Consider the following 72,089-nt stretch of genomic DNA (forward strand, 5'->3'; position numbering starts at 1 on the left):
ATCAGTGTATATTTATACAATAGAACATTTGTATGTGTCTTTACAGTATCTTCAGGAGCAGGCAAAGGGGCCCTTGGTCAAGAAGGCGGGGAAGCAGCTCGTCACTGTGTTTCGGGTGGTGAAACATCTGACACCGATGGACATAGTGGCATGGAGGGTGAGGGGACTGGAATGGAGGCCACCTCTTCGTAGTTTGCAAAACCTGCCCCCCTAAAAGGGCTGGGGCCTCCTTCGCCACAGGCACCCCGCTCCTGCCCATAACACCCCGACTGAGCTGAGTGAGGAGGCTATTGACCTCTTACACAGCATCTCTGTTGGCCAGACTGCGATAGTGAATGGCATTCAGGACCTTACCTGCCAAATGCAACAAATGGTTGTATTTCTGGATGCCATTCACAGTTCAATGTCTGGCATGCAGAGATCACTTGAAAAATTAGCCTCTTCACTCACCCCATCCTCCCAACCAGCCCACCCTTTTGCCCCAACTCAGGTCACTTCCTCAACTTAAATTCCAACTCCACACTAATCCCAAGCACACACACACTTCTTCTTGCAGGCACCCACTCCAAGAGACACAAGCAGCACAATCACACACACACTTAACACAAACACACAAAGAAATACAAAAACATGCACAACCAACATACACACACTATTGACACTACAACGATAGGCACCACAGCCACCACCACACCCCCAACCACCACAAACACCACCGCACACACAACCACCTCAATCCCTATCACAACCACAACCACAACCACCACCACACCCATGAGCACCACAACCTCCAGAACACAACCACCAGCACACTCACAACCACCATCAAACCCATAACCACCATAACAGGTCATTCATCCAAATAAGTAAACTCACACAAAAGCACAACTACACACAAAACAAGATCAACCAAAACCAAACAGACATACTCACCAGAATGCCAAACACCAGCCAAACCACACGCATCCAAACATACAAAACATACACCAGATCCACATGCAATGGTCATACATACAGACACACACACACCACAACCACACCAACCACCTCAACAGTACACTCATCCAAAACAACACACTCACACAGAAGCACACCTACACACAAAACAACACCAACCAAAACCAAATGCACACATTCACCCAAATACCAAACAATTGTCAAAATACACACATCCAATCATACACAACATACATCAGACCCATGCATATCACCCACTTCAGCTCCCTCTACCTCCAAAGTCCAATCCTCTCTCAACCCTCCTACCTGTATTCTTCCTCCCACATTCACATCTTACCTGTCCTTAACCCTTGTCAAACCTAAACCCAACCCTCCCAAGAATGATCCTTGAGGTGCTTGCTTTGTGCCCAATGGATGCCCCTTCCCCAGGAGGTTACCCTTTGGCAGTGAGTATAGGAGGCAAGTTATGGGCAACACAACCACAGCCGGTTGTCAAGGGAAAGCCCTTTGTTATCCCTTAATGTTTTGAATTTGATAAAATATCTATGAGAAAATATCTCATTTAATAATAAATAGATTTTAATTTTGCAAAGTTTGTCCTTACATTATTTTTCATTTACAATTCTTTGATTCATAAAAATTCTAATGATGAAAATGTGAATTACGTATTTTTACTTAAAATTATGACTGGAAATACAACAGTTTAAAAAAAATGTTTGATAGGTAAATGACATACACTAGCAAAACAGATTGTGATGGACATATAAATGTTGGTGCAAGCATTCCACATGATAATAGACACTTACACCAAAAAATAATTGAAATTTTAATTTTAAGTGTTAATACAGGTGTGTTTATATAAACCTACTAAGTGAATAAATAAACACTATTGCATTACAAAAAATAAGATAAGTTAAATTTAATAAAATACAGAAAATGCACTAGACAAGGAGAAATGTTACATACATAAATAAATACAATGATTTCGATTTAGGACTAACTTTGATTTTACATATATTTAAAAAAAAAAGATTTTTCCTTCTCTAGTGCAATAATAAATTATATTAAATTGAAATTATTTAAAAAAATGTGCAATGCATATGCTTATAACTGAGGAAACACGCCTGTATAAACACATTCTGAATTTGGTTTAGTGTCATCTTTTACGTAAGTGTCCATTATCAATCATCATTTAATACAGGTGTGTTTCTTGAAATTTTTGAATTGACATTACACACATATGCATTACACATTAGAAAATGATTGCTTGTAAGAGAGATTTCAAAATGCACAAGTCAAGAGCTAATGCAAACCGACAATTCAAACGGAAACAAGTAAAAAAGAAGCTTTCCTTTGATTCAGGTGAAGAGGGAGTTGATTTGCTTTCTGGTCAAGGAGCTGCAAGAAAGGAAGGACTTGGATGATGGGGCTCATGTTGGAAACTGAAGTAAAAAAATAAAAAAATGTAAGTTTCTACCTTATATACCTTTGCCCCGGCAACTCAGGGGTAGAGGTTTACCCGCCACAGTTACGTCGGCGGGAAGGCACATCGTGACTGGCCTGGCGGAAATATTGTCAGGATTCTCTCTGACAGCTGCTTTTGCCTATGGTGCTGTTGACACGGGAGGAAAATTCCGAAGGAGATGGCGGCATTAGGATGGACTATTATCCATAAATCTACCGACATCTAAATTGAGTGGGCAGAGAAACTGGCTGAAAAGCAAAGGTGGGACCAGAACCACCAAGATCTAAAACAGTCATAAAAACAGGGTGCAAGTAGCCAATTCTAAAAAGTATCAAACAGGACTGAATAGTTAAAAATAAATTTATTTCTAATGCACCATGTGGAAATTAATGTATTAATTTGCAGAACTGTCCACCACATTTGAAATTTTGCATCTTTCTGAGCCCAAAAAAGGAATTTCAATGAGTACATTTCGGCTTACTCCCTCGAGGCAATGGCACAAAGCCGCAGGCTTTGCTGCAGAGAAATGTTACATTCTTAAGTAGAACCAAAACAATGTTAAAATCAAGAAACAAACAAATACACAAAAAATGTAAATGCCCAAAACAAAGTAGTAAAAAGAAAAAAATATGAGCAAAATTACACCAATATGTTCAAAATGATATTAAGCAAATAAGAGATAGGAAATTTTAAGTGAGAAGTGCCAAGAAACTTTGAAGAATGTATGCTTGTGGTTGTCCAGTACCTTGGTTCACAATCGGGGAAACTTGATGGAGCGGGGTACAGCTTGCCTATGCACAGGTACAGTTCATTTGATTAATCTATCAATGGATATCACCAGCTCTAGTTCACCTGGGCAAAAAACATAAGTTCATACAGTAGATTATTCTAAACCCTCAGTCTCTTGTTCTGTTGACAGCTAGCCATTGCTTTTACCTGCTCATTGGAGATGTAGCTCCTGGGGTGCTGAAAGGTGCATTCTGTACACTCATTCCAACACTGCGGTAATCTTTCAGGACACTGGTCATGGAACCTTCAGCTCCCACGTTGGGCAGTAGCAGCACATGTCTGACAAACATGGCGGTACACTACACGACATGTTGAGGCTTACCTTTTGAAAGTCTTGATGAAATTGGCTCCGAAAAAGTGCAGCAACCTTATAATAAGGGTCACTTATGGTTTCATTCCTTTTACCACTCTCAGTCATCTTCCTCAGGCCATTCCTCACCCTGGGAATACAATGGGCTACTCCGGCTAGGCAGTTTCTCCTCCTGCAGGGCAAGGCACTCTCCTTCCTCCTCTCAGCAGACAGGCAAGCTTCAAAGTGTTAGGCAGATCTTCTCCTCTTCCAGCACGGAGTGCAGGCTTTAGGTGATACCCTCTCATCTGTGGTGGAGACTGAGAACCTGTTAGACAGATACCAGCTCTGGTCAGAGAGCAACCTTCGACAACTCCCTCTGAGCACTTAATTCCTTGGTCATGAAGAACTTGCAACTCAAACTAACTCATATGCTCATTTTTCAGACAGGGCATGTGAATCTACTATCTAAGATTTCAGAACAGGTTTGGAGTGGTTCTCTTTGAAATGCCATTGTGAGGAAATCCATCCGGGCCCCCAAAACACACTTGCACAACCGACGACCGGAGGCAGGACGTGACCCGGAATCAAAACAAAGATCCCATCCACTTCGGGGAAATAACTCCTCCCTGTCATGTGTCATCACAGGATGAGACGGGTTGGTTAAACCGTACACCTGGAGGTGGAGCTAAATCCAGAAAGACTCTCATGGAGAGAGAGTAAACGGACATCTGGCGATAACGAGGAGAGACCCGGAATCGTGGAAAGGAGACGGAGGCAACTCGACAGAAGCTGAAGTCCCCAGAAATCCAGATGAGGGAACACGAGAGGAAGGCGTAGCAGAGGAAGAATCCGAGAGCTGGAGCGAGGAGTAGTGGTGTCCACCGAAGGATGGGAAAGTGCGGCTGCAACTCAGGAGAGTTGCGGCGGAGGGGTGAGTGCTGACGAGACGGGTGGGTAACTGTTTAAGAAACGAGCACATAGGGAAGGTGGGGAGCAAAAAGAGACTAGCACATGGCACTGTTTGTGTCTGTCCTCACTAGACACATCCTGAGAAAACCCTCACACCACTGATCCAGGACACATAGTGGGCAATTAAAGACGGGTCATTGGACGAAACCGCCGATAAGCTGTTAAATCTAGCTGGTGGTCACCCCGAACTGTGAAGAGAACTTGCAAATTACAGTGGAGAAAACTGTGGAAGAAGCATTCCACAATTATTTGTTCTTTCTATTGTTTTTTTGTTAAACCCACCGGTGGGATCCGGAGACTTGGAGGCCGTGATTACCCAGATGGCAGCAAGCCAACGGAACTTGGAAAAGGTCATGGAGAAGTTCTTATCGGTGGCCGAAGAGGACTGAGAAAAGCTACTACAGGCATTGACCGGTCAAAACCAGACACAAGAAACTGCCATGCGAAAGCTAGCTGAGGCCATAGGGCAACAGAGGGGTCATACCTCTCTACCCTTCATTGTCATGCAGTGGTATGTGAGCGGTGAAGATCCTGACTACTTTTTCAACAATTTCGAACCAATGGTGTTGGCAGCAGCCTGGCCCGCGGACAAATGGAGTCAATACTTGGGTCCCTTAATATCAGGAGACCTACAGGCAGCATATCAGACGCCAAATTTGCAAGGAGTGATCTCATATGCAGACATTAAACAGTGTATATTGAAATGATTGGGTATTGACAATGAGACATATAGGATACGACTGTGACAGATTAAAGAGGGGCCTCAAGAGACACCCAGAGCTTTGTATTTCCGAGTGAAGGCCATGGCCGACAAGTGGTTGAAACCCATAGCCACCACCAAGGAAGAGATAATTGCCAAAATGTATTTAGAACAGTACTTGTTGTCCCTTCATCCCCCAATACAAAAATGGGTTTGACAGCATGCCCGTCTCATACTAGAGTCAGCTGTGAAGATAGCCAGTGCTTACAGCAGAGGACAAGAAATCCAGAAGGGCCAAGCGGAGACACATTGGCGACCCAGAGGCAGTCATCGTCCTCCTTGACCCTCTAGTGTAAGGAAACCAGACCCTGTTACAGTCATACCCTGTCCTCCTGTACTCAGACCGCCAATGGCTGGACTACGGTGTTTTCATTGTGGTGGTATAAGGCATATAGCAAGATTCTACCCACAGAAAGAGGAACCTATGGAGATTGGAGTCATAAGAAACTACTACTGTTCCCCTACAGAGAAAAAAACACCTCCCTAGCATTGCCAGCTTTCAGTGAACGGACAACCAGTCACAGCCTTGGTGGACACAGGCTGTCTCCAGAGTGTCCTACGACCCCAAGACCTGAACTAAGGGATAAAACACACCACGGGGACTGTGACCATGCAATGTGTACACGTAGACAAAAAACAGTACCCTACCACGGATGTTTCCATCCAACGCAGGTCAGAACGAGCATCAACCCTATGGGTAGGGCTCATCGCACATTACCAGAACAGTTAATCGTCGGAAACAATTACATCGACCTGTCCGGGTTACTCCGAGAAACTCAAGAAGAGGGAGAAAAGTGGGGGGGACCGCTTTTATTTTTCCCGGGATGACAAACCGGAATGGCCACCTTCGAAAGTTAGAAAAATCCGGAAGCAAAGTCGAGACGAGAAGAAGAATCATGTCCGGATTTTTCCTGTCCTAAGAGAGGAAACCCCCTAGGAAACTGACAGGAATTTCCATGCAGCTCAAAGAGAGGACCCTGTTCTGCAAGAGGCCTGAAATAGGAAAACGATGCAAGAAGACCCCCTTCAAGTAGGTCCCCAATTTTGTGTGAAGAATGGGTTGCTATATAGAAAATGGGGCCCAACACAACATCCCCAGTTATTAGTACCTGGACTTTTTCGTGATAAAGTCCTCTACCTCACACTCAGTCATCTGTTGGGTGGGCATTTCAGTAATGAAAAAACTGAGAAGGCCATCTTGGAGAGATTCTACTGGCCAGGGATATACCAGCAGGTTAAAACCTACTGTCGTGAATGCTCCATATTCCAGAAGAATTGCCGATATAGGCCTGCCCGAGTACCCCTTCATCTTCTCCCCTTCATAGACAAGCTCTTTTGTGGAGTAGGCATGGACATCATAGGTCTCTTGTTACCCTCACGGAGGGGATGTCGTCATGTGTTGGTCTTGGTCGATTACGCCACCCATTTCCCTGAAGAAGTAGCCTTGCGTCACCCGAATGCCTCCTATATCGCAAACGCCATGATTAATATATTTTCCCGGGTGGGTTTCTCAAAGGAGATATTAACCGACCAAGGTACACCATTTGTCTCCAAGCTCATGAGACAGGTATGCTCACAGCTAGGAATCACACAGATCTGCACAGCCGCGTACCATCCACAAACCGATGGGTTGGTGGACCGGTACAACGCTGCCTTGAAAAATACTCCAAAAAAACTCCTAGCTCTTGAAACCAGGAAATGGGTGGACATGCTGCCCCTAGCCCTGTTCGCCATCCGGTGCAAGGTTCGGAAAAGTACAGGCTATTCTCCTTTTGAGTTATTGTATGGCCCACAACCCTGTTCTTTATTGGAGATGGCTCACGAAGCATGGGAGAATGAGAAAGAGGAAACCAAACCCCTAGTGGAGTATGTGTCCAACCTCAAAACCCATTTAGGCCAAATCCGGGATATCATCCGAAATAACATGGAAGAGGCACAGGCCGCACACAAATCCCAATACGACTAGAAAGCCAAGGAGAGATCTTTCAAAGTGGGCGATCCCGTACTGCAGATGATGGCATCGTCCGATCATAAGCTGTTAGGCCAATGGCAGGGTCCTTAGACAGGGCTTGAGAAGGTGACTCCGGTCGCCTATCGGATCGAGCTAGATGCCAACCGGGGTACATCCCAAATATATCATATAAATCTGCCCAAAAAAATGGGAGGATCCTGTTCCTATGTTGGTGGGGGTAACGTCAGGACAAAATCCGTTGTTTGACCAGTGTATACATGCAGACCTATCACAACCCTTAAAACAGAACCTGATAGAGAGACTCCACCCTTTGAGGGAGGTGTTTTCCCTTTCTCCAGGAAAAACTTCCTTACTGGAGCACTCCATAAAAACCCTTCCGGGGAAAAGAGTACGCCTGAGACCCTATAGGATACCTGAAGCACGGAGAACAACCATCAAGGAGGAGGTTCAACAGATGCTTCACATGGGCATCATAGAACCCTCTGTTAGTGAATGGAGTTCGCCCATTGTCTTGGTGCCCAAACCAGATGGATCAGTTTGTTTCTGTATAGACTTCAGGAAAGTCAATAATTAAATATCAGAATTTGACTCCTATCCATTACCTAGGGTGGACGAGATGATAAACGAATGAGCAAGGCTAAATACATCAGCACCGTAGATTTGGATAAGGGGTATTGGCAAATACCTCTTAGAGAACAAGATAAGAAGAAGACAGCCTTTTCCACCCATGATGGGCTACACCAATTCACCGTATTGCGTTTCGGTTTGCATGGAGCCCCAGCCACCTTTTATAGGGCTATGAATATGATTCTCTAGCCACATGAAAGGTACTCTGCGGCCTTTATTAATGACATCATCATTTATAGTGATAGATGGGACCAACACTTAAACCATCTATATGCGTTGATACAGGCATTGGAGGGTCATGGGCTGAAGATCAACCCCGAAAAAAGTCACCTGGCTGCCAAAACTGTCTGTTACCTGGGGTACCTGTTAGGGGAAGGAGTTATCAAACCCCAAAGCAACAAGGTAAGGGCTATTTCCCAGATTTGCTTTCCCAAAACAAGGTGCGATCTCCAAGCCTTCATGGGTTTTCTGGGTTATTACTGTAGGTTCATTCTGAATTTTTCCCAAACAGCCGCCCCTCTGACAGATTTGTTACAGAAGAATATTTAAACAGAACCGGTATTACAGCATCCCTCTCTTGATCTACTTCAAGCCTATAATTCCCTAAAAACGTCCCTGACTTCCGAAACTGTCCTATCCAGTCCTGACTATTCACAACCATTCTTACTACAAACTGACACCTAAGAAAGGGGCTTAGGGGCAGTGTTATCCCAAAAGACACCTCAAGGAGAAGAAAAACCCATGCTGTATATAAGCTGTAAACTGTTTCCCAGAGAGAAAAACTATGCCGTCATAGAGAAGGAAGCACTTGCCATCAAATGGGCTATTGAAACCTTACTGTACTATTTGGAGGGACGGGGATTCGTACTGTTCACTGATCATGCCCCCATAGAATGGTTGGCCCAGAACAAGGGAAATAACGAGAGGGGGCTAAGATGGTTCCTAACCCTACAGCCATATCGCTTTCTCACCCAACATTGAAAAGGGGCGTACCAAGTCAATGTGGATTTTCTATCCAGATATCCACAGGAAAACAATATGACTAGAAAGACAGACAGGGAAGGGGGATGTGAGTAAAACCCACACGGCCCCCAAAACATATCTGCACAACCGGACGAGGGTCCGCGCTCCGACGTCAATCAAAACAAGGATCCCATCCACTTCCGGGAAATAACCCCTGTCATGTGTCATCACAGGACGAGACGGGTTGGTTGAACCCTACACCTGGAGGCAGAAATAACCCGGGAGAGACTCTCATAGAGAGAGAGAAAACGGACGATCGGGAGATAACGAGTAGAGACCGGGAATCGTGGAAAGGAGACGGAGACAACTCAACAGAAGCTGAAGTCCCGAGAAATCCAGAAGAGGGATCACGAGAGGAAGGCGGAGCAGGGGAAGAATCCGAGAGCTGGAGTGAGGAGTGGTGGAGTTGCGGTGGAGGGGTGAGTGCTGACGGGATGGGTGGGTAGCTGTTTAGGAAACTAGCATGTCGGGAAGGTAGGGAGCAGGAAAAGACTTGCACCTGGCACTGTTTGTGTCTGTCCTCACTAGACACATCCAGAGAAAACCCTCACCACTGATCCAGGACACATAGTGGGCAATGAAAGACGGGGCATTGGACGAAGCCACTGATAAGCTGTTAAATGTAGCTGGTGTTCACCCTGAAAAAATTTTGCATGGAAAAGTTATCTCAAATTAACGCAGCAATCGCTTTGTGCCTCTTTACGCTACTTTGCAATAAGGGAGTGTTCCATAGGTTGTACATGGACATTCTCATGCTACCAGCCATGGTTTTTGACACAAAGCCCTATCTTGTAACAAAAGTATACAGGCTTTGCAACAATAAATGATGACATCTTTAGGCACACACAAATAAAAGAAAAAGTTCAAACTTCTAATTTGTGCTGCATTGCACTGTAAAACACACATACACACTGGGAAGAGTTCTAAAGCATTACAGAGAACAGTGAAACATGATACTACTGGGAATGACTTATACCTATGTTTCATGAATTGTCTTTCGACACTGACACATCATGGGTGCAATTAGAACCTAATACTATAAAATGCTATCAATCAAGGCTTCTTCTGCTTAGAACAATGTTACCACAAAGATGGGCATGATACACTTTCTATTTAAGACAATTCACTGATGAAATTATAAGCACATTTGGTGATTAGGGTCTCAGTGACCAGGGTGACGGTTTTCTGAACCTGTTACTTTGTGATTTCACTCACGACGCTCGTGCACGTACCGTGATTAGGCTCCCAGTGACCTGTCTGAAGGTTCTTTGATCCCTTGAATTGGGGAATATTTTTAAAGGTCTGTGTTTATTATTACCTGTAGCTCTGATGAAGTCTGAAATGTATTTGCTGCTCAGATGAAACACATGTTGGCATAGGCAGTCAGATGTGCATACTGTTTGAAAAAGAATAAACAATGTTGATGACAAACAAAGTAACTCTACGTGGACTTAATTGAAAGTGCTCAGAACCATTTGTTCGATGACTTGGACTTGTTCCAAAAAGAAGAGGAATTGATGGCTTCACTTCCTTCTTGAGCACCCAATACCCTGTTGATTTATAGTGAACTTTACAAGCTGTGGACTTTATTGATACAATAGTGTGTGCACCACGACCTCCAGCCACCTCATTTGCTTGGTACCACAGTCTCCACCTAGAATTTCCCTAACTTTTCCAATCCAATTCATCCTCCTTACCAGGCTGATCCAATCTCAAGTGTAGGTCCCCAAGGAAGAACGCAACCCCAGCTATTGGGTAGCCTTGTTTTTAAGATGGGTGTGAAGTCTAAGATATTGCCTTTGAGCAGTGACACACTGTCAAGGACTGCCACATAGGGTGTGCCCTCTCAAAGTAAGTTAATGACATCTCCTAAATTTGGATTAGGCAATTTCTCCTCTCCTAATATAGTTGAAGCTTTTGTGTGCATAAAATCAGACCCATATTTCCCTGTACATTTTGAGGGAGAATTATCTCCTCTCCTACTATCTGGTTGGCTGGTATGCTGGCTATTCTGTCCGTGAACTAAATGAGGCCTTGTCTCTTCCTCAGGTTGACCTGGCTTGTCCAGATCTGGGAGAGCCCCCTAGCAGAAATCTCCATACTTGTGGCTACGTGTGCTGGTTTTTGCAAGGCAGTTGGACATCATGTTGGGTCCAGTCTTGAAAGTTGCCTGTCCTCATCTTTTCCCCAATAGACTGATCAATGGTACCTAACTAGCTACCAAGGGAGTCAAACAATGCCTTCACCAGATACTCCACTTTAGCTTTAAATGTATCCAAAAGTTCCTGAACTTTTTCAGTGTTCTCAGACTCCAAGAGTGGACTTGTGTTAGCAACATGCTCGCTGTAAGGGGACAACAAGTTGTCTGGTCTTATGTGCAGCCCTTTTCTTTTTTTCACTGGGCTGGAGGTTGGGGTTCAGAGGTAATCTCCTCATGAGACAAAGCTGAATCGGGAGATGATTGATGAACTATATATAGCTTGAGACTGAACTGTGTTATGATTACATCAAGATCCCTTGCCATTTTTGTTCATTAAAACAACATCATTCTCATAAGATGGACCCTCTCTTAAAGAGTCAGCAGAGGATGGTACAACCCGATTAGGATTATCAAGTCCCCCAATTGCAGTGGCGTGGCTTGCATGGGCAAGATGGTGGACACATTGTAGTGAGTTCTGCACCACATCCCAATTATCAGGCATTTCCACTGTCTGGGGTCGTCCATCCAGCGACCCAAGCTGCACAAATTCCCTGCAGTAGACATTGAATTGAGAGAAAGCAGTGTCGGAGGTTGTGACGCGGAGCTGCACTGCTGACCTGGTGCGCGGCAGAACTCCTGGGGCCTATGCAGGTCTTCGGCCCGGACAAATGCTGCCTGCAGACGGAGACCCCAAGTGGCGGCGGAGCGGAGGTGCCCTCCTTCCCTGTGCAGGGTATGAGAACTGTGAGCGGCTGCCCATGACCCTCCGAGGGAGTGCAGTATTGGGATAAACCCGGGCACCCGCTGTGATTGAGAAGTCATGGAAGCCCTACTGGTCAGGCCCGCACCAACCAGTAGCCTGAAGGGGGGTTGTCTGCCGGCAGGGGTACCGCGTCATGGAGGGCTTGAGACGCTCTTCTTCCCCCCTTCCTCTCCTGGACTAATTTGGTGAGGGACCAGAGACACTCCGTGCATCAGGCCCCCTGGGGAGGAGCAAAGTGAGAGGAGCGGGCATGGACTGAGGAAATAGCGACGAAAGTCCTGGGTATAATTAATGCCATTGGACCTCTGCACCTGGGGATAGAACACACCAGAACAACATATGTGTGGGACTTGAGTGGAGGCTGCCTTTTGCTGGCGGGTCAGCACTGTGAAGGTACGTAAACAGTTGCTTTGCCCCCCCTGCCCCAGACTGTCTTTAACTGCTGTTGCATGCAGGGGTGCTGCAGACATCTGCCCGGGGCCTTAGAGGGGAACAGAGCATATCTGCAGGGCTGGGGGCCACCTGAAGGCCGGCAGGACTGGTCGGGAATGGTTAAACTGAGAAAGCTGCGCAAAACGGGTACATGAGAAGGGCAGCCACATCGGGGCTTATAATCTCTCCCTCAGGTGAGGATGGAATTGGCCCCGAGTAGGGAGTCGGCTGCAGACCTGAAGGCAGCTGGAGGACTCCATTTGTGCATTGATCACCAGACATAGCCTGGTGACTGGAACGGAGCGCACAGATCGGATGTTCCTGGGAACACACTTGTACAGCAGCTCGACCGCACTGGCAATTGATAGGAAGATGGAACAAGCATTTACAATGCAATGGTCTCGGCATTGGTAAAGTTAGAGCTATTGGCATTGCTCATGACATTATTTTTGTTTTTAAAACATTTAAAGAAACGGCATTGTCATGAGCAATGCCAATAGCTCTAACCTTAACAATGCCGAGACCGTTGCTGGATTGGGGACTCTGTCCATTTTCACATTTCTTTTTATTATCATCTCTTATGGTAAGTGTTTTCTAAACTGCGTTTGGGAGGACACTTTCTGTGCTACCGCTTCTCCTCCTTCAAGTACGCATCTCTATACAAATGCTGACATGTCACAGGCCCCCTGGACAGTGTATGTTCAGTTTTTAAGGTGGCTCACTCGGCATCCAGCCCGGAAAGCTTGAGGGATGGCCACCTTGGCCTTCACAAGGCTTCTCAATCTACTTCTCAATTAAAGGCGGGGGAACTGCTTATGTTGTTGACAGAATGAGTGAAGACGGCAGACTTCCCTGCATGCTGAGATGGTGGCTTCTTGTATCTGATGTCCGGTTAACGCGCTGCACCTGGCAGTCTTGTTTTAGCTGTGTTTGCGGCGTTATTTTTACTTTCTGTTTATCAAATGCTGCTGCTGATTTGTTGTGTTTCTTGAAGCTTGGAGTTATGCCCGCCATCATCAGGTCTGTTTTTCTCTCCATGAATGCATGGAGCGCGCGAGCTGAAGCGGGGTCAGTCGAATTCCGAAGCCATTGTCCCTGGTGTGAAACACGTATACCCGTAGTGCCCTGATCGACCTTGTCAGCGCTGAGCCCCAGGGTCTGTGTTGGCGCTGGCAGTGGCAGAGTCCAGATGGCATCGTTGCCACCCCGGAGGAAAGCGGGAGGACGCAGAGCTAGAAGGAGTTACTGCACATTTAGCATATATAGTTGATTGGCAGTTTTATATAGCGCCAACTCGGCCCAAGGATATTGGAGCGCTTTACATGAATGCTAAATTACATTACGCAAGGTCGGGTTATTTTAATTTTGTTTGATCTAAACCACGCGCTGGGAAGTATTGTACTTTAATGTCCTTTGTGCCCCACGCAAACACTGACTGATTTTGAAGGGAGTTTCCATACTCCCTCCCCACTACCCTTACCGGTCTCATGGGCCTTCCTCAGCAGCCACGCATCAGCCTTGTCCAGCTCGGATACAGGTGGCACACCACCGCCTCCAGCTCCCCGAGGACCCGCCAAAGAGCTGTGCAGCTTCCCCCTGCCGCTCTGTATAAAACCCAGCCGCAGTAAATTCCAGGCCCGCAGTAAAGCCGATCTCCACCAGCCAGAGCCCGCCATCTTTGTGCGGAAGCGGAAAGCTGCACTGCGAGCACCATAGCAACACGCCTCTGAACCAGAGCACACAGAGGGCAATGCGACTGCCAGTCACTATGTACCATGTGATCACCAGGGCTCCAGTTGTCATGAAAAGAGAAGAAAGATAACAAACCTATGAATACAGTAATGCTTGCCATATGTGCAAGCGGTGAGAAAGCCTGGTTCACGATATTTCTCTTATCGTTATGGAAAGTGCCCCGGTAGCTTCTTGTGTATTTTAGAGGCTATATAAGCTGAATTAACCGCGGCGCCGGGTAGAATGTCAGCCTCTGGCACAGCACTGGGACAGGCTTATTTCTCGTGATGGAGGCTGCAGTCATACAGTTTTAGCGGCCGGCTCTCGCGGTAGTTCTGTGTGCATTCTGCGTCGGGGTTGCGTAACTTTTTTGACACGGACTCGACAAAAAATTCATTTTGGCAATTAAAAAGCTACGGAAATGTTACAACAAAAACAAGCACACCACTGCCTTTCTCCGAGGCGAAGCAGAAATGCCTCGGAGAAACGCAGCGGCGGTTTTGGATTCGGGGGCGTGTTCTCCTCTTGCCATTGGCTGGAGGAGATAATTAGAAAAGTTGGAAAAAACATGCCCCCGAATCCGAAAAGGACGGGGCCTGTTCGGAGTGACTGACCTCTTCTCCAATGGCTGGCCAGCATTCAAGAGGCCAGCCAATGGAGAACAGGGGAGAAGAGGGGCGGGTTCAAGCCCCTCTTCTCCAAGTCATTATGTCTCGTGAGCGAGACTGCGCAAGCGCAGCCTTCGCTAGCCGAGACCTAAAAACTGACTCACTGCCCCACATAAATGACACGCTCTGCACGGAGACATAGGAATAAAGTAGGACCTAGTCACAGTAGCACATAGGGAAGCTGCGCTGCTGAACACAATAAAATCGTGCAGGGCGGTTGTCGCTTCCTCTGTGGAGCCCCTCACTACTTGAACCTCATCACCCAGAAAATCTGTAATAAGAAGGACAGTCGGCAAGGGCGGACTGTATAACCTTGGGTGATCACTCCAGACGCAACAAAAATAGGTCCTCCTCAGTCATAGAGGCAGATCAGCAGGACTGTCTGAGCCAGCAGACTATGCAGTAGGGAGACACGTTCGATGCTATACTACAGGCAATATAGAGATGTCGTCTCTCTCTGGAATCCAAAATTGACAGTGTAGCAGCAGATCCTACATGCTGACCACAAACAATTTGCAGAGCGAATCACAACTGTGGAACATACCTTGATTGAAGAGCAACCAGCCACAGTAAGCAGTAAAGCAACGATTACAGCAGCTGGATATTCAGTACTCCCTGTTGTTCCCGGCGAGGCTGCGTATAATAACAGATGGCAAAACTCGTTTTTTAAGTCTCGCCTGAACCAGCGCATGCGCTGGTCTGGCGAGACTTATTGAGAGGGCTCCAAAAAGTGCTTCCAGGCCAGCCTAGACCTACAGTGCATGTGCGCGGGGACGCGCAAGCTGCGCTTTACCGCGATTACTTTCACTTTCATGTTTGATAGTGATCGCATTCCCGATCACTTTCACTTTCGCGGCCGCACGGCCGCTTTGCATAGCCAATAGGTCTCGCTTTTGGGACCTTATAAGTATTTAGTTATGCAACTGTTGTATGGCTCAACACTTATATCGTCCCAAAGGCGAGACCTATTGGCTATGCCAATGCTTGTTCGATATGCTGCAGGATACCTGGGCCTGGCTGGAGGCAACAGGGAAGTTCTTAGGCCCAAGACCAGCAGGCAGAGGTTGTGCAGGTAGAGACCTGGCGAAACCACTGGAACAGCGACGGCAACGGAAAAGAGCTCGCACATCAAAACTAACTACAGTACCCAATTTGGAACAGATCATTCAGGAGCGCACACAGGCTGCACGGGAAGCAGAACGGATTTCGGATCAGGCCAAAGACTCTGATAGAGAAGGAGTGTCGATCCGGTTGTCGGATGATGAAGGCTCCTCAATCACTTGCCACTCTGAAACGGATTCATGAACTCTGCCAGAAGTAACCCCGCAAACAGTGAAAGGCCTCAATGATGATGGGGAATGTATCCTTTTAGGATAACTGAATGTTGATTTACGCAAAGCTTCGTCCTTACATGCATAACACATGAGGGCATCTGGTGGGTGAGGGGAGGCTGGGGGTTGAGGGGAGGGGGATTGTCGGGGAATCTGGGGTGTGAGGGGAGGTGGGGGGGTCGTCTTCTCTGCTGCTAGCAGACTTGTGATGTAGTATACACTTGCAGATGAATGCAATACCATGGGAGGCATAAATAACTCTTCGAAATGGGTGACGGCAATACAGAGGTGCATATTGTGAGCATCACACTCCCGCCTTCACACATTCTAGGGGGGATTTACTGTTCAGTTTGAGCTTTGCTCACGGTGTGGGCAACCTTGCACTGTTGCAAAACCTGCTCTTTTGGTATTATAAGATTGCCATGTTGGCGGAGTGTTTTCTATATGGTCACCCCGGGCCCTATAGCACATTATACACAAAAGCACTGAACATCGCTTATTGGCACACCAATTGGTATTCACTCCGCCAAGACAGAATGAAAAACCTGACCTTACCTATAGAATGGCAGCACACCGTATAATGACTTGGAATCTGCAGGGCTTACGCACCACGTCTCGCCAATATGCAGTATATGCATATCTCAAACGGCATAACATGCAGATAGCCCTCATCCAGGAATCTCACTTACCACACACAGAAATGAGCAGGTTACAACGTAAGTTGTGAGGGCAAGTCTTTGCTACAAACTTACTCGCCATTTGCCCAAGGGTTATAGATCTACGTCCGCTCACACACCCTTCTTCTGGTGGTTGACATGGTCATAGACCATGGGGGCAGATACATATTGCTTAAAGGTAAATTGGATGGGAAATGCCTAGTGATAGGCAATGTATATGCACCTAACACAGAGCAGTGACCCTATTGGATTTCACTATCAACAGTGCTGTCCAATTGGTGTGATATACCCTGGATAATAGGAGGGGATTTTAATAACGTACTGGACATGCCTCTAGACTGCTCATTCCCACCAATACATGGCACGAATGCATCTACAGGGGCTCAGATGTTAGGAACATGGGCAAGAAGCTGGGGAAGGACGGACATGTGGAGGCATCGTAACACGAACACTAGGGTACACTCTTACTATTCAGCTCCCTATACCTTACATGTTCGTTTGGACAGGTTCCTCAGTACACTCAACCTAATACCTTACGTGACAACAACTGAATATTTACGGCATACACACTCCGATCACAACCCTCACTTCCTGACGTTGGCGTGGGACACACGGCGCCCTCTAATTCCTATGTGGCATCTTCAACCTGCCTTGCTTGAAGATCCACTGTACCGAGAATCTATTCACACTGTAATTGAGAATGACTTCACTTATAATGCAGGCACAGCATCCTCGCCACTGGTAGAGTGGGACGTCCTTATACTTATGGACGGGGAAGCTACATGGGGTTAGAGTGTGGGATGAGAAGACAGGTGGAGGCAGAGCTACAGGACGTAGAATGGGAACTGCTGACATTGGAGGTGTGTGAACCCATTGACATAACAAGCTCCAGAAAGCTAGAAGCGGCGAGAATGAAACACAATGGATTGATTGAGCGGCTAAGATGCCTGATTATGCAGCGCACTCAGTCAAAACACATGCGAAAGCAGACCCCTCAGGTACCCCGCTTGCATGGATGATCCAGCAAGATCATTCTTTTTTTTTGTTTTTGTTTTTTTGTTCCTCATTCACCATGAATCTCACTTCAAATTGCTCTCTAGGTGTCTGTACTTTCTCTCAAGAACTGAGGAGTATAGGCTGTTGGAAGTCGGGCCCCGCCTACTGGTACCAGAAACACCTTGGAGATCAATAAAGAAACCACTGAGATACCTCTTCTACCAAGCTCTAAGAGCAAGATGACTATCGCCGAAAAACCGCCACAATACCTGGTAGTACACGGTTTAGCCCGAAGAGTTTAATGGCATCATCATAGGACTCGGGGGAAGAAAAAAAAAAGAGATTTCCACGATTTTACTTCGTCATCTGAGCAGCCCATCTAAGTTGCAAAGGCTTCCAGAAAGCCTTCTTCTTGTCACTTCATTGTCTGGCCAGATCCAATTTAGAGATTGCCAAAACTGAAGACTGCCAGTCCAAAAAAGTGGGAGGACTTTATTCCGTCCATTTTATACAAATTTGCCTCCTAGCTAGTAGAATAGAGTAGAAAAGGAGCACTCCAGCGAGACCAGTGATTTTTTCTGCAAGGTAAAATATTATTAGAGGTAGATCCATGTTAATTGTACAGCCCAAAACACTTGTCAGAAAATCACCGACCTCTCCCCAGAAAGTGGCAAGAGAAGGACATTCCATAAACATATGTATATCTGAGGCAGAAACCTGGCCACATTTTTTACAACTAATCGGTGGCCCATTGGAAATTAATGTCAATTTGTGAGGCGTAAAATAGGCCCTATGGATGGTAAACAGGTGGTTCCTTTTTAACCAAGCTGGTTTCACAACTTCATGTAAAATCTTACATGATTTCTGCCATAATTTGGCCCAGTCCTGTGTAGGTAAAGAGCCCCCCCACAACCCACAATTCCTCGGCTAGCTTGAATTCGCCATCTACTTCTTCCAATAGGGTTTGATACCAGAAGGAGACTTCTTTCCTCCCCGGGGGCTTAGTGACAAGCTGGTGTTCTAAAATGCTACCACAACCTGTAGCATTTTTTCGTGGACGAGATTGAACCCAGCTTGCGAGTTGATAATGTTTGAACCAAGAGAGTCCTCCCCCAACCTTATCCTGGAGATGTTCCCAGGAAATAAGGGTGCCCCCAAGGAGGAGGTCTCCCCAAACCGCCAACCCCATGTCTCTCAAGGGTTTTGCCAATCCATCCTTTAGGCACTCTGGGGTGCCAGGGGAATCCAATAGGGGAGCCAAGCTGGAAAAATAATCGAGCGCCACTGCCCCTCTCACCTTAGCCCAGGTTTTGGCTACCCCTTGAAGAACCTTCAACTTAACTTTTTTTTTAAACTTTGGATCCCCGAATTTAAACAAAAAGCCCTCTTCTGCCATTTTAGCACCCCTGAGCATAGTCAAGAACATCCCTCCGACACCAGTATTCACAGGCATTTTCAATAACATGCGTGATTGTGAGAGTTGGAAAGCCCAGGCATACAACTGGAGGTCCGGCAACGCCAGGCCCCCCTTTTCTCTTCTCCGCCTCAACTTTTTCCGTGCAATCCTAGATGATTTAGATGCCCAGACAAATGAATTAATTTCACTCTGAAGTTTATCGGTCGTGGATTTTAAGGGGAATACAATTAAAAAGAAATGTAATCTTTGGTAGTATTGTCATCTTGATCAGATTAGTTCTTCCCAAGATAGACAAAGGAAGTATGGCCCAAGATTTCATTAGCCTTTTACCTTCCTTTATGCTATATCAAGGTTGATCTCGGCAATTTTTGTAATATCCTGAACCACATAAACTCCCAAATACCTAATTTTGGAGCTGGGCTGGTGATACTGCTGTGTCTCTGTTACATTCCAAGTCATAATTTCCGTTTTTGCGGCATTAATCTATTATCCAGAGACAGAACCAAACTCCTGGGCTAAACCAATGACTGCTGGGAAGGCTGACTGTAAATCAGCAGAGAAAACCAAGATATCATCGGCATACAGGGCTACCTTCCTCTCCCACTCCCCATACTTAAATGGCTGGATATTAGAATCTGACCTAAGGCGTTCAGAAAATGGCTCAATGTAAAGATCGAATAAAAGCAGGGAGAGTGGGAATCTGTAATATTCCCATTAACCAATAGCCTAGCCATGGGATTCCGATAAATCAACTGGACCATGTGACAAAATCTTTCCCCCAAGTTGAACTTTCTCAAGACCTCCGACAAGTAAATCCAATTTATTCTGTCGAAGGCCTTGGTAGCGTCCAATGTCATGGCCACTGATGGGAGGGAGTATGTAGAGGCAAGGTCAATAGCACCAATGAGATCATACGTGAGATCTGAAAGCTGCCGGTTCCTAACAAAACCCTTCTGATCTAAGTGGAGAACATCTCCCACCATAAGACCAAATCTCGCTGCCAAAATGGAAGTGAAAATGTTATAGTCTACATTTAAAAGCAAGATGGGTCTATATGACCCTCAGCTTGATGGAGATTTCCCGGGTTTCAATATAAGAATTATTAAAGCGTCATTCCATGAAGCTGGGAGCCCTAAACCAGCCTCCAGCACATAATTAAACAACTGCGTTAGGGAGGGGATGATCTTATATCCCAGCAACTTATAGATCTCTGCCGGAAGGCCGTCAGAGCCTGCCGCTTTCCCGGTCTTGCAACGTTGGATGGCTTCTCTAACCTCGGTTTGAGTAAAAGCTTGGTCAAAGTATTTTTGTTGGTTCAGTCCAAAAGAGGGAAGGGGGATATCCCCCAACCAATTCTGAACACTTACTGGGTCTAGCCTTTTGTCCTCACAATAGATCTCCTGAAAATAGGTCTGACAGGCCTGGCTGATTTCCCCATCTGAGCAGAAGGTTTCATTTCCGCTGATGATCTCATTAATGTTATTTCTTGCCCAGTCAGATTTTGCTTTCCAGGCAAGAAGCTTGCCTGCCCCCTCCCCATATTCAAAGTGGGTGATTTTACTAGCCTCCCATCTACGGATAAGTCTGGAATGAAGGATGTTCTCCAACAACCCCTTTAAACCATCCCATTTGGCTTTCCGTTCTTGCTGAATTTCAGGAGAGGCTAGAAAAGATAATTCAGCCTCTATATCTTTCAACTCTCCCTCAAGAGATGATATCTCCTACTTATATCTTTTGTTTCTAAAGCTCGCTCTACTGGTGATTTGACCACGTAGGAAGGCCTTAAAAGAGTCCCATACATTAGTTATTGATGTTGACCCCAGATTTATTTCAAAGAACCATTCAGTTTCCTCCAATAAGAAAACCTTTTCTTCTTCTATCGAGAGGAAAGAACGGTCAAACGACCATTTACGAACGGGCGCTACTGCTGGATCATTCAAACATAGCAAGACCCCTGAATGATCTGAAAGATGATTGGTCAGGTATGAAATATTGTTAACTCTTTCTCTCAATGAGTTACTTATCAGTACGTAATCTATTCTAGATTGGTGCGGATATTTATGATTTCTAAATGACACACCTGGTTGCAAACCCGATCTTTCTCTACATATATCTAATAACATAAATTGATCCATAGCCTCCAGGAGGAAGTCTCGGGATTTTAAAGGGGCCACAGCTCTGCTATTTGGAGTTTTGTCCAGCACAGGGTTCAGAACTATATTAAAGTCCCCAGCTAGAATTATCGGCTCAGGAAAATCTAATGGATGAGAGAAAATGATCTTAAGACTAGAGGGGTCATCAAGATTCGGTCCATAGTAGCCGACCAGAGTATAGAGAGTCCCCCTTAGCCATCTGCCACCTGGGTCCACCAATTGCTGTAAAACATGTGCTTTGGCTGATTTCTTAAAAATTATAAGGACTCCTCTGATGTTAGCTGTCTGGTTCGTGCTTACATATGAACCCACCCATCTTTTATTTTTAAGAAGAGAAAATATCTCTTCTTTCAGGAGATGAGTTTCCTGAAGGATCAAAACCTGAGCCGATGAATCTTGGAGATACTGTATTATCCTATCCCTTCTCGGTCTAGTTCGCAGACCATTAATGTTCCAGGACAAAATCTGTATGAGACTCATATTAAATCATCTGAAGAGCTCAGCATAAAAAACAAAAGTTTGAATTCGAGACAACCAATGCCGGCATACAATCCAGCCCAGCTCCAAAACTCTCATCCTAAAAATATAATAAGTACAGGCATCAGAAAATGGAGAATGAGGATTTTTTTTTGTTTTTATTCTTCTACACCCCAACCCTACCCCTACCCAGTGCCCTCCCCAGACACCCCCCCATCTCTGGGAACCCATACCCCAATTATCTGGACAGATGGAGTCCAGGCAATTGCATCCTGGAGAAAATCCGCCCAGCCACCACCCGAGAAAAAAGAAATAGTAAAAAGAAACTCAAAACGAGAGAAGAAAAAAAATTAATGATGATAAAATACAGAGAAGCCCAACCGCACTACGATTCAAAACAGACATAATCGATTGGAAGAAGCATAGGACTTAAGTAGTTATGGTCTCCACCCTGCTTGTCTTCATGTCTTAACTTCTCTCGCCTAAAATCTAAAGTTATTTTAATTTCTCTATATGGGAGAGAATAGGAATAACAACTTCCCCACCTGCCTACCTCCTATGGTAAACTATATTAACCTACTTATAGACCTACTATAGCCCCCCTTTACTGATGTTGTTAAGCAGCTCATCTGCTTCCTGCACCGATCTTATGTTGTGCATTTTATTGTTGTACATGACCTTTAAAAAGGCCGGGAATTTCAATTGGGCTTCTGCCCCTAGCTTTTTAAACTCTTCCAGCCTCTTGTCCAATTCCCATTGTCTCTCCACAGTGTACCTTGATAGATCTGACCGTATCTCAAACAAGAATTCCTTTGCCCGCACTGATTTCAATTTCAGTGCAGAGTTAAGAATCTTATCCTTTAAGGCGAATGTAAGGAAATTGATGAGAATTTTTCTGGGTTTGGGCCTGCTAGGGTTCCTACGGAAAGGATCCCTATGTACCCTCTGTATATCCCGACTAAGTTCTTCCTCCAAGTCTTCAAGCTGTAACGAGGTCTTAAGTAGCGAAACAATGTAGGAGCGTATATCAGATCCTTCGCTACCTTCAGGTACATTCAATAAGCGCAGATTGTTTCTGCATGCATTGTTTTCTAACTTCTCCACTCTATCGCTAAGGTCCCAATGTTCAGTCTTCAGAAGTTGGATGTCCGACTTTGCCTGACCCAGATCTTCTTTCAATTCACCCACTTTATTCTCAAGGGCTATGGTCCTGGAATTTATGAGATCTACTTTTTTTTCCAGGGATTCACAGAAATTCCTTATTTCCCCTTGGTTCACTGTGGATACAGCAAATCCTCTCTTTATGTCTTCTGATAATGTAGCAATGCCAATAGAGTATCCCTTTCTCTTTCCTCCCCCATACTACTGTTGAACATTGTCGATACCTGTAGTTGTGGTTGACTCAGAACGCCGACCGAAAGGTCATTACTCGGAGCACTTCTACCCTCTGAGGGCTCCCCTAGATCACTTTGCTGGGGGACCAAAACTGTTCCTGGTTCTAATGTTGCCTCCATCATACTCATAGGGGTTGTGCCCGAGGAGAAATTTGGTACTATAGGAGGAGTTATATCTACAGAGCGCGGCTCCAGGGGTTCAGGTTGCACACCAACGACCAGCACTTGTGGTTGAATCCTAAAATAAGAGCTTAGCGACGGGGTCACTTTGACAACACTGCTAATTGCCCTGGTCCTTAGTTTCTTAGATTTAATGGATTTCCCCTTCACCTGATAGAAGGCAGAGTCACCACTTAGAGAGTTAACTCCTTCACTTGGAGAAGCCTCTACTCCACCGGGGGAAAGCCCAACAGCAGTAAAAATTTGCGGTGAATCGGCTTCGGGGGTATTCTTCCCGATATCTGCTTTACCAGAGGCAGTTTTAATGCTTATTTTTATATTTGCTTTCCTATTGCCCACTGTGACCCCCTTTTTAGTTTTCCTTTGTGCTCTCCTAATTAATGTAGATGGGCTTGCAGCAGGGGAGGAAATTTCTTGTACATTTTGGAGGGCCTGGAAGCTACCAGAAAGTTGCGCTAATGAAGGACCTGACCCCCTCACGTCCAGTTCGCCTCCAGTACCTTGTTCTGGATCACCGGCAACCACCTCCCTTCCCTCTCCAACCTTACCGCTGTTACCGTCCTCCTCCTGCTCCTGCTCTTGTGCAAGATCTTCGTGAGAGTCGTTAAAGTCCCTCACACGCTGAAAAAAGCCGCAAATACTTTTTCCATTCCCCCTAAGGAAGCCTCGCGCGGCCGCCTTGCGCCCTCTCTGTAGCCCCAGGGCGGCTTCCAGCAGACGGGGAGGCGTAGGAAGACGTATCCCCGCCTCCTCTCTGCACATTCCTGGCATCTCGCGTCCCGCGTTCCTCTCAGGGGGAGATACTCCCAGCTAAATCGGCAACAAACGGGTAAGATTTCTCAAACAAAAATTGATAAACCCTCCGTTCCTCATCTGGCCGGTTTCTAATCGGCTCTCTCCGCGGGTTTCACCTCATTGGTGGCTGGTGCGGGAGCTCCGGGAGCTAGCGGCTAACGTGCTGCTGCCATGTTCCCCCTCCGACGCGCGCAGATTCTTACCATCCCCGAGCGTCACGGCAACACTACACGGAGCTACCAGCAAGATCATTCTTGCGTGCCCATAACACTGCTACAATCTGCAGATAGAGGGATGAAATACACTCAGCGTGAAATACATGAAGAGTTGGTATCGCATTTCACCTCGCTGTATCAAACAACCCTACTGAGGGCCCAATCATTACACCTACGGACTTCAGACTCTGAGCAAAATAGCTTTATGCCTGACCGTCCGTTTCAGACGCTGACACCTGAACAGCACCCGGAACTAGATAAACCTATTACACCCAGTGAGATACCTGCCACTATTTGGTCACTGGCTTCCGGGAAAGTACCAGAACCAGGCGGTATCCCGCCTGAGTTCTACAAGGCTTACCAAAATAGTTTAGCTCCGGAACTACGGGATGTATTTATTGAGGCAGTACAGCTGTCACAGTTGCCACACTCCATGACTGAAGCTACGCTGGTTACAATACCAAAACCAGACAGAGACCCAACCAAACTCAGAGCTTATCGTCTGCTGGCACTACTAAACATGGATTACAAAACACTAGCTAGTAACCTCAAGGTCTGCCTGGCTCCTTTGGTACCTGAATTGATACATAGCGACCAAAATGGGTTTGTTCCAAATCGGTCAACATCGTTTAATTCACGCAGGCTGTTTTGGGTCAAGAGGTATGCTCCCCAAATCTGGCCTGATTTGGGCTGCTTGGTGCTTAACCTTGAGAAAACCTTTGATATGATCGAGTAGTCCTTTCTGTTCAATACATTGCTTCAATACGGCGTGAGTTCCAGTTTCATTTCATTGATTAAACTACTGTATGACAACCCAACTGTGCGAACCAGAACCGGTCAGCTGATCTTGCAGTCCGTTAAGGTGGGAAGGGGCACTAGACAAGGATACCCCCTGTCTCCCCTCCTCTTCTCGATAGCCATCGAGCCGTTGGCTGTGGCCAGGAGATAATCTGCCAATGCATGGGGTATTCTAAAAGGAGAGGATATACACACTATCTCTCTATATGGAGATGACCTTCTCCTTTATGTGCGAGATATCAGAAACATACCAGAGGTCATATCTAGTACATTCACTTTATTTGCTTGCCTTTCGGGCTGTGGGTTAATTGAGGGAAATCATGTCTTTTCCCTTTTTATGCCCACACACCCAACCAGACGCTAAGAGTCAATGGCACCCTGGTTGAATGGGAACCACTCAGGTTCCGCTACCTAGGCATTAGGATATACCATGAAGACAGGGACTTACTGGACGGCAACCTCACTAGGGCTGTTACCTCATTATCAGCACAAATGACTTTCAGGAAGACACTTGCCCTATCTCTGGCAGGTAGGGGATCGCTTATTAAGATAGTGGTTCTCCCTAGACTCCTTTATTATTTCAACAATTTACCATTATATCTGCCAGTATCCTATTTTAGACCACTTGAGTGTATTTCACATAAGCTAATTTGTTATGCGTCAAGACACAGAGTGGCGCTAGTGAAGTTGTACTTGCCTAATGATCAGGGTGGCTTAACAGTCCCCAATATAGAACATTACTACCCAGCAGCGCAATTACAGTGGGTAGCTACCTTGAGAGGTGGACCTGCCGCAGTACTCGGAGTGGAAAATGTAGACATAAAATAGCTTGAACATATATTTAGTGCACCTTACCCAGTGCAATATGAACTGGCAGGGGTTTAGTGCATAGAAATGTCAACCATACAAATTGACACATGTTTATATAAGAAGTCCAGGGGGCATTGATATTGAATTTAATAAACCGGGAGTGAGTTGTTGTAAAGTTTGAAATGTGCAAAAGATTTCTGAGAATATGCACAAATGGCTTGCGGACAATTCGTGGGCGATGATCCATGTTTGCTATGATGAGCAAGCAGTTTGAAACGGATGTTTCTGCAACTGCACACAAGAGTATTACACACTCAGATATATTATACGCCCATCACGCCCGCATTTCTATGTAAAAAAAAACAACAAAAATGACTGTAATGCATTGTTATTGGAAGTAAAAAGTATGTGATGTTAGACATGGGGAGTAAGGGATTGTATTTATAAGTCACAGTTTAAACCAAAACCTCAGGGTAGGGGCTGATCAGATCCGCACACAACAAATGTATGTGGTCATTGTGGTTAATAGATAGTGCGCGAAAACCAGAGAGTACTTCCCTCTTTTACTCCCCAAAATGTAGGATCAAATCCTACACCAACATTGAGATACAAAAAGGTTTCAGCACTATATACATTTGTATAAACACAATATAGCAGCAGCACCTTAATAACAAAGCATGTAGCACGAGATGTATACATTTTCTTCTTTATATCTTTCAGATGAGGATTCTTTACATTTCACGTTTCATGTTCATATAGCCAACGCGTTTCGTCTCGCATGAGACTTCTTCAGGGCTATCAAGAGAATATACATGAAAGGTTCTTAAATGTTTGTTCATTAAAGCTCTCAAACCATATTTTGAAGAACACCTCTACCAACTTTTCATTTTTTATATAATTAAAACAAAAAGGGCCTAAGCTGAAGAAAATATTTAGCAATAGCATGCATATAGTGTTTAGCATTTGTTTCTTCATAAGTATACTTAGAAGTGCCTACAAACACATGTACAGATTTATGTACTTGACTCCAAAACATTCATGATGGTCATGTGCTTCTCAGCACCTCTTTTTATATAAGATATAAATATGCACAGCAATGCTCATCAAAGCAGTATTTCCTGGATATACCACATTTGTAGTTAACTTACCAATATCAGATATCAAACAACAATAACATATTAAGTTAAAAATACAGAGAAAGCCACAGGCGCAAGAGAAAATCTCTTTCTTTATCTTGTCAAAACCATGAACACATTGCATACCTCGTATATGTGATGTCTAAAGTTTTTTCTTTTAGAGATTCATATAGTGTGAATTCAACGGTGAACGTTTCTCTAGGTTATTCAAGGTTCTATGAAAAATATACAAATTCATATAATATCAATCATGATGTCTCTTTTTAACAATTACCATAAAACTTATACATCATCTATGTTTATATTGAATACATCTAATACTTAACCTTTTTATAGTTGAAATTTCAACCATCCTATTTATCCATGAAATGTTGTTCACATGGTTCATCCAACGATAATATACACAGTCCTCTAAATTTGGCGGTAGGTCATTCACGTTTTCTCATATCGACTCATGTAGATCTTACACTCACTGCACCTATGCTAATTCACAATCAATCAACATTGTCATGTCAAAAAAGTCTACGCGTTCCGTATTCACAGCATAGAGATTTTTTTATATCTATGCAATAATAATGCAGATTCCTTTCCCTGCATCCATTTCATAATGAATTATTATAATACCAATGTAATTTACCATCCATAATGCCGTATTCTCATGATAATATAATGTTTAATGGCCACACAAAGAGTCATTCCTATCTTATCGATCTTTTATACAAGCGCTATAACGCAAACTAATATCGGTGTAATAGTATGATTGTGTCTAATAGCCACACAAACGGTCATTTCCATTTTATTGATCTTTTACACATGCGCTATAATGCAAACTAATATCAGTATCACTATTGGTGTAAATTCATAATGTCAAAGTATTCAATATGCCCCGATCGCTTATACTCTATTCTCAAGAGATCAATCCGGCATCTATATCCCGTAATTCCTCTCTACCTACAATACATATATGCGCTACTCCAAAGTTTAACTTGCAATGGTAGTATGTATTTATAAGGTTTTTCTTATCAGAATTCCATCTATACCTGAGAAACATCTTAGTATCAAAAGCTCTGTATAACGCAGAGTTTACTACGACAAAAATGATTTTTGTTAACAAAATACTTTCAGCGTACGTTTTAGCGAACCCAAACCCATTTGGTGTTTAGTTTTAAAATAACTAGTTATTATCCAAACTTACTAGCAACGGTTTGGTAGCCGGCCGAGTGCATCCTCAGTTTTCAATTTCAGCAAAGCCGTATATCCATGGGTCTCGCCTTTTTAAGTTCCGCGGCCGGAAGTGAGCATATCATGTGACCAGTATATCGCTTGGTACACATTCACTAATGCGATAACGAACAACGTCGCCATATTAGAGCTGTTGGTTCATCATGATATGGACAAATTTCTTATTTCCTAAGTTACATTAGCATCCCGCATTCATGCATATGGGGCAAACCAACATAAGTCAATAACTTTTCCCAAGTCTACATGATTTTTATATCTTATTCTATTATATACGGTCCAAAAAAAAAGGCAACAACTACGGCGGCCATCTTTAAGTAGCCACAAAATCAAACGGTGTCACTATTTTCTCCTAGACATGAATAAGTGAAGATTTAAAACGCAATGTTTTTTGCGGTCATATTTAAATTACGCAACATCACATTGTGTCATTTTACGTTCATCGACATGACATCGCTTAGTGCACATTCAATGGTTAGTAAACAAGTAACGCCGCCATATTAAAGCTATTTTTCGATCGATATAAACAAATTTCTTGTTTCTTAAATCATGTTAACCTGCCTCAATCATGCATGCGCGGCAAGTCAACATAAATTAATGACTTATGATCGTATAATACGGTTTATATATGTCTATTCTGTTATGTGTGGCCCACAACAAGGTCAACGGCTACAGCGGCCATCTTTGAATTGCCAGAAATCAAATTATAGTACTATTTTTTCTAGACATAAATAAATAAAAGTTTGAAACAGCAATATTGTTTACGGTCATACTTAAATGACCCAAAAGCACACTATATAATTTTGCGTTCATTGACATAGTAATCATTTGTAGCAATAATGTACGTTCCTATATTACAATCCCGTGTCCTGAAGCCATATTTCAATAATAAAAGGTCATGTAATATCTCTAGTTCTTCTTATGTTTACTTATGACGGCCATCTATGAATGGTTAAATATCACATTATGTCTATTCTCATTCGTTGACATGATAGTTGCAAATAATAATAATGTTTATTCATTATACTGATGATCACTAACATAAGACCGCATTTTAGCAGTACAGTGTCATATTATGTTTTTGATCACTTTTAAACAAAATTAAGCATTGGTCTATAGCTACCATAACATGTTACAAAAAATATTGCATCCCATCATTAACATTAAGGCCGAGTTACACAATCTTAAAACAGCATATCCATGACGCCCCCAGTTATCTCAAAATCATCCCTAGACATGTTATAAAAAATGGTGCATCACATCATTAACATTAAGGCCAAATTGCACAGTCCTAAGACGACATATCCATGACGCCTCCCGTTGCCTCAAAATCAGTTCCCTATCACCTCCACGTTCCGGCATCTTTATATGGTCAATGCCATAGAATTTGAAGTTCTTATCATCTGGATGCTCACAGTGTGTGTGTATAGAAACCGGATATTTATCATTACCATTTTTAATGGCTCTAGCATGTTCTTGTATACGCAGTTTAAGGCTGCGTATACTGCTCCCAATGTACTTTTTCTGGCAAGCACATATAATCATGTATACTGTAAATTCTGTATTGCAGTTGATGAAGCAATTTATTGTAAAATCCCTTGCGATGTTATTGCTGAATTTCTTGTTCTTATTTATCCCAAATTTGCATATACAGCAATTGCCACAAATATGGAAACCTAATGGTTTATCAGGCAACCACATTGATGTAGGGATAGGGAGGTCTCTGATGTAGCTAGGACTCAAGACTTCTTTTAGAGTCTTGCTTCTGCGATAAACTATTCTTGGTATTTTGGATATTATTGTGCTTATCATGCTATCTTTTACAAGCAGATGCCAGTTCTTTCTTAAAATGTTATATATATGGTTACTGAGAACATTGTATTCTGTAATAAAGAGTACCCCTGATTCAATCTTCTCTTTGTCCAACTTACTCCCACTTATAAGTCACAGTTGATCATTGCAGATGCGCAGTTCTTATATGTACTCATGATCAGGGGCTATGTAACACCCCTATGTTGATATCGTAAGCACACATGTTGATGTAAGTGAAAAAATGTGATATGTCCACACAAAAAATATGCAAAAACTCAATAAGCAGATTAAACAAAAAAAAATAATACTGTCCCCAAATTGCAAGCAGGGCTAGTTCCTCCTCAACACTAACAATCTAATCGGTGGGAGCCCCCACCGCAGAGGACCAAAAAGACAGAATGCTGCACTCACCCCTAACAGTTTTAAGTATAGCCGTGTAAGTTATAGATACAGCCCCGGGTGGAGTATCTGCCTTACGTTTTCCCATTGTATACATTGATAGTGCAGCAGATAATTAGAGGAGCTAGGGGGTGGCCCTGTCTAGTCTCACCCGGTCTTGGATGGGCAAAGACGGGCCCGCTGTTGGCCTGGTCTTCACCCAGGAACGTGACCAGGCGAGTCCCATAGTGTGAGAGAAGCAAAGCAGTTTTAAGCACTGGTATGTGCATGCCTCTCCTCCTCGCCAAACACTTGGAACGCTGGGGGGGCATTGTTCTACCCCAGTCAGTAACAGAGTCTGTTCAGCATCCCAAAATATGCCTGCTGCCTGTGAATTCAGATATGCAGTGGCCATCTTTAAATGGTTAAATTCAGAGAAAAAAATTAACTGAAAAATCGCTTTCAACCATGCATGTGTACAAGCAGGTGGTCATTTAGGATTGCATAAAAATTGTAAAATGGTCGTCTGGGGATAGAGAGCTTAAGGCTTTGCAGGGGTAAGGGGTAAGCAGGCATTAGGAGAACAGTTTTATGTAAAAACAGCAGGGTGGGGAGGTGGGGGCAGAGCTGATATACAGAGACAAGGTTTCCCCTCATATACGCTGCAATGCAAGGTCTGACATCAGCAGTGGAAAGAAACATGTCATCCAAACAACACACCGTGAAACCAAACTGCATCTTGCGTGGGACAGAAACAAGAATACAGAGGAAAGTCATTGAATCAGGATCATGGTAGTCAGATAGACAAAAAAGATATTCAAACAAGAGCAGGGAACTCATCCGAAGCCAACTTTAGGGCCCGTTGTTCATAGTAGGACTTCAATAACTAAAGTTCCCTACAGACGAGAACCTTAAGAGATCACTTCTAACATCTTAAGAATTTTTTTAAACAAGTAAACACGTGTAAAATACTTACACATTTGAGAAGTATGAACAGATACAGCGAAGGTTCTAAGCATATTCCTTGCTGTCCACTAATAAAATATAAAAATCCCGCTGCAGCCCGGGCAGGTAAGAGGCGTAGGGCGGTGCAGGGTTGGGGGGATTTCGATAGACAACGATGAGGAAAAATTAATTAATTATTTAATTTTCCTTCGTGGTCGGCTGTCGAATCTCCCCCAACCCGGCCTCACTGCCCACCATTCTTACCTGCATGGGCCGCAGCTGTAAAAATCGGCAAAACTTTGCCAAATGCTGCCAAAATACCCCTAACCTTGCAAATGTCTGACAACACTACAACAGAATCCCTCCAAAATAAATCACAAAAACCTGTCCTTAAACACACAAAAACTAGCATGCTATAACTGTCACTTTTTCAGACCTGAGAAAAACATCTGCGAAAGGTGTCATCAGTATTCATGAAATGCTTCTAATTCACTAAACGTTTCAGACAATAGAAAATGATTTGCTGCTAAAATTTGCTTTTGTTATCTTTCCTTGGCATTGAGGAATACTTTACACTTCTGCCGCTTCAGTCCAAATGACATTTCAAAGAGTGGCATAGTTGGCCCTCAGCCTATGACTCAAGGAGATGTTTGTGAATGAAACACTAAACTATGAAGAAGGTCAAAAATATACTAAATGCTTTTCATCATCAGTTAATGAGACTGCCAAGATTTGCCCAAGACAACTCAGTGATTTAAGCGCGTGTTGCTGACATATGTCCCACCTTTTGTTCAGCCTTCTCCTTTCTAAGGACGATAACATCATTACTATTAATTTTGATAAATGTAACTAACACCTGATACTTTCCTGCTTGCAAAACTGCTTTAGTGAGCTCTGTTTATCAAATAAGTTATTGACACAGGTTATATTCAGGGCCTCTGGAATTATGCTGCTTGGAGGACCAAATAATGTGGCATGGTTGACTATAGATTATGCAGAAAAAAGGCAAATTATGGCCTTAATGCAGCACATTTTGTGGCAGAATTGTTTTACTATTTTGTTAATTGAACATTCATTACTACTCTCTGGACAAAAGTTTACCTCGCTAACACCAGTTGAACACCTGGCCAGTACTTAATTTATAAAAATAAAATTAAAAAAAGGAAAGTGGCAGGCTTCTTCTTGGGAGGCCACTGCAGCCTGGACCACACATTGCACCCACCAGCTCTATTAATGACGGTATCAACACAACCACTAACCATTGCACTCCTACAAGTGTGACAATTCAGAGTCTTCCAGGCCAACCAAAACTATAATAATGACATGAGGGTCAGGGATTATTCTTTTTTATTGTATATTGACTTATTAAACACTGCTGTTGCGCTCATCTAAAATCTGTACAAATAGGGCAACCGTGAGGTGGACTATCACTACAGCCCATGCTGACAATTAAGTGCCAGTGTTGAGCACCGGAAACCACCTGCTCAAATTAAGCACTGCTGGGGCCATATCATGATGGCTTTATTAGAGTTGCACCAGCGCAGAAGAGGTTCGTCCTCCTATTTTTGCTGTCTTGAGTTAATGCATATTTTGCTGACAGCAGAGCTCGGAAACACAGGGTAGTAATTGCCTCTTCGTGTTTCTAAACTCTGCAAAACATGCATTAACTTAGAGATATTTTGAGTTAATGTATGTGCTCAAGATGCCAAAAAAAGTGCACAGAATCACTTCTCCGCTGGCACAACTCAAACAACAACATCGTGAAAGGGATTCAGAACTCAGCACTCATCTCCTAAATGGTAACCTGTCATACCTTGTAAAGGGTCTGCTACCCTGCAATACCACTTGTTGCTTTTTTAAAGTAACTTTTGATCAATTTGAACTCAACAATTGTGGTAAATGTAGCAAATACATAATTGTTTGGAAAACACTGCAGCAGCAAAATCACATCATTCTTCTGGCCCCTTGTTATGTGGAACCAGCTTTGCAACCAACGTACTTGTTGAGGTGCCATTCCTGTTGCTGGAACTTTATCAGGTATACATATTTCCAAAATAAGATGTGAGTTCGGGTTGAGACATAATGTGATTTCCTATTCAGCATAATTCGTTCCAGTGTTAGGTGCCGTAAACTCACAGGTTCTCAGCGCACCCACTGACACACGTTTCTGACAATGTGACATCCAGATCTTGGGAAGAGTGATGATTGCTTTAGCTTCCTGACTGCTCCAACTTTTTGCACTCCCCACTGGTCTTTGATTCCCACTGCAGCAGGTGTGTCAGCACCCTGTCATCTGCGCAAGGCGAGGGAAACTCGGAGAAAGTAGAAAAGACGGCACTAAGAGCCTGCCCCAGGGGAGGTGTGATTGCCAGTTAGACTTTCCAGCGGTGAGTCACATCTGCAGGCTCCACAGTAGCTGTAACCCAGCATCCTTGCAAGAGGGGCAATGATTCATTTCGTGTCATTCTGTAGACATCTCTGCTTGCAACCTGAGCCTCCATAAATGACAGAGTGCATTCAAGCAAATGAAAACATTCTTAGTGGCTCTGATGACAAGAGGAACCTAGAATGTAATGCACGTTAGCAATATGAAGCGTAATCATTCCAGCACATTTACTCAAATATTGCGAGGAAAACAATGGGGTTGAATTATATTTTAAAGGCCCTCAAATTGCCTGAAATACAAACGTGTAAGTGTTTTTCATCAGAAATAAAAATGTACATTATTTTGGACTTTGAAAGCTTTATTTGATTTGTATGTGGGATTATTTCGGTCTATGCTGAACAGACGAAAATTAGAGGCCTACATTGTTTTCCAAGTGCAGTGACGTTATTTAGAAAAATATCTTCCCCTACCTAAAGATATTGGTTTTTCATTATTAAATGTTTTGAACTTGTTGCCGGCACTTTTATGAGTGTGTTTGCAAAGGTATTTGTATAGAAAGAACGTGGCTAAAAGGCAATGGAGCCCCGGTGAAAGCTCGGGGTTATGATTCAAGGTATTTTACAAAAATGCACGTGTTATTTGCATTTGTATTGATTGATAATAGTGGGCCTGATGTACTAAATGACTGGTCCCGAAAATTGGTTGCGAATTGAGCATCGACTTTTTGCAACCAGTCTTTGACTTTACGATGCAATCTATGTACTAGTAGGTCACATTGTAAAATTTCGAGGTGCAAGTTTGCGCAGAACGACCTGCCTAATGAATATTAATTATGTAAGTTCATATTTGCAAGCCTTTTGCTGTCCCCTACTGTACACCACAGAGATGGTGGCCTGCAAGGCACAGCAGGCCACCATCCCTTCATGTACATTCCCAAATAGGATTTAAAAAAAAAAAATGGGTGCTGCTTTTAAAAAAACAATCCCTTTTGGGCACATATATCGGGGGAGGTGAAAGGGTTTGGTAACCGTTCAATGCTTTGCAGCTGCCATTGTGGTTGCAAACTACTGATACATACAATACCAAATCTTAATTAAGAGGATATGCCTCTCTCACACCCCTTCCTAACTCTTATTCAGGATGGGTCACTGAACCCATTTTGCGAGTCAGAAATTCTTTTCAAACCCACAAAATAGGCTTAATACCTAACAAAAGGGCATTTTCCAGTTGCAAACCCTGGACGTTTGTGAATGGAAGGTTTTGCGACCACAAAGTGGTTTGGTACATCACGTCCAATGCTCCTCAAAGAGATTAGTCTCTAAGGGCTAGATGTATGAAGCCTATTTGCATTCATAAACGGTACAAATCGCTGATTTGTGACTTCCTATTAGGGAATCACTATTTAAATGTATCAAACATTCAAAAACTGCTAATTGTCCCAAAAGGGAAATTTTGCATGTGCAATTCACAACCAACTCGAATCAGAGGGTAATCAGGTGCAACCTATTTAAAAAGCCCTAGAATGGATCTGCCAGTGGCTGCTCTGGCGAGGAGGATGAGGATACTGGCAGTTTTGCAGAGGAGGAGGAGACAGGAGCGCATAGAATTCACATTGCTTTGTATGACCAGACAGAAGACGCAATCTTTGAGAAGTACATATTAAGTAGTGTCCTTCCCTTAGATTTACTATCTGAAACTAAAATCCTCAGCTTCAGTGGAACACTCACACGACAAATTCTATTCCCATTTATTTGCATATATTATGCTCTTTGCATCTCTTAGCCTCGGGGAGCAACCAGGGTATGATAGGTGCAGCAGGTGGTATTTCCCAAAGTGTGCTTCATGGTTTTCAGGTATTTCTAGATCTAATGCTTAGTCAAATAAATTATTACATTAAATTTCCCAATATCACACAGGATATGCAGCTTACAACGTTAAAATTGTATCAGATAGCTCAATTTCCACAGGCTATAGGCTGCATTACTGGGACACATGTTCAAATATATCCTCCATCAGAAAAAAAGTATAGCTTTAGAATTTGTAAGAATACTCATTCATTAAACATTCAAGTGGAGTGCCTCTAATATGATTACTGAGCCAGAGGTTTTTGAAGCTCAGTTGATTCTGACATATTTCGACATAGTGGCATTTACACATGGCTTCTTAGTGGAGAATTTGGTGAAGGATATTTAATAGGCGAATATTTATATATTTTTCAGTATATAGCATAATATGTCTAATTTGTCACTAAATCTTTTTCAAATTTACCATTTTAGGAGAGAGTGCATATGCTTTGCGCTCCTATTACCTTAACACCTTATTTGATCCTAGCTTCTGCAAGTGAGTGCCACTATAACGCTGCACATAAATCATCAAGAAATGTGATAGAGAGGACTTTTGGACTGCTGAAATGTCGTTTTAGATGTCTTCACAAGCACTCCCATACAGGCCAGAAACCTGATGAAGAGGATCAGCCAAACACACTACATCAACCTACAGATGGATCAAGAGCAGAGAACAATGTGCAGAGGGTAAACAAAATAATTTTTAAAGTAAGTAAGACAGTAATGACATTTAGACTTGTTTATTACCAACTTCATTTTTTTTTAATTGTCCCAAATACAATATGAAACGCACATTCTGTGCCAAAGCAAAAGTCTCATCTCAGACAGTACTAATGTATGTATATGTTGACAAATAAGAAATGTAGCAACACATCAATGTTCCAACTACATTTTTCTCCCTAGCAGTCCACTCGGCTTTTCGGTGTGCTCAGCAGTTTGACTTTTGGATCCCTCGCTAGATGCAGTTTGTCTGTGACTATGATGCTGATTCATAATTTCGGGGGCAGTAATGGCACTTAGGCTGGATAACTGCTCACTTTTCCCCTTCACCCAAGTCACTGGTTGCTGAGATGTGTGCTGTTTGTATGTTTTCAAAAGCACTGGTGACTTGCACTTACCCTCATGCTACATCTCATCTGCAATGTGCCATCTCAACCAGCATGTTGTGTGCAGAGACAAAGTTGCTGTAGCATTTGTCAGATGATGGACAGTAGTGAAGCCATTCAATCTGCCTATGAGTTGATGAGGGTGCAGACAGTGGGTTACTTCATCTTGCGGCAATACTGTGCATTAATCCTTTATGCTATCCTTTATTTAAGAAATGTTGTTATTCATTGACACTATCTGTGTCTTTACTGACTTTATATTTTTACGTTACAGGCGCTTCATCAATAACGTAGACGCTTCCAAACTGAAAAATAAAGCAGTATTGTCTACTTCTTCAGAAGCCCTTTTACGACCAATTCTATGCCTTCTGATGGCACTGCGCCGGCTTCGATGAAGGGACTGACGCTTTGTCTATGTCTCGTGGCACAAGGAGTTGTAGACATGTCTCTTTTGACTCTCTCATTTTATTCCTCAAAATCAGGGAGTGGATGCACTGTTGCTCTGTGTCTTGGTGGTGCAGGTGTTGTGGGTATTGGAGTAGGAATGTTATCAGCTTGTATATTTGGCGGAGTGCCTTGATCTTCCTACTGTTCTGTTTCTTCTGTAATTGTTGTAGGTAGAACTGTCAGATATATGACAATTAATTTAGGTCAATAAATGTTTTGTTATGGCAAATTCACATAAAGTTTGTTTACAATAAAATTGCAAACTCTGTTATCGAGTTCTTTAATGTTAGTTTGTATCTCATGTTAGATAATAAAATATGTTTACTTTTGCTTCTTTAGCTACATTGTAAGGCCTGCAACTACAAATCCCATGCATTAGTAACATAATCTTAATTTCTGGACTAGAATGGTTTCAATTTTAGAAGTATACATTTCTAAGAGTATTATTTTTCCCTAACACGTGATTATATGTTGAAAAATAAAAGTTGTACCTTTAGAGGTACTAGGTGTGGCAGAGGTATCAATGTTGGGACCCCACCAATAGTTTCTGGCTGCTATGTAGTCTCAATCATATCCTCAAGAGGGGTAGGTGGTGGCTGAGAAGATGGTCCTCCTCCTGTTCCCCATGCCTCTACAAGTCTGCTAGTCACCTTTTTTTTTTGGTATGTGACAAAAGATCGAACCAGCGCTTGCTAATTTCTTCTAAACTGCACTGTGCCACACCAACTGCATCAATCTCAGCCTGGATGTTCTTCCAGATTTTTCACTTCTCACTTACTGAAACTTGTACTGAGCTCTTTCCAAAGGCTCATCTATGTGTGCTACACTCTTCAGTGAGCACCTCAAGTTATTTGTCTATGAATTTCAGCTATCTCTTGCTTCCCCCTGCATTCTTAATATTGTTATTTGTGGGCATGGTGAGCATATTGATCTAAAAAGAAAATCCCCCACACAACGTCACAGTTGCTATGCTGACACAACTGACTTCCTCTGTGAAGTTGGGTTCTGGAAACAGCATGGGATTACCTATTCCCTAATTGGGGAATCGCAATTTGGTAATTTCTAAATTTTCATTGTGAATCCTAAGGAATCGCAAAATCTATGCCTCTGACTATAATACATTAGAAATTGCAATTCCCTAATTGCAATTTGGTAAAAATTGCAATTTTGAACTCACAATTCTTATTCTTGACAGCAGCAGCCCGTGTAGGTAAGAGCGTTGGGGTCAGGTGAGGGGAGATTTCAACAGAAAATTAATTTTCCCGCTTGGTCGTCTATCGAATCCCACCCCAACCCAACCCGGGTCCACCACTCTTACCTGCATGTTTTGCTCCTGATTCTTGATGCATATGACCCTTGGTTCTTTGTGAACTGCAGGTGGTTTTTCCAGAGCAGGGATTTTTCTATCTCAATCATTGAATTTAATCATTGAATAACCCCCACCTTTGGCCGTATGGACCTTTGTCAGTCGACAAGGAGAGACGATAAGGAGCAATCATTTGCATCAAACACCATCAACAGTGAAGTCCAATTGAGTCTTCACAAGAATTGATTAAGAGATATGGTGTGAGTTTAAAAGGTTTTTATTAAAAATGAGTTCAAATCAATTCATTCATTTAATATGTATTATATTTAGTCATCATTGTTACAGATTTAAATAATCCATTAGTCGATATTTCAAAACACGATAGAATATCACATTAGTAAGTATTACAAACAGAAAAGCGAAAAAGCAGCAAGTGTGTTCCATAATGGAAAATCCCTAATCTAAATGAATCAAGATAGGGTATAAAGGGCATTTAATTTCAGCAAGCCAGGTAAGGTATCAGTTTCAGAAATCCAAATGAAGAGCTCTTATAGCAGAAGCTTTTTACCAAAAGTTCAGAACACACTAGTTGTTTCTAAGTTTTAAGTCAGAAATGTTCTTCGCAAATTCTCCTATCATCTTACTCTTGTCTGGTATGTATGAACAGCAATATTGTGCCTTCATCATCTTGCAGAGTACGCCTTTTTCTGCCAACAATATGTCCAAAGCTAATCCATCTTGCAAAACCATTAATCTAATAGCTACTAATTCTGTATTGACTGTTAACAACGCACCAGATGTACTAGTGGGTAACTTATCTACTACTATGGACAGCTTTCTGATTTTCTCATCATTTAGGACTACTCCTACTGGAGGAATAATTGCACCAGAAATATCTCCCACTAATTGTGTCAAATCATTTGCACTACGTCTATGTCTGTGAGATGGATTCATAGTTAAAGCATTCAAGATAGTCACATGATACATTTTAGGAAACAATATAGCTAAAAAACAAATACCTTCTCAATCAGAAGGCAATTGGAAAAATACATCTTGCCCACAGATACCTATCCATATGTGTCTAGTACTGATGTGGTTTTCCTCGTGTAAATGTATAATTTCCCCTTCTTCCGTCTATCTAATTTCAATCTGCGATATGCCATTTTTGTATTATACTCAGCTACCTCCTCTTCCCACAAATTCTTTAAAACATCTTCCTGCTTTGCTACCTTATAAAACATGTGAGCTCTCCTTTCCTCTAAAGCTTAGATACGTTTATTTTTTAATGGTTTCATTGAGCATGTCAAATTTTGTTCATATGTCTTAACAGTGTCTATCTTTGTAGGGAACTGAAGAAAAACCAAGCTGTCTCCATCTCCTTAGCCTGTGGGTGAGAATTTGTTCTTTTGTGAAAAGGAACTTCAGAAAGGATAAAATCATATTTAGAAAAATAATATTCTAAATTATTCTGCCTATAAAATATATTAAGCGATATACCAAATGTAACTACAAATGAAAGTGGAATATGATGGTAGGTTACATCTTCGGTAGCTGAAGGAGGTAAGTGTGCATAAACGTAACATCCAAAGTGTTTGGGTAGCCTTGAACTAATCTAGAGTAAACATTTAATGTGAAACCCCCCTCTGAAGCATCATAAATGAAGCATTTAATTTTTTCTTGTCTACTGAATGTGCAGATGCTGTAGGTGCAGGTGTGGCTCTAAGTATTTCTATCTCAGGTGTGATACTCAAACCAATTAAGAGGACTATGAATACAAACATAATAACTGTTAAGGTAACAGCAATCACTATTTTCCATTTAGCCTTCGTAAGGAAACACATGTTAATCTACAGTCAGGCCTTCAGTAGAATAGAGCAGCAAGCGTACTTAATATTCGGCATTTGTTTCTACTTGTGCAAAATGAGCAAAACTTGTGGTTGTTATTCTGTGGTTATTTCATTCAGCTTATATAAAGCATTCTGCGTGAGGCAGCCCTAGCCCTACTCCTTCTTCTTCTAAGAAGTCAACCCTACTCTTCGACTGCAGGCTTGGCCCTAGGGAATTCTACTTGATTCTTTTATTTTGATTATTTTCTTAAGCAACGATTGTCATGTTCATTTATCAGATGTCACAGTCTACTTCAATAATTTGGTTCAGACAGTTCATAGTTCAGAGAATCAGTTAGTGTTGATTTGAATCAGTCAGATATCAAATGTCAAACTTAATTGTGATTTAGCTTCAAGGGTTTGAATCGCATGTTGTGATAACGTGACATATCACGGAGGTTCAAATCGTTCTGCTGCAGTTCATTTGGATCAAAGGCTGTTGGATTAGGAACACTATCTGTTTAATATGTCCATTCATGTGCTAAATCACTGCGACAAGGTACTCTTGCTCTCTGAGGGGCATATCTACAAGGGGGATTGTGCCACCACAATGTCACTTTTTTCGACGTTCCGGTGGCCTAATGCCTTGCACCCTATTTACAAAGCGGGGTTAAGTCTCTTTGCATGGCTTAACGCTGCTTTGTAAATATGGTACCCTTTAATGCAGGTATCTGCGTGGGCGGGGTGTTCAATGGGTGTTGCTCTGGGCGGTCCCCATTGCCCAGTACCCATTGCTTTTTGATGCTGCCCCATATTTACAAGTATGTGTAAATCTGAAGCAGTGCCAAAAACTAATGCCATGCAAAAGCAGGCATTAGATGGGCGCACCATGGGAGAAATGCCTGCAGCACACATAGAAAGACCAAAATGCCATCAATAATTGTTATTGTGCAGGAAGGTATCCTTTCCTGCACAAAACAATCATTAAATAATGGCGATTTGCTACTTCTATGTGTGCTGCAGCAGCACCCATAGAAGTAGCAAAACGCCATTGTTGATTGTTTATGTGCAGGAAGGGACACCCTTGCAATATGGCACTCATGTACCTGTGTTGGTGCTAGGCAGCTATTTTTAGCACCAGCGCAAGGTAAAACACAGGGGTGCACCGTATTCTTGTGAATATGACACAACCCTGTGTTTTTTAATTGACGCAGCAAAGCACTGCAAAATTTGCCGCAGCACCGCACTGCACCATTTTCATCTTCCGAATCACTTATACCACTAGATTCTGTTTCTTTGGCAATGGTTTGTGGTGTGCATTCCACTTACACACTAGATTTGAAATGTCTCCTTCTCCATGGCCATTCCTTTTTTATTTGAAGTCACTCACTCCTCACGCTGGTTCCTTCACCAGGGTCACTCATTGCACCGGTTGTGATACTGCAGTGACTCCTCTTTCATGTCTCAGTTCTTCATCTTTAAGAGATACTTCCACACCACGTTGCAAGATATCAGATATTTGGGTAGGTGAGTAATTCCAATGGATTTCACCCCCCTCTAGTTTTTCAGGACGTACGCACACAGGAGGTCATAGACGTGTCTTACATGTCACCACCTCACCAAGTGGGCACCTCGCCCTCTGGATGCTTGAGGCGTGAACCCAGTGTCATGTGTCCCAGTTTGCCCAGAGGGAAACACTGCCATTTTTACATGTACACGGGCTTCTTCACAAAGTTGCCTTTACACACACAATTACTTTTGCAACACATTTTTCAACCGTGACAGTGCAGATTAGTTTCTAGCAAGCGTGGGTAAGGATGGACGCGCAGGTGCGGAGATTCAAGTGGGGGGCAAATGGCCAGACAGGATTGCTTTATACGCCAATGACGTCCTGTTCTTTATCACAAGGGCAGACCTAACGGGACCTCGGCTACTGCATATAATGCACATGTTTGGAGAAATTTGTGACCTCTCGGTATATACGGTGGTGCCGAGCCTACATTGTCTGGATTGGGAGGCAGGTGTACAGGTGGCCACCGACAGATTCAGATACCTGAGTGTTCATAGGTCCCCAGTGACCACTGTCATGTGGAATGCTAACATAGAACCAATAATTTCTCGATTGAAAGACGTTATAAAGATGGGGTTTGGACTCCCACTGTCCAGGACAGAATGGTCGGTAAGCTTTAAAATGGTCTTCTTGCCCGGATTTCTTTATCAATAACAAATTTACCCATTTGGCATTCCAAAACAGTGGTTCTAAAAATTTAACTCCATCCTACATGCCTTTCTGTGGGAGGGAGGGGATCCCTGCGTGGTCCTCAGTAAATGTTTTCAATCCACATACTGGGGGCATTGCGGCAGCAGATGCTGAGTCCATCTCCAGATAATAAATGAGTGAGGGAGTGACACTCAAGGAGACACTGCATACGTACTAGACAAGATGGTACTAGGTGCAGCCCAGCTTCAAGCATGTTTATATGGGGGGACAGTGCCTCGCTTCCTGCGGCAACAAAGTGGTTCTTGACTTGTTGCGATTGACCCTTCAACAAATGAAATGGTGGGGCAGATTGACAGAACAAACGCCACTCTGGGGTGGAGCTTTCCTCCCCAATGTGGCAGCATTGGAAGGGTTCTGGAAGTAGGACCTTATTGGGATCTCCACCTTGGGGGTGTCATGCAGGGCACGACCCTGAAGTCCTATCAGAAACATCAGGCTTAGTTCCACCTGCACCGCAGTTAATTTAATAAGTTTGTGCAGCCCCGCCATGCATTGGGCCCATAGATAAGGGAGTTGCCTTATCTTCCAGAATTTAATCCGCTGGAGGACAAATTACTGATGGGTGACCTGGGCGACCATAAAATTGCCAATATCTACCAGACCTGATCTCTAACCAACCAGACACCTTTGGAGTCTTGTGTGTGGCGTGGGAGGTAGATGTAGGTACATTAGAAAATGAGGACTGGACTGAGATCCTGGGTTTCCCGAGAGAGGCGGCATTTGCAGTAAGGCTTCAGCTAATTCAATTTAAGAACTTCTACAGAGTATATCTGACATGACAGAGACTATGGCATATGAATCTGATTGCTACTCCCACATGTCTCCGATGTGATGCAGAGGGAGGTACATTCTTTGATACTGTGTGGAGCTGTCCAGTGTTGGAGGGGTTTTGGAGTGGGGTGGTTGCATGCTTAGGCCGGGTCTTGTCCTGGCAAATCAAATTTAATCCACGGCTGGCCCTACTTCACCTTATGGAGGATGCTGGGGGGAATAAGTACAAGATCTTCCTTCTTGGTCTAGGACTGACACTCGCTAAATGCAACATAGCTAAAAAATAGAAGGCAAAGGCCTCTTCCTCATTATCGATGTGGAAAAAGGGTATGGACCACTGTAAATTGGAATTGGAAATTGCAGTATACAAAGTCAGGGGGTGCCCCCCAAAACACCCAAAAATATGGAAGAGATGGGCAGAAGATAGAGGAATTGTACTACAATCAATCCATCAGAATCGACAGCATCTAGATGATGAATTCTGACCTTTTGCGGCCCACGAGAGACTGATCCACACTGAACTATTGACGAAAAGGTGCTATGCAACTAAGATGTATTCAAAATTTTCTGGATCGCTTTGCGAGTGGGTGGTGGGTAGTGGGTGGGGAGAGACTAGCTGGTCTGTTCTGTGTTATGTTTTACTAAATTTCCTTTTGGTTTCTGGGTCACACAGGCCATGTGTTGGATTTCATGCAAAAATCTCAATAAAATACGTTCTAAAAAAAAAATTACACATTTTATTTATTAGGAATGGGATTGTGTTCTACCTCCTGAACAGCCATTTTGAGTGTTTCCATGAAGCCTCTCGCCTTTGGTTGCCTTCAGAACACTAAAGCTTGATTCAAAGTTCATAGAAGCTAATGTGCTTTCCAACTTTGTCAAACTCATGCTTGCAGAACAGTGGACAATTGTCAGATTTTCTTGTATAAGACTCCTCATCCTTTAATGGTGGAACCATTTCCCTGTTAGGTAATGACACAAACCTTATGATCTCGAATCTTGAGTATTTGTCAATCAGTGCAAAAGTGCACAACTGATTTGCCAGAAATCAACTGCTACCACATTGGTCCTTCTGGGAAATTTGGCATCTGATAAAGGGCATGTTGGGCACCCTAGATGGTGCTCTGGAAGAGAAGAATGTTTAACCCATTCTTCAACCAGACTGAGGAACATGGAAACCACATTCTATTGCAAAACACTGTTCATAGCCACAATAATCTGATGACCCTTATGTGCAAACTCTCCAACCTTTGTCATAATCTCAATCATGGTGGCAATGGATGATGTCCTTAGAGGTGCACCACTGTCCGTTGTTTTTCACTGCAATTTTTCATAGTGGCATGGCAGTGTAGTGCTTGTAGTTTAACACTATAGAACACACCTGAACCCTGCACTCCCGAGAGGAGGCAAATGCACTACTGCACCTTTAAATAACTTACGTAAAACAGCACTCCCAAAAGACGAGGCGAAAAAACAAGACCCAGCACTCTCTTAAGGCGAAGCAAGAAAACAAATTCAGGTGCATTTAAAGTGACACACACATGTTTATTAATTCAATATTTTAGAAAGGAAGGCAAAATATATCAGTTAATGCAGACTTCCAAATATCAAGTAACTCAAGAACAAAACCAGAATAAAATGTAGCATATAAACATGCAGCAAAGAGCAAAGAAACTTAGATAATTATGTACACAAAGTAAGTAACACCTCACCGATCGTTCACTCGACATCCTCGCCAACTCTAGCTGGGGAACCCGTTGACAGCTGGGCTTGGACTCTCGACCGGGATTCAGGTTCCGTTCGTCTTACGACCGTACGTCTACTCTGTAAGTGAGTTCCAATTCACCTATCAACATTCTCCAGCTTTAATACGTTATACTCACCGTGAGGCAAAGGCTCTAGAAACCTCTCCCCCTTTCTTCTGCTGCGAAAACCGTGCTGGCCGTACTGGTCTGTGTCAAGGTCAAAACAGAAGTTGGCCAGGCTCCTGTATTTTGACTCCGAGACAGAGCTGTACATTCCACACATTCCCTAAAAAGGTACCAAGCACGCATCCCACACAACATGTTCCAGTTCACTTTGATCGGTGAGGAGCAAAAACAAGTGAAGAGCGAAAACATGCCCTCCCCACTTTGCAGCTACGTGTGAACACAGAAAATGGAGTCTGTTACACAAGATGGAGTCAATTATGCCAAATGGAGCCAATGGTCAATATATCATTCTTAATATCACTACAGGCAGACAGAGTGGTAGTTGGGAGAGTAAAATGTGGTTATTGTGCTGCTAAAAGTTGGTAAATAGGCATGTCCTCCGAGGTTGCTAGGACACAGAGTCAACATTACTATTTTCTTTTCCTGACCTCTGTATTATGACAGACATAGTCCTACAGCCATATTCATGACCTTGTATTCAGGATGGAATGCTGATCTTGGGGTTGCCAAAAATATGACATAAACTTCTGTGCCCCATTGTTATTGTGAACAATTTCCCATAAATAAAGAAGCAGTAGGGCTGAGCGGGCATAAGCCAAGCCTGAGGTCAACAGCACTGCAATCTACTGTCAACAGGATACATAGATGTTGAGTATCAGGTTAAATGAAAGCTAGTTAAAGTTAATTATGCCTCTGATGCATATAGCTGTACGTCTTGCCCCAGGACAATTAGGATCATCTTGACAGGCTTATATGAGTGTGCTAATGTTTTGCTAAATTGGCCATGGCAAGCTACTAAATGGACCATGTTAGAATTATCTTGCAGATGGTTCTAGATTTGGCCTAAAGTTGAACTATCAGCATGTTTCTCTGCACATGAATTTTTCAAAGTAACCACTATAGTGTATTAACAATTCATCTTGTATATGCTTAAACATTGCAGTTTGTTTTAGCGGGAAAGTTGGAAAGACCAAATACAGGTTTTTCTCTTGTGACGGGCAAGTTAGGCTTGTCTTCTCAGAGTGCTGAGACATGTAGCCCATCAATTATGTTCTTTTTCTGGCTTCTGTATTATGACAGTCATAGTCCTACAATAATGTTTCCGACCTCTCCATCTGGTGTCCCACCATGTTCATGACCACTCAGCCCTCCACAGGGCTTGGTCGCCCCACTCACTGCTGCCGCTCCTGCCTGCCTTTGCCGCCTCCTGCCTGCAGATTCCTTCGCTCGCTGCCCGCTGCTCCTGGGAATTTCCCGGTGCTCCTGGGAATTTCCCGCTGCCCGCTGCTTCTTGGAATTGCCCGCCGCTGCCTCCCTGCGGGCCCGCCCCCCCTGTGATTCCATTCGCCGCCCCGCTCCCGCCACCCAGCTGCTCCTCCATTCCGGCTCCTTACTTATGACGCCCCCAGAGCGACCACGCAGCGGACGCGCGCAGCGGACGCGCGCAGCGGGAGCGCCGATTGAGCGCCGAAGGTGCGCCAAAGGTAAGCCCGTCTGCGCCCGTCCGCACCTGGACTGCGCCCAGCGCCAGACCCCCTGGTCCTCGCCCTCGCCAGCACACCCTGCACATCTACGATGCCAAAACCCTCCACGCACTCAACGCCGGCCGAAACACCGCCTGCTACCGAGCCACCCCGACACGCACCCACAGACCCTTCACCTGCCTGACCTGCCGCTTCACCGGCCTCCGACCCAACACAGCACCTGCTAAACCGAGCCCCAGCAACAAACACCTGATGTGCATCCTGCTCAACACCCGCTCCGTTCACAGGCATGCCGTCGAACTCTGGAACCTCCTCGACTCGACAGCACCAGACATCGCCTTCCTGACGGAAACCTGGATGAACGCCTCCTCAGCGCCCGACGTCGCCATCGCCGTCCCGGAAGGCTACAAAATAACCAAGAAGGACCGCGTCAACCAGACAGGAGGAGGCATCGCCATCATCCACAAGAACACCATCCGCATCACGACCAACTCCGATGACACCTTCACCTCCGCCGAACACCTCCACTTCCAGATACACACCGACCCCAAGACCACGCTCAGAGGCACCCTCGTCTACAGACCACCGGGACCACGCACACAGTTCAGCGAAAACATCACAGACTTCGTCAGCCAGAACGCCATCAATTCCACCGACTACATCCTCCTGGGGGACCTCAACTTCCACCTGGAGGACAACAAGGACCGCAACACCACTGCTCTGCTGGACAACCTGGCCAACCTCGGACTCAAGCAACTGGTAACCACCCCCACCCACTACGCCGGCCACACGCTTGACCCAGTCTTCTCATCCAGCAAATACGTCACCTTCAGCCACTCCACCAATCTCCAGTGGACTGACCACAGCTGTGTCCACTTCAGCTTCAGTAAAACGACGACCCACCACCACCCTCAACAAGCCCCCCGCAGGAGCTGGAACAAGATCACTGGCGACCAGCTCACCACCTTCCTCAGCCAAAACCCCCCCACCAGCTCAACGGACCCCAACGAAGCCGCCAACAACCTCACACAGTGGATCACCAACTGCGCAGACGCCCTCGCACCACTGAAGAAGAACCCCCCCAGCAGACGCGGCAGCAAGAAAGCCTCCTGGTTCACCGACGAGCTCATCACCTCCAAGAAGAACTGCCGCTCCCTGGAGAACACCTGGCGCACCAACCAGACCACAGACAACATGGCGGCCCTCAAACACGCCACCCGCAAACACCACCAACTGATCCGCGCCACAAAGAAGACAGCCTTCAAGGAACGACTGGACAACAACACCCACAACAGCAAGGAACTCTTCAGCATCGTCAAAGAGCTTTCCAACCCCGACGCCGGAAATAATGACATCACTCCCTCGCAAGACCTCTGAGACTCCCTCGCAGCCTTCTTCCACGACAAGATCGCCAACATTCACAACAGCTTCGGCCCACCAACCACGAACCCCACCACCGAACCGATGCCCCCCACCGCCACCCTCCGCACCTGGACCCCAGTCAGCACGAAGACACAACACGCACAATGAACACCATCCACTCCGGATCCCCTACGGACCCCTGCCCACACCACATCTTCAACACGGCCGACCACATCATCGCACCCCACCTCCGCGACATCATCAACGCCTCCTTCAACACCGCCACCTTCCCGGAGTGGTGGAAACACGCCGAGATCAGTGCCCTGCTGAAGAAACCAACTGCAGACCCCTCCGACCTCAAGAACTACCGCCCCATCTCGCTCCTCCCGTTTCCTGCCAAAGTCATCAAGAAGACCGTCAACAGACAGCTAGCCGCCTTCCTCGAGACCAACGGATCCCTCGACCACTCGCAATCCGGCTTCCGAGCCAACCACAGCACGGAGACCGCCCTCATCGCAGCCACAGATGACATCAGATCCCTAATGGACAACGGGGAAACTGTGGCCCTCATCCTCCTGGACCTCTCCGCAGCGTTCGACACTGTCTGCCACCGCACCCTGGTACAGCGCCTGAACAACACCGGCATCCAGGAGAAGGCCCTGGAGTGGATCACCTCATTCCTCGCCGGAAGAACCCAGAGAGTCCGCCTCCCCCCGTTCCGGTCAGCGGCCACCGAAGTCATCTGCGGCGTTCCACAAGGGTCATCGCTCAGCCCCACCCTCTTCAACGTCTACATGAGCCCCCTCGCAACCATCGCACGTCAACACAACCTCAAGATCATCACCTACGCCGACGACACCCAGCTGATCCTCTCCCTCACCAGCGACCCGGACGCCGCCAGAGCCAGCCTACACGAAGGGATGAAAGACGTCGCCGAATGGATGAAGAACAGCCGCCTGAAACTGAACTCAGACAAGACGGAGGTCCTCATCCTGGGATCATCACCCTCCACCTGGGACGACTCCTGGTGGCCCCCCGCCCTGGGAGCCACCCCCAAGCCAACGGACCACGCACGCAACCTAGGCTTCATACTGGACTCCTCCCTCTCGATGACCAGACAAGTCAACGCCATCTCGTCTTCATGCTTCAACACCCTGCGCATGCTTCGAAAGATCTTCCGATGGATCCCCACCAAGACCAGGAAGACGGTCACCCAGGCCCTCGTCACCAGTCAGCTGGACTACGGGAACGCCCTCTACGCCGGCACCGCGGCCAAACTCCAGAAGAAACTCCAACGGATCCAGAACGCCTCAGCACGACTCATCCTGGACATCCCCCGACACAGCCACATCTCCGGACACCTGAGAGACCTGCACTGGCTCCCCTTCAACAAAAGAATCACGTTCCGACTCCTCACCCACGCACACAAGGCCCTCCACGACCTGGGCCCCAAGTTCCTCAACAGCCGCCTGACCTTCCACAAGCCCACCCGCCAGCTCCGCTCCGCCAGCCTCGCTCTCGCCACCGTCCCCCGCATCCGCAGAGCCACCGCCGGAGGAAGATCCTTCTCCTACCTGGCAGCCAAGACCTGGAACTCCCTCCCCATCCACCTCCGGACGACGCAAGACCATCTCGCCTTCAGGAAGCAACTCAAGTCCTGGCTGTTCGAGCAGTAGCGTCCCCCCCCCCCCCCCCAGCGCCTTGAGACCCTCCGGGTGAGCAGTGCGCTATACAAATGCCTATGATTGATTGATTGATTCAGTGGGAGTACAAAAACCCAAGGCTGCCTGTACTACAGGATAACATGACAGTGAACAACAATTTTCAAGACTAAACTCCCATAGACTTTGAAGTCCTTGTAGCCCAACAATGATGGTGTCTCATGTTTTTAGGAGACCTGGAACCCAGAACCTTGGGGGAAAACAATTAAATACATGTCTGAATTATGTCTGTTATTCCCGTGTTATAGCATTGGCGAACTCAGGCCACCTGTTTACCAGATACCAAGTTAATTGAGATGCTTCCCAGGTTTTTTTTGCCAATCAGTTATCTCTTGAGCGATTTGTGTTCGCGTTTTAGACCCCTTTCAAGTGGCAGAATAATTTGGTTAGGTATTGTCTTAGACCCACTCTGTGTGATTGCTATAAATCAGGGCACTAGTAGAATTAGGACATAATCACAGCAGTGAAAGTACAATGCTGCATTCTGTCTGACAACAATCAGGGGCGTAACACAGGCCCCCGCAGCTCCTGCGGTGCGGGGGAGCCCCGTCAAACTTCAGGGGGCCCCTCAGCACAGCACTCTGGCCGGAGAGCTCCTGATTGAGTCCGGAGGGGCCCCTCCACGTGCCTTGCAGGGAGGCCCCCTCAATGATCCTTACACCAGTAACAACAATACTAATTGACTGAAAGAATGTAAAAGAATATGTCAGGAGACTTGATAAATTGTAATAGACTTGATCAGGCATCTAAGGATTGCAGGGTTTAAATATCTCTTCAAGTGACTTTACTGCTTCAATTATGATGATGATGATAATGATTATTTCCAAGACTTCATCTTGCAGATATAGTCCCTCGAAAAGACATAAGAAAACACTGAATACATTGAATACATTAAAACATTCAGTAGGTCAGGATAAAAAAAACAGAGCAGTTGATCATAAGAGGTGGAAAGTGCATGACAAAGTACATTAAAGAGTGCTTCTTATCTTCCATTGAAACCTCAAACTTAATGTTGGACTGCAGTAACATACAATTAATACAATTAGTTCAGTCAAACATTGATTTACAAATTCAGTATAAAACAAACAATCAAAAAGCCTCAATATGATAATATTGCACAACAGAAGTACCAATGGGGTGTGTGTCACCGCTGTAACTCTAAACACACACCTTTCGCAGATAGAGAAGAGATTAAATTAAATTAAAATGAAGAGGTGTGAAGGTCACCATTATTTAGAACGGAGCATGCACAATTGATTGTAGAGATATGCATGTCACCGTTGTAACCCAAACACAGTGTACGCTACACTCACTGCAGAAATATGCCTGATCCAAAATGTCAGCCATATTTGCAGCTCAAGAGACAGCCAATAAAAAAAAAGAACACACTTCGCGTGAGCGTGGACACATCTACTATGTTCCTTAGACTGAAACCAACAGTGACAGCCCGATGCATTTTCCACGCACAGGTCTAGCACGCGACTGCCAATAAAGCGCAGCCTCCGCCGTCAATGTAACACGTGCTTCCCTCACGTTCCTTGGACAGCATAAAAATGATGTAATGACAGCACACAGTAGTCTGGCACGCAACTACCGGTAAGTGTGGCCTTCATGCACCATCTGCTCATGTGACCGTGGCCTAATGCCAGGAGTACGTGCAAAGCCCACAACACAGTACTCACACGCATGTAGTCGCGATTTGTCAAAACTGCAGACCAACCTCATGCGCTCCCAAACTGAATGCACCAGAAGACAGAAAGCCCCGCTCTGCCTCACTCGAATATCTAGAGGAGCTGAATACACCATCCAGTCTCAGCATCACCTTGTTGAGGTGTAGGCTGTGTCTTGAACTCCATCATCATCCCGTCACCAGAAATGTGATGTTCTTCCAAGGATGACACAGCCAGCAAGTGGTAAAGATAAGAGGAGTTTTATTAAATACATCTCACCCAACAGCGATCTCTGACCAACAGTTTTTCCTGACAGTTCATCCATTCAATCCTTGACCCCAAAACATTCCCCAACTCAAAATTCTAGAACCGTAGCGGCTGCTACCGGACCCGGCAGGTGGGGCAGGTGGCAGACAAAAAAAGAAAACAAAAACAAAATAAATCACATACCTGAAACGGCCGCTGCCTCTCCTTCATCCTCCGTCCCTCCGAGATCTTCCTGCAGTCCCGGCCTAGCAGCAGGAAGCACCTGCCCTCCCAGTCACCCCATAGCCTATCACAATGCTGCAATGCAGCACTGTGATTCATCTGAGAACCGTGGATCAGCACTCAGATGGGAGCTGGGAAGCTTTGCATGTTCCTCACCAGGCTGAGTAATGCAGCCTGGTGGGGAAGATGCAAAGTGCCCATGACTGCTTGGCCGGCCCAAGAGGGCCAGCCAAGCAGTTGTGCGCACTTCAGGAGTGAAAACCACTCCTCTCCCTACTCCGCCACCCCGGCCCCGCCCAGCCCGAGAGCCATTGAAGTATATAGGAAAAATAAAATGATAATGACAATGGCTATTATCATTTTATATTTCCTTTTGTTCAGTGGGTTGTGGCTCCTCTGCATTAGCGGAGGAGCCGCCACTCTTCTAGTATGTACTATGCCGCAGTTGTCCTCTTCTACCAGGACAGGAAAGGGATGTACCTCGCTGCCTGACACTCTACAACCCTCCATATTTAGACATCTCTCAGGGGAGCTGGGGCCACATTGGCTCTGCTGAAGGCACTGAAGCTTGGACTGCGGGTGCCATGTTCAGTGCAACTGCATAATAAAAAAAAATTGTTTTTCAAAAACAAACTCCTAAATGTCCCTGACGTACTGGGGGCTTTCTCTCAGAGTGTGGGAGTAATTAAGCAATATAAGATCTGACCCTATCCTTGTTACAGTCTAAGGGCCTTTGCCTACTTACTGAAGTCTAACGCGACAACATCATTAGGAAAGACTAGTTATTCTTAGAAATGTACTTGCAGAATTTCAAGCTTGCATTTAAAAGCAGATCCACACTACAGACTATGGGCTACTGTTGTGGTAATTTTAACATCAATAAGACTAGACTATATTTTATATTTTAAAATCTGTCCATGTATTTAAAAAAAACTAGTAATTCCTCAACTAGCGGATAGCTTCAATTTCTAACTCTTGTGGCATGGCAAGCCAACCTCTTTAAACAATGTACAAAAGTATGCATATCTCGTAGGTTCTCCTTCTAGAGGTAGGCACCCATTAAGACATCCTAACACATGGGATAAACTAAAAAAAACCGCATAAAAATGACTGTTGTAGACAAGCACTTATTTTTCTGTGTGCAACCAAAGGGCCATGAGCAGGTCAATATTTGTGAACCCCGTTCTAAAGCTTTCAGCGTAGTCTGAGATGATGCTCACGGAGCCCACCCATTACACTGGTCCATGGAAGAGCCCATTTTGATTATATTTCTGGCAAAGTTTTGAAGCGAACTGGAACTAACAGTTTAACATTTTCTAATTTATCTGCAAGATGACATACTAAAAGTGGATGAGCATCCTTCACCTGTCATGGGGAGATTTGAGAACTGTGTCTTGTGCAGAAGACCAAATCCAACTCTGATGCTATACGTTCACCTCCCAATTCCGTCTTCACATGTTGTAGCCGTGCTATGTTTCCAGCCCAATCAGACAAATGTCCGACTGGGATAATCACCCCGTAACACCATAATATTGTAAATGACGAAGGGCAAACATTTCAGCCATTACTGTATTTCAATAGTATCATTGAGCTCAAAACTTTCTACACCCAAAAACCTCAATTTGAGGCGATTGTTACATATATAAACCACAACTCTTAACCCCTAGGTGACGGGGCATTATACAGCAATTAATTAGATGGATATATATTCACGAAAAACAAAATCAGCTGCAGTAGCAGAATGGGAGAAACTAAGGGGCATATTATCAAGGATGGCGTTAAAATCATCGCCGCATTAGCGGCAGAAAACTGCCGCTAAAGCGGCGATAATGGGCTTGATAATATGCCGCAGAGAATTCCAATCGAAGCCCATGTTGACACCAGAACATGGGCTTCTATTGGAATTCTCTGCGGCATATTATCAAGCTCATTATCGCCGCTTTAGCGGCAGTTTTCTGCCCGATCATTTTAACGCTGGACCTTGATAATATGCCCCTCAGATGAAAAGAAACAAAGAAAAATGTGCCGATATTTCAAATTTACATTTGTGCACTTATAAAAGGGCAATGTTAGTATTATTAGTATAAGCATCTGAAAATATCTTAACTTTTGCATTGGGCGCGATCATACTTCAGTATCTGGGCACATGTCCAGAACCTATCAATACAACAAACAAAAACAAGCAGAAAAAGCCTGGTAGTTTGAATACCTGTTCTCCAAACATGCTCTTCTGAACTTCAACCACCTGAGGCACCGCTCGTTGTGTGGCAACATTAAGCGAGGTTCCTAATTAACTTTGCAAGTTTCCAATCAGTGGCAAATGCATTATTTGTGAATTCAATTAGCCTTTTATTGCCAGCTCTATAAAGTGTCTCGCAGGGTTCCGGGTTCCGGGGAACTCGCCAAATGCAGCGGGGGCAGCCGACCTAACGCAGCCCGAGGAACAACAACAAAGGCAACGCTTTTACGAGCAGGGTAAAATGGGACACTGGTCGAGCAATTAAAGTTCATGCTGACAAAAAAGAAAACCTCTTGAAAAGTGTGCTCATCAATGAAAAGAAAGGAAGCTCGAGACAGGACGGGAGCCGCGAGCAGTAATGAATGGGAAAATCCCGGGTTCCATCATGGCCGCGAGCACGCTCCATGGCTATCATCTGAAATATATTAGGGGGATGTGCTGTACTGTAAGGGATGAGAAAAGGTCACGCACATTCTGTTCATAAATCTACACCATTTTTTTTCTTTTTAATCACCATCAAACGCATCAGATTAAGAAGCCATCAGTGATTAGATCATAAATCTGAGCGGCCTTGCAGGTGACGAAGGAAATGCTCATCTGTAAAGCAATCCTCTCACTGCTACTTCCATCATTTACACATGTGTACAGGTGCAGTAAAACTATTTAATTTCGGATCACATGCTGGACTCCTCAGTGTCAGAGGTTCAGGGGGAGAGAGATGTTCTCAAGGCGAGTGGGGCAGACACATTACCACAGTAGACACCAAAAACAAGGGACAGGGAGTTGGAAAACTAGGGATCAGTCGTGCATATTAGATTTGCTCGTGTAATTTGCAAAAATGCATAGGATACGTAGATTTACCAGGGCCAGTGGGGATGTGAAGAATGCAACACTGTTGTGTACTGAAGCAAATCAGCACTGTTGCCAAAGATTCCTGCTCAACAACTCTAGAAGCCAAAGGCACTTGCAGCAAAATGATGATATCTTCCACACCCAACAAGCTAAACCATAAACTGTGACGCAAACACAAGAGAAAGATCAATACTGTGATCACAATGAAAACTCAGCATAGCCAATCAGTGCTATAACCACAAAAGACCTATTGACATGACCTTGAAAGGATGAAAGGAAGGTATGTTGCTTATAAAGAAGACACTTTTGCGAAAATACCGGAGTGGATTTCTAGAAAGATAGAAATTATAAACAAACATTAAGCTGGGATAAAGTACGTAATATTGTACCCCAAATGCAATGCTCATGCCCTCACCTTTAATCAGGGCTTTAAGTGCATTTGCAACTGCAAATGGGCCCATTTGAGCCAAGACCCTGCCACTCGCGATGATAGCCAATGAGAAGCTCAATTTAGACCTTCTCTCAGCATCAACAGCAACCTGCAGCGATGACCAACAATGCAACACCTGCCCTTCACACTACAGCAGCGACAGCCCGCGACAACCACCCATGCAAAGCTATCATCTGCGATGCTTGACTGGCTCTTCGCGCCACAAAGATGACCGTCCATAACACCCAACCCACTCTTCAAGCCACAGTGATGACCATCCACAATGCTCAGCCTCCTCCTCGTTGACTCCTCCAATGTGAACGGAACTCTTCGCGGCAGACTTTGAAAATAACTTTTCAGAGGGACTTTATTTTGTCCCTGTATCTGACCTGCACTCCATTGCAGTCAGTCTGAACTTGTGACTTTCCCCTGTTCTAGTGCGACCAGATGACCAAAAGTGGCGCTTTGTGCTTTTCTGCGTCATTTTCACATAAAACGTTAAATCTGCATAGCTCTCACTCTACTAATTGGATTTTTATAATTCTGGGAATATCTTATTTATTAAACATACTCTATTTTTCTGAATTGGTTTGAAATTTTTCTTGCATTGCGTTTTCACTTTACTACTGCTTGTGTGCTCCATAAATACTTTACACATTGCTGCTAGCAATCTAAATTGCACAAGGTGGCAAGCTACCAGAGGGCTGAGCACAGGTTAATCAGTGACTGTTATGGTGCATCCCAACAAAGATTGTGGTTGTTGCCTGAGTGGGGCTTCTACCATAGCCAACCAACAACCTGATTTCTTACAGTAGGGTTTCTGATTCTCTTCTTCTTGCTCTCTCTTGCTCAAGTATTTTTTCTCTAGTTTCCTTAATGCTGTGCTCTTGGTGCTGCATCTCCTGGTCCATGCAGACTGTTCCACTGTTTACTTTTGATGGCTTTGCTTTACTCCCTATTCTTTACTTGTCGTGCCACTGGGGCATTTTGTTTTTCTGCTTTCTTATTGGATGACTTGTGTCCCTCTACTGCTTGCATTCAGAGAACTACCTTTGTATTTTTCTAGCAGCACTCTATGAGAGTCCATGTGTTTTCTTGCTTTGTCCCAATATCTTACATATATACACAAATATACACTGCAAAAAAAATAAATTATAGCGAATTTATGGTTAGCGTTTGGTATAAAACCTCAATGTATGTTTGAGAAAAACTTCAGAAATTCACTTAAAAAGACATACAATTTCAAATGCTGTAAATCATCTTCCAAAGAAGATTACAAACCGCATACCCTTACCGCTTTAACCACGATAACTATGAATTTAGTGTCATTAATTTGTTAGATTATTTATTGTTGTTTAATTACTTTTAGGTATTATTATTAAATTAAAGGCTGGGAAGACTACAACAGAACCTCGAGCTGGGAAAAGAGAGAGGGCAAGGTCTAGATTGGTATGTGGACAAATTAGAGCAAGTGGTTCAAAGCCTCCAAGTAGGGCTTAGAAAGGATAGAAAAAACGTAAAGAGGCATCAAAATATAACAAAGACCTATGGAAAGTGGTTTACTGAGGATTGCCTAAAAAAGAAGAAGGAGCTAAGGAGGGTAGTACGTAGCTTAAGGGTTAAAGACGAACAGGAAAGGGTAGATAAGATTGCACAATTTAAAAAAGAATATAATACGGTAATAAGGAGTGCAAAAAGATCTTATAAAGATTCTTGCTGGGCAAAATTATTGGACGCAATTGAGACAAAGAACTTGTGCCAGTTTTGGAAGCTGGTACAATCAGCAGCAGAATCAACTCCCGCCTCAATGAATTGTGTGGTGGAAGAAGCGGCATGGGTGGAATACCTGCTGGAACTGTATACCCCGGGAAAATAATTGGATGTCAGGGAGCCCCAGGAGTGGGTTGGGCTAGAAGAGGAGCTCAAAGCAGACTTTCTACCCTCAAATGTAAAACATACTATAAAAACCCTGAATTTAACAAGAGCAGCAGGTCCAGACAATATTCCAGCCTTGACAATAAAATTACAGTTAGATTGGTGGGTAGAGTTCTTCTCACAAATGTTTCAAATAATTTTAAACTCTGGGGAGATCCCCAAAAATTGGAAAGGTGCAATAATTAGACCAGTGCATAAGAAAGGAGATATGCATACCTCAAAGAACTATAGGCTAATAAATCTGCTAGACATTGGTGAAAAGATCTTCGCGAAAATAATTCTAGGAAGGCTCAAAGCTTGGGTGGAACAGTACTCAATTATACCGGTAGAACAGGGAGGGTTTTAAAGAAGGCCATTCCACCATTGACCACTGCTTTGCCCTTTGGGCACTCGCCCGGAAGTCAATAGAGCAAAATGGGAAACTGTATTGCTGCTTTGTTGATTTCCGGCCAGTATTTGACTCAGTGGATCGTAAGTGTCTGTGGGAATGCCTGATTAAGTATGGAATACCGGCGGGTTTACTGGTCATTCTAAAGGAATTACATACAGGAAATTGGGCCAGGTAATTAAGGATACACAGGGGGCTCTAACACAGAAAATAGTGGTAGGGAATGGGCTGAGACAAGGTTGTGTCTTGGCTCCTTTATTATTTGCCTTATTCTTGGCTGACCTACCCGAAGTTTTAGAAGTGGAAAGAAGTGCAAGCCCCAGAATGAGCGGAAATAAAGTGGCATGTCTTTTATATGCAGACGACCTTGTGATACTCAATCAAACGGAACTTGGGCTTCAAAGGAAACTAAATGCTTTTAGAGACTATTGTGAGAGAAAGTTTTTAGTTGTAAATATGGATAAAACGAAGACTTTATGTTTTGGAAAGCGAGGGAAAAACTTTAGCTGGTTCTTAGGGCAAGTAAAACTGGAGATTGTAAAAGAATACAAATATTTGGGCCTCTGGTTTGATAGTGCCCTTAAATGGTGTACCCACATTGAAGCCCAAAAAGCAAAAGCTTCTTCCTCAATCTGTGGGTTGAAAAAATGTAATAAGGATTATGGAGAAATGTCCCATAGACCAATGCTAAAAGCATATGATGCTATGATACCCCCGCAGGTTTTGTACGGGCAGAAGTCCTGTACTTAAGTGGTAAATGCAGTTGGGACCAGGAAGAAGGGAAATTCCTAAAAACTGTATTGTCTCTACCAAGTTCTGCTATGATTCAGGCAGTAAAAATGGAGTTAGGAACAATAGCTTGGAACATTCAGATTCATATGTCACTGCTAAGATTTTGGAAACGCCAGGATCCTGGGGGTCTGAAGAAGGTCTCACAATGGTGTAGAGAGGAGATCCGAAGCAGTAGCCTAAAGTGGGCAAGGAAGGTCAAAATGAAGCTCTCCATCATAGCAGAGTCATTAAACATGAGTCTAACTCAGCACACACTGGAGCTAGAATTTACTAAGGGCTCACTTAGGTTCCAAGGTCAGGAACGGTCAAGAAAGAATGATCTGGAATACTTGACTACGAAAAAATCAGTGAAAGAGATAAAATCTTCATGGACAAAAGAATCATGGTATCCATACTTGGACACCTTGCCAAATTAGGAGCTTAGGTGTGAACTATTAAGAGTGCGAATTGGAACGAACCCGTTGCTAATGGAGGGAAAGATAAAGGCTGAAATGTTAAATCCCGACGTAATCTGTAAATGCGGACTTGGAACTAAAAATGACACCATGCACATATTGGTAGATTGTCTTGCAGTTTTAGCATTGAGGAAATTGTTTTTACGCCCGATTTTCTTAAAGTATGGAATTAGGTCAAGAGCTCAAGCTATAGTTCTATTAGTAGAAATGAAAAATATTGATATAGCTATTGCCTTGGGCAACTATATGAAAAGTATAAAAACCTTCTGGAGGGATAGATTGAAGGGGGTTTAGTATCCCTATCCCTCCTCTCATTATAGACTTCTCCACTTAGCATATGCAAAATGTTTTAGACAAAGTTACACTGAATTGAATTGCAATGAGCTGTGGATTGTATAGTACATAATTGCAAATGTATTCTATGAATTTTACTAATATTTATTTAACCATTGTGAGAAGTTGGCCTGGTATATGATGTTCACTAGTTAAAGTGACCACTTTGTACCATGCCAAGCAACCCTTATGGTGTGGTTGTAAGTCAACCTTTTCGGACTAGCTGCCCTAGTGGTAGCGTAGGCTAAGCAGTCTTTGAGGCTAAACTCGTTAAAGCGTGTTAAGCAAGCTGTTTTACCATATGTAACCCCCCTTTATACCAATGAAAGGACACCACACAGATATATATTCAAAATATATATGTATTTATTACTCAAAGTATCCCCTAGACTCTTTATGAGCACAGGAGCACAAATCGTTAAACAAGAAAGTATCACAATATACAGAAGTTGCACTTTATATGGATAGGCCCTGGTGGCCGATCAAACCATACACTAAAATAGTGGTATAAGTACCACGACTAAGAAAGGGAAAAGGCCTAGGGCCTCTAGAATCGCTGGGCCTACAAGGAGCTAACTTCAGTTAGTGACCAGGAGGTCCACGGGTCGCGTGTGCAGTGAGGAAAGTTACACGCGGGCTCCCATAGGTTTTCAATGGGTGCGTAAAAGTTCAAAAGTTACTGCTAGAAGGGTCTTCTGGATGGACTACGAACTTAAGACTTAAAACACAGACACTAGAGATGTTTCTCTACACTTGGGCACCGGAGTGCCAGCTTTACCTCACCCACAGGAAGCGGGTGCATAGGTCTCGAAGTGCGTCGGGTTTCGTCTATCTGTTCAATGGAGCCTGATGACAAAGATGCTGCAGACGGTCGGTCCAGAAGAGATGCGGTGGATCCAAGGATGGATCGGAGTTGTAGAAGACCTGAAAGCAGAGGGGACAGTGTTCACAGTCACTAGCCAGTGACCGGCGTGGTACCAGGTAGGTACCAGGCGATGTCGGGTGCAAACAGGTGATGAGGTGTAGCTTGTCTCCGCAGCCACGTGGTCCCTGAAGGTCGACGATGTCTAGGAGTCAGTTCACGAGCTGTCCCACGCAGGCTCTCGCTGACGGCGGTGTCGGCGACTCGAATCAAGCAAACACGCTTTGGCAAAAGCAGGAGTTGCAGGAATTGAAGAAAGCTGTTTACTCGGACCAGCAAGGTCAGAGGGGCTGCTCCTTTGGAGGGAAGCAGGGGCCAGTCTGGAGCAACCAGACCAGCATCATAGTTTTCAAAGTTAGTCACCAAGATGGCCACTAGCCAACGGGCCAGGGACCGGGCAGGCGCGTCGAGATGCAAAGTGCACAGGGGCCCCACGCAGATCGTGGAGAAGCTGGAGGGCTCACCTTTGGTGCAGATGCTGCTCGGATGTTGGGCTTCTCAGAATCCAAAGCACAACTTGGAGGGAGCCTCTGTTGTCACGCTTGCAGCTTGTCGAGTGTCTTTTCAAGATGGCTGGCTCCACGTGTCTCGGTGCCTCCACTGGTTCCTTCTTTGCAGGGACTGTGGATCGGGCTGTGAGAGGTCTGGAGGTCCAGGCCTTGTTGGTCTCTGGGCTCGGACTCCGGCAGGAGGCGGCGGCAAAGCAGACGTCGAGTTGCTGGATGGTGCTTGCGTTAGCAAGATAGTCACTCCCTGACCATAGGGGAGATTTCCTTCTGTCCTCTGTGCAGCAGAGTGTCGAAGTTCCCGTCTTCTTCTTAGTATTAAGTTGATTCCAGGATGTCTGAAGTCTTAGGACACAGCTCCTACCTTTAAGCGGATTCTAGGGGCCGGACTACCTGCTAGGTCCCTCCCTAAGGGTGGGACCAGGAAGAGGGGTGGTTACACCCCCAATCCTTTGTCCAGCTCGCCCCAGGTCTGGGGCTGGTGTGCCCCAAGACCGGTTTGAACTGGCATATGCACCGAGGCTCCTTGTGAGCCTCAGGCATGTCTGATTCTATTCAAGCCCTACCTGACCAATACACAAAATCCTGTCTGGGGTGGTGCACGCACCTCTCCTGGTAGGAAACCCTTTGTCCAAGTCTCCCAAGCTGGAAGGACTCCCAGCAGCAGGAGGGCAGACTTGTGTCGGTGGTGGCAGCGTCCATTTTGTGGAGCTGAGGCTATGTCTGATTTTACCCGGGTTTCAGGTACCGTACATGTCGTGTCCCTCTAGAAGGGTGGAATGCTAACCCCGTCACCAGAATTGGCGAGGGGTTAGTATTCCAATTCGTATGACACCTTACTCAACATGTTTTGATAAAGCCAAACCAAAGATAGCATTTAACCGCGAGGTTCATAATGCACTTAAGAGTATATGGTATGACGATATCTGGAAACGGTAGAAGGAAGTTGTTCCGACCACTGCAGACAGGCTCAGCTCATGCCAGAGCACCATCTCACATGGAACCAAGCACTCTGCCTTCAGGATTGTTAAGGCCTGCCATAGGAGTGACTTATAGGTTAACATGTGTCCCATTTAAGGTTAGGTATAGGTATACTACACCTAAGTAAGAGGTGGTTACACCAACTTACCCCAGCTGAGTGATCAGCCAGTTGTGTCAAATTTGTTAGGCCAGTCCAGGGGTGGCACAATACATGCTTCAGCCCCTGGTGGCCTTAGATACACCAATGCCCTGGGTACCTAGTGTACACTGGTACAGGGGCTCACAGGGTGATCTAGTTCCAATGGGTTATGCACCTAGGGTACATGGAGTCCATTTTAAAGAGAGAGCAGATAGGCTGAGATCCTGAATGGCAGGATCTCAGGCCAACTAAGTCAAAAAACCAGCTAGACACTTGGCAAAAAGTTGGGGGTAACCATAGTCAGATATCCACCTTCCTACACAACCCCCCCCCCCCCAAACGAAGGGAGATAAGGCTGACCTTGACCTGGTAAACCTATATTGCCTAAGTGGCCATATAAGGAAGAACCAGCACTGGCATGGTTACCCCCTGTCTCATGGTCCACTAAGCAATCCCTCACCCTAAAGGTATCATAGGGTCTCCACCATAGGGAATCTCTACCTTTGGTGTGTCTTTGCAAAGTAAAAGGCTGGTGTTGAGATGGAGTACTGAAGTGAGTGTCCTCAAAGTGAGGCCTCAGCTTCCTCCAATCATCCTCCACCATGGATGCCTTTCTTTCTTTAGCTGAGTTGCACTGTGCTCTCAGGGTCAGCCTCTGGCTACCTAAAGCTGGAGGCTGGGTCCCTTTTGTGGGCTTACTGGAGGGACAGGTCAGGTTTGGGGCCCTAAGGTCCCATGTTTGCCTGTGCCCAACAGAATCCCTCTGGGGGAGGTCCCTAACTACCTGTAAAGGGGATCCCTCAGGAATGTGTTTAACCATCACCTGGCTAGGGCGACTAGCCAGGCAATCCTCATTCTTTTGATGGGGGGGCTCTTGTGGACAGGGGCCCTCTTGGGGGTCACTGGCCTCCCTGACCTCTGCCGCCCTGGGCTGACTGAGGCAGGGTAGAGAGAGGCAGGCTACCTGCACCAGACTGTGTCCCACCTTGGAAAGGTCCACTGACATCAGAGGCTCTGCCAGGCCAGGCCTGGCTTCCTCTGGGGCAGTTCCTTCACAAGGGGTGGGGTCAGATCCCTGAGGAGGCTGACCTTTTCCTAATGTCTGGGGAGAGGGAGACTTTTCTTCCTCCCCACTACTCTCTGTTTGTGTGGAGTGATCCATAGTTTCAGGCTTCACTACACCTATGTCAGTCTGAGTATAGGCTGAGACCATTACAGCCTTGCCAACCTTTTCAGGGAGGCACTCAATTTGGGTTTGAGCTGTGACTGTCACAGCTCTGCCAGTCTCTACAGGGAAGTCTGTCTGTGCCTGGGCTGTGGCTACCACTGCCCTTCCAACCTTTCCAGGGAGGAAATCTATTTGGACAGGGGTTGTGAATGGCACAACCCCACTACCCCTTTGTGAAAGGCCTACCATTTTAGAATGGGTGTCTTGTTCAACTCCAGCCCAAGCTGAGAGTTCTAAGTCATTCCCCAGTAAGCAGTCTACAGGCAAGGTTGGGGACACTGCCACCCTTTTAGGGCCAGTGACACCTCCCCAGCTGAGACATACCTCTGCCATGGGATGACTGTTCTGTTTGCCATCAATATTAGTTACCTGGTAGGAGAAACCAGGCAAAAGCTGCTCAGAGGGAACTAGCCAATGGGCCACCATAGTGATGCTAGCTCCAGTGTCTCTGTAGGCCTCAGCTTTTGTACCATTGATGTAGGGCTCCTGTCTGTACCTACCCAAAGTGTTGGGACAGGCAGTGAAGTTAGCAAACCCCATGCCACCATCACAGACAAGAGTAGTTGCTGTAGGGGAATTGGCTAAGCCAGGGACCCCTTTGTTCCCCAAGTAAACCCACCCAAATTTCTGGGGGCACTCCCACCACCTGGGGATTACTGCTGACAGTAATAGGTGGTGTGACAGGAGTAATTGGAGGAACAGTTTTGTTTTTAGCCTTTGGGCAACTGCTGTCAGTTTTCCAATGCCCAGGAATTTTACATTCATGGCAGTAAGGCTTTTTACTTGTGGTAGAGGAGGGAGCTTGGGACCCACCACCCTGTGTGGAGTTTTGGGGCCCTGAGGAAGATTTCTCTTTTGCTTTATCCCCACCCTTCTCTTGAGGCTTGGTGGTATCTTTCTTTTGGTCACCACCCTGGTTTTTAGGCCTAATCCTGGTCCTGACCCATTTATCTGCCCTCTTTCCCAATTCTTGGGGAGAGGTCAAATCTGAGTCTACCAGGTGTTGATGGAGAAGCTGGTTTTGACAGTTACTTAAAATCTGCTCTCTCATCATCAAATTGTACAATCCTGTATAATCTGAAACCTTACTTCCCAGCAACCAACCCTCCAAAGCCTTCGTGGCACATTCCACATATTCAGACCAGTCCTGAGTCTGTGTCTTCTGGGTATCTCTGAACATTAACCTGTACTGTTCAGTGGTTAAGCCTAACCCATCAACCAGGACAGTCTTCAGGGCTCTGTAGTTTCTGACATTCTCCTCTCTAACAGTGAGGAGTCTATCTCTGCCTCTACCTTCAAAGGAGAGCCATAAGATTGCTGCCCACTGGTCTTCAGGAACCTGCTGCACTTTGCAGGCTGTCTCAAGAGCAGTCATCCACTTGTGGATATCATCCCCACTTTTGTAGGGGGGCACAACCTTGGACAGGTTCCTATTGTCAAAGACCCTATCTTTGTCCCTAGGTACAATGCTGCCACCAGTGGGTATAGACCCACTCTCTCTAGGTTGCCTAGCCTTGCTCAGTTTCTCTTCCATCAGGGCTACTTCCAGCTCCTGCTTCCTGATCCTCAGCTGGGCTTCCTTCATTCTGGCCTCATGCTCCCTCCTCTGAGGGCTGGTCATCCTTCTTCTGGAGTGACCTTGAGAGCCTCTAGAGGCATGAGAAGCATTAGAGTCACCTGAGTGATTCCTCTGCCTCCCAAACCCCTGGTTAAGTCCACTAGGGAGATTCAATGGGGTGAACCCATTGTCAGTCCCAAGTAGTCTTAAGTTAGCTGAGCCAGGTATAGCACCTGGCACTGGGCTATCTCTCCCATCAGAACTACTACTACTGTCAGACTCACCCCCTTTGTCATCCCTGTCCCTATGCTGATTCTCATCATCTGTAGTCTGATTCTCAACTAAGGGGCGACTGTTAGAAAGGGGTACTTCAGTAGCATCTTCAGAAGGAGGGCTTCCTGTTCCTGTCCCTAAGGGGTCTAACTGGGAGGCTTTCTTGAGAGCTCTCTGATCTTCATCAGCTTGTAAGAGTTCTCTGAGTTCAGCAGAGGTAGGGTTCCTGGGCTGTTTAAGGCCCCTGATATTTGCCAACTGCCTGAGCTCATTCTGGTTTAGGGTAGCAAAGATGGTTGGTGCCCTCTGGGGGTCACTCTCGACAGAGATGGGTACATTGGACCCCTCTGCCCCAGCCATTGCTCTTAAGTGTGGGTGGATGTGTTGCAACTACCTACACTTGGGTTTTCCTACTAAACCTATCTAGTAGTTGTAGTCAGGGTGTGCTACTCCCTTTGCTCTACAACAACTAAGTTCAGCAGAACTTAAGTATATAACTATTCTTGTTTTATATGTACCTAAAAGGTACCTGTATGATCTTTCAATTGGTAACAAAGAGATTACAGAGGTAAAACACAGCAAGCTCAAATCCAACCGCTGCTCACCAATGTGAGAAGTTGGCCTGGTATATGATGTTCACTAGTTAAAGTAACCACCTTGTACCATGCCAAGCAACCCTTATGGTGTGGTTGTAAGTCAACCTTTTCGGACTAGCTGCCCTAGTGGTAGCGTAGGCTAAGCAGTCTTTGAGGCTAAACTCGTTAAAGCGTGTTAAGCAAGCTGTTTTACCATATGTAACCCCCCTTTATACCAATGAAAGGACACCACACAGATATATATTCAAAATATATATGTGTTTATTACTCAAAGTATCCCCTAGACTCTTTATGAGCACAGGAGCACAAATCGTTAAACAAGAAAGTATCACAATATACAGAAGTTGCACTTTATATGGATAGGCCCTGGTGGCCGATCAAACCATATACTAAAATAGTGGTATAAGTACCACGACTAGGAAAGGGAAAAGGCCTAGGGCCTCTAGAATCGCTGGGCCTACAAGGCGCTAACTTCAGTTAGTGACCAGGAGGCCCACGGGTCGCGTGTGCAGTGAGGAAAGTTACACGCGGGCTCCCATAGGTTTTCAATGGGTGCGTAAAAGTTCAAAAGTTACTGCTAGAAGGGTCTTCTGGATGGACTACGAACTTAAGACTTAAAACACAAACACTAGAGATGTTTCTCTACACTTGGGCACCGGAGTGCCAGCTTTACCTCACCCACAGGAAGCGGGTGCATAGGTCTCGAAGTGCGTTGGGTTTCGTCTATCTGTTCAATGGAGCCTGATGACAAAGATGCTGCAGGCGGTCGGTCCAGAAGAGATGCGGTGGATCCAAGGGTGGATCGGAGTTGTAGAAGACCTGAAAGCAGAGGGGACAGTGTTCACAGTCACTAGCCAGTGACCGGCGTGGTACCAGGTAGGTACCAGGCGATGTCGGGTGCAAACAGGTGATGAGGTGTAGCTTGTCTCCGCAGCCACGTGGTCCCTGAAGGTCGACGACATCCAGAAGTCGGTTCACGAGCTGTCCCAGGCAGGCTCTCGCTGTCGGCGGTGTTGGCAACTCGAAGGAAGCAAACAAGCCTTGGCAAAAGCGGGAGTTGCAGGAATTGAAGAAAGCTGTTTACTCGGACCAGCAAGGTCAGAGGGGCTGCTCCTTTGGAGGGAAGCAGGGGCCAGTCTGGAGCAACCAGACCAGCATCATAGTTTTCAAAGTTAGTCGCCAAGATGGCCACTAGCCAACGGGCCAGGGACCGGGCAGGCGCGTCGAGATGCAAAGTGCACAGGAGCCCCACGCAGATCGTGGAGAAGCTGGAGGGCTCACCTTTGGTGCAGATGCTGCTCGGATGTTGGGCTTCTCAGGACCCAAAGCACAACTTGGAGGGAGCCTCTGTTGTCACGCTTGCAGCTTGTCGAGTGTCTTTTCAAGATGGCTGGCTCCACGTGTCTCGGTGCCTCCACTGGTTCCTTCTTTGCAGGGACTGTGGATCGGGCTGTGAGAGGTCTGGAGGTCCTACCTGCTAGGTCCCTCCCTAAGGGTGGGACCAGGAAGGGGGGTGGTTACACCCCCAATCCTTTGTCCAGCTCGCCCCAGGTCTGGGGCTGGTGTGCCCCAAGACCGGTTTGAACTGGCATATGCACCGAGGCTCCTTGTGAGCCTCAGGCATGTCTGATTCTATTCAAGCCCTACCTGACCAATACACAAAATCCTGTCTGGGGTGGTGCACGCACCTCCCCTGGCAGGAAACCCTTTGTCCACGTCTCCCAAGCTGGAAGGACTCCCAGCAGCAGGAGGGAAGACTTGTGTCGGTGGTGGCAGCGTCCAATTTGTGGAGCTGAGGCTATGTCTGATTTTACCCGGGTTTCAGGTACCGTACATGTCGTGTCCCTCTAGAAGGGTGGAATGCTAACCCCGTCACCAGAATTGGCGAGGGGTTAGTATTCCAATTCGTATGACACCTTACTCGACATGTTTTGATAAAGCCAAACCAAAGATAGCATTTAACCGCGAGGTTCATAATGCACTTAAGAGTATATGGTATGGCGATATCTGGAAACGGTAGAAGGAAGTTGTTCCGACCACTGCAGACAGGCTCAGCTCATGCCAGAGCACCATCTCACATGGAACCAAGCACTCTGCCTTCAGGATTGTTAAGGCCTGCCATAGGATTGACATATAGGTTAACATGTGTCCATTTAAGGTTAGGTATAGGTATACTACACCTAAGTAAGAGGTGGTTACACCAACTTACCCCAGCTGAGTGATCAGCCAGTTGTGTCAAATTTGTTAGGCCAGTCCAGGGGTGGCACAATACATGCTTCAGCCCCTGGTGGCCTTAGATACACCAATGCCCTGGGTACCTAGTGTACACTGGTACAGGGGCTCACAGGGTGATCTAGTTCCAATGGGTTATGCACCTAGGGTACATGGAGTCCATTTTAAAGAGAGAGCAGATAGGCTGAGATCCTGAATGGCAGGATCTCAGGCCAACTAAGTCGAAAAACCAGCTAGGCCCTAGGCAAAAAGTTGGGGGTAACCATAGTCAGATATCCACCTTCCTACAACCATAATTATATATTCAAACTCAAGCTTACCGGGTTAAAGAGTTGCTGCTATTGGGGGATGAATATGGATTCTGAGTGGCGGTATTAACCCAGCCGTAATGTATAGTGCCATAAAATTCGGCCCTATTCATCCATATGGTAAATATATGTGTAAGATAGGGATGAAATTTAATATTTTTATATTTTATTGGATTGTCAAAACTTTTAAAATTTACGAAAATCAGTCCTCTGTCTGATGGCTACTGGGAAATATATGCAGGGTGTATATAAGTTCCCTGCTGTATTATAGGATTAACTGTAGGAAAGTCTGATGCAATCTAAAATGTTATTTTATTGTCTTTTAAACTGCTAGGAATGAAGTTTTAGGGATATTATGTTCTGATGAATAAGATATTTTATGTGTAGAATTTTTTAATGTTAATATATATGTGGTGGTTTAAAGACCAAATGGTCTAAATAAACTTATCTTTGATTGATTGATATTAAATATGGTGAGGTCATAAGCATTGCATTTGGGGTGTGAGTTATGGGTTGCATGGCTGTTGTGTGAGTTATTCATTGTGCTCCTAACCATAATTTACAAATTTCAGTGGTTTTGCTGGCTTAATTTGTAACTATAACTTCATTTTAGCTGTGGTTTTTCAAGTAAACTTGTGATGGTTTTTTTCAACATATGTTGTGGGGCTATAGCGAATGCTATCTTCACTTCATTCACTTTCACTTTTTCTTGTTCATTTAATTGAGGTTTTTTGGGATCATAAACCACATCCAAGATTCCGTGCACACAACCCTCCTGTGGTGGCTTACCCCAGCTGCACATAGTCTTTAGCTGTGTGAAGTGGGGGATTGACCAGACGGTCTGGCTTAACAACTACCCTGGTTGGTTGAAGGCTCTGAGCAGAAAGGTGGGCTGCAAGACCTAGCCTCCAAGCCCTGCGTTCAACTACAGCAGGTGAACAAATACTGCTGTTCATGGCCTTCAGCATTGCCTCCGGCTAGGTATTGTACCCATCTTTCCTTGGCGGGTCTACCTCTATTGTGGATGTCCTTCAACTATGCACCTGTGACAAACTGTCTGACCTCAAAACTGCAGTGCATACCCTGTGCTCAGTGTTCAGGGAGGTTGGCCATATGTCCTGGCCTCTGGTCAGGCCCTAAGCCTAACAATTCACAGGTGGCCAATCCTGCTGTGCATGGCTATGTACAGCTGGTTTAGCCAAAGGGCCTGACCTCCAGACGTTCAGCACTGTGTAGTGGGGTTGGCTTCAGGGCCTGGCCTTCAACCAGACCTAGCTCTCAACTGTCTGTGGGTGGTCATCCTGTACCTCGCATGCCCTGCGCTCAACACACTGCTGGCTGGTAACCCCAATGTGCATGTCCTTCGTCTATGTGCAGTGGAGGGTTGACTGGAGGTGCTGGTCTTATGCAAGATTGTGCACCCAGCTGTCTGTGGGCTGCCAACACCCACAGCCAGTGTCTTCAGCCATGCAAAGAGATGGTTGGCCGAAGCTCCTGACCTCCGGCAATGACCTGCATCCAAGCCCCTGCTGGTGGCCATTCCAGATGTTCACCAACTTCAGACAGGTGTGCACTGCTGGATGGGGCACAGGGCTTGGGCTCCAACCACATTCTGCACCTTATTCTCCAAGGGCAACCAGCACCTGCAACACATAGCCTTTGGCTGCATGCAGCAGAGGTTTGCCACATGTCTTGGTCTCCAGCCAGTCCCGGCACCCAACTCATCTTTGACTGTGTGGAGCTGGGTTTACTGCAGGGCCCCTCTGGCCAGCCACTGCACCCAATTCTCCCCTGGCAGCCAGCACAAGCAGAGCATGGCCTTTAGCCATGCGCAATAATGGCTTGCCACAAGGCCCGGCCTATGGACTGGCCTTGTGCCCAACCTTCAATTGGTGCTAAACCTCGCTGTGCACACTCTTCAGCTGCTTACAGCGAGGTTAACTGCAAGCCTGCGCCTCTGGTCAGGCCCTAAACAAAACTCTATATGGACGGCCAACCCATGCTGTGCAAAGCCTTTGACTGAGCGCTGCAGGGTGTTGGTTACAGGGCCTGCACTGCAACCAGGACCTACTCATACCCCACCACAAATGGCTAACCCCTTTGTATGGCCTTTGGAGAAGCACAGCAGTAGTGATCTATATACGTCACCTTTTTCCTATCCTAGATTTGCATATCCTGAGACCCAGGAGGGTCTGAATTACCTAGGATCCAGGATCCACAAATCATAGCAACAATAATCTCCTTTTTATTTTTATTTAATTAGCTGGGGAGTGCCTTTGGGGTCCCTCAACATGGGCATGAGGGTCAGGTGTACTCACCCTACACTCTTCTACCCTCTTTTATTTGAGGTTTCTCAGCATGGTGCTCAGTACAGTGGTGGGTAATGCCTGCTGAAACAGAATTTGTCTGTGAAGGCCAGCCAATCACACTGCTGCTTCTGGATTCACAAATCCACAATGGATGATAGGAGAAAGAGCTTCCTTGTCTAGTGGTGTGCCTTTTTTTAAAAAATTGGATTTGCAAACATCTGTGGATTGATGAATCCATTCAATATCCACAAGTGAACTGCCCAGATAGCTCTATATTTAATCTCTTCGTGCACACTCCAGGCACCTTTTTGAGTGCTAATTTCTAAAACAACTGAAAGGATTTACAATAAATCAACAAAAGCAAAATCCTTGTGCACAGTTCTACCTTCATGCCAAAGTTAGTTTAATTCCCTTCAGCAAATTTTTTCTAAACGAATGAGCAAAGAATCCAATGGGAATTAAAATGGGAAATGGCCATCCTTGACAAATCTGCCCAAAACTTACCATTCTGGACAAAAGTGGATGTACTTTTCTTTTGGAATGTTTCCCACAAATGTGTTGAAATGCGACAAAGTTATTAAGCAAACGAAAATACCTTTCCTCAGGAAACTCTGACTCAACCACAACTACACTGACGCTATCTGCAGTAGTGCAATATTGCTGTGATGACCATAACTTGTGTTCGGCCAGGATTAAATATTTCCCTGATGCTACTTAACTTGTAAAACTTCTAGAAGCTTTGATTGAAACACAATCATCATCAGAGTTCATTAATACACCAATTTAAGCCAATTATACATTAAAATAAAACTGGAACAGGACATTGTGCATCCACCTAACTGAGTAGTGAAATGTTTTAGCTCCATATGATAGCACAGCCACACGCTAGGCACCACTTAGAGTGAAATCACAACTCTCTATGTTATTCTAAAGAAAATGTTACCATGGCCTACATTACTGTTCGCTTCACAAAGAAAACCAACTTCTCCAGAATTCAGAAAACAACAAAAAAATAGTCTGAATATGTTCTGCCACATCAAAAGCTCAAAACTCTGCGAGGTATCCTAAGAATACTAATGTCATCGTTACTGCATTCCTTCCTATAGCTGTGTAGTAGAAGACTGAAATATGTAATGCTCACTGTGCACATGTCACTATGAAGAAAAGTTTAAAATGTGTTCTGCCTACTGCACACACAAGCTCAGTAACCATACATTTTAATTATGCAAGGCCCGGTGTACCCATAATAATCCTCTGGAAAAAAATAAATTTAAAGCACAGTCTTGCCTGATACATTTGGGATGTCTAGTGAAGTAATGCTTAATGTGGAGCTAACAGGGATGGATAGGTCTCTTATTCCACTGGTGGGGTAGAGCTCTTGGAGGCCAGTTTTGAAAGCCAAGAGCTTCTCCTGGTTTATCTGTCATTTTTCGCACCAGACGAGGGATAATTGCATCAGGCTTGTGGAGGCTTCAACAGAAAGAGGGAGGGGGAGGTAGAGAAAAAGTGATTCAAGAGGGAGAGAGGACAGAAGCAGGAAAAGAGAGATGGGATGGATGGAAAGAGAGAGATTGGAGGAGAGGACGTA

This window comes from Triturus cristatus, chromosome 3_1, assembly GCF_964204655.1.
Source record: "Triturus cristatus chromosome 3_1, aTriCri1.1, whole genome shotgun sequence".
Classification (NCBI taxonomy): Eukaryota; Metazoa; Chordata; class Amphibia; order Caudata; family Salamandridae; genus Triturus; species Triturus cristatus.